The 57,946-nt window shown below is 32.4% G+C and overlaps 1 protein-coding gene and 1 non-coding gene across 2 annotated transcripts; one reads left to right on the top strand and one right to left on the bottom strand.

The window, feature by feature from the left end:
• The first annotated feature begins 242 nt into the window (after positions 1 to 242).
• LOC115885651 lies at positions 243 to 32,349 on the top strand. The gene is made up of 7 exons (XM_030904627.1): positions 243 to 481; positions 13,890 to 14,041; positions 14,134 to 14,344; positions 22,099 to 22,354; positions 24,538 to 24,669; positions 28,786 to 29,834; positions 32,113 to 32,349. The coding sequence occupies exons 1-6, from the start codon at positions 476 to 478 to the stop codon at positions 29,826 to 29,828; spliced, it is 1,800 nt and encodes a 599-aa protein (XP_030760487.1). The 5' UTR covers positions 243 to 475; the 3' UTR covers positions 29,829 to 29,834; positions 32,113 to 32,349.
• On the bottom strand, positions 26,102 to 26,175 carry Trnan-guu. Its single transcript has one exon. It is a non-coding gene; the product is annotated as a tRNA-Asn (tRNA).
• Positions 32,350 to 57,946: the final 25,597 nt, after the last annotated feature.

Below are 57,946 nucleotides of genomic sequence, written 5' to 3'. Positions count from 1 at the left end.
TTGCCTTTACATAACACGAGGAACTACACCGAAATCATCTATCATCGGCCACCCAATCAGCCAAATTCGACTTCCTGGGCTAGAAAGTGTCACTCATTTCTTCGATAAAAAGTGAAATTCGATAATAAATACCCCCAATAATGGGGCGTGGTGGTACCGACGATAACTCCAATCATTAGCTTAATGTGTATACATGTGTGTATATATAAATATAAAAGTAGGTCGTTCTTAGTGCGCGACCACCATTTCTTCGGGCGGCAGTGAGAGTGAAAGAGTGAAAAAGAAGAAGAAGTACCTTCGACGTCGATATTGTTGGTACTAAAACATTTTTCGCGAAGAGAGAGTCATCGATGAGCAAGCGGTTGGCGGTTCGTTTTTGCCGAAGAAAGTGGTCGAAAGTAATAACAAAAAATAAAGGGATCGTCGCGAGTGAGTCCGCGTTTCGTGAGTGTGAGTTTCGAGTGATAGGGACACCATGAAGGTATGTATTTTGGTCAAAGATACTGAAAAAATAAAAAAGTTATAGGGGTGAGCCACTTTTGAAACGCACCTTGTATAACGAAACTTTAAAAAATCAACTAGATCAAAATTACCTAAGTGCATAATAGAACTTTAATCTAACATTTTTTATTTGTTTTTTGATAAAAAAAATATCGTATTTTTTTATTCGGCTCCTGTTATTGACATTCAATAATTTAAACCGTTTCCGTTACCCACGTAGACGAAAAAGTAGATCACTCTGTGGGGGTGTGTAGGTTTGAACTACCAATTATATACCTTCGTTTGACGTTTGATCGAAACTATGCAATAGCCATTTTGACAGTCGGTTTATAATATTTTTCTTCGCACTGTAATTATACAGAAGCGAAGAAAAATATAAGTATTTTTGATGCATAATATATTTCAATTATAGCAGTTGAATAGTGTTGATTCATTCGAGTTTTGAACTGGAATGTTGAACATATTTCTGATAAATTAAGTTTACGTTTAAATAACGCCCGAGGAATGTGTTTCTTCAACAGGAAGAAAATGATATGTTACCGAATGAGTAATACTAATGAAATAATAACAGCAAAACTATGCCAACAGTTCACTCATTCATTACATATTAGTTATCTAATTATTTTTTTATGTATTATTTATAACGAACTTTTTATAAGAGCTTTGAATAAAAGGATTAGAGTCTATTACGCTGTACTTTTCGGGTCGCTCTCAGGGACAGGGTTCGGAAGTAGTTAATTAAGACGTAATTTACCTGATTAACTACATGTAGTTTTTTTTTTCAAAAACTACGTCTTTTCTCGTTCATTAACTACATGAAAACTACGTTAATAAACTATGTACTGATATTATGAATAATTTTCATTTGTATGAGGTGTAATAGAGATAATATGATGTAAATATTATATTTTTAAAGCCATATTTCTTCTGTTTGCTTAAATACATTATGTGTTTTTAAAGCTTCAACTTATTATAACCTCACACCTCAAACCTTTGATATTTGAACGTTACATACATAGGTTACATAAACTACACCCTCTACATAAACTACATTAACTACATGTAATGTAGTTTATGTAGTTTTTAAAAGTAACATGTAGTTTTCCGAACCCTGATCAGGGATCGGGTAAAGCGGGTGTAGGTATGTCCGAAAGAAATATATATTATATTTTAGAAATCTGCCTAAGGCTTAGCCCGATCCTGTCATGTTAAGCTATACCCATAATTCCAAACACACGTGCTTTGATTAAGGCTTGATTAAGGTTTGCAGAGCTTCGGCGTTTGCCATAAAATAGCGATCAATTTGTTACAAACCCATATAAATTATATACCAATGTAATCACAAAACTTCAATCTATCTCCGTATTGTAACGAAATTTTAAATTATGTCTTTATTTTCGAGAAAATTTAGTCCAAACATAAGGAATATTTTGTTGACGTTTCACCATCAAAACATTAAAAATAAAGAAGTTGTCTAAATATATGCTACAATGCGGATATAGTATAATCCTTTATCTTTAATTTCCTTCTTCATTTGTGTAAAAATACCTAGCCAGTTTTACATAAAACGTTAAATGCCGAACGCTTATTCTGCTAATTTTTCGGGCTAGTAAAATTGACTCTTAAGGAAGGATCATATCAAACAAACATAGGAAGATAATATTATCATAAAATTATTAAATATATTTGAAAAAAAATAAGCAGAATATTAATAATTAATTCATCTCTTGGGATAACAGTCGATATTTCAAAGTGGACGATAAAATTTCAGGCCGTTTGATATGTTAAATATTCTCTTAGATGTCAAGCTTTTCAGAATTGTTTGTATTTCTCTTCAGGAAAGGCTATATAGCTACATAAAAACTAAATTTTTAATTCAAAGAAGTTATTAAAAAAACATGATTTTTAAGAAATATAAAAAGCAGCTTTTAGCATTAAAAGGATTATCAAGAATATTAAGTCTATAAAGCTTCGTCTATACATAAGGTTTTACCTGCCAGTCTTTCCGGTTCAGGCAAAACGATTTTAAAAATTTTGACAGCAGCGCTCGTTATGGCAGTAAAAAATTAAATAGGCATATACCTATGAGGATAAAGTATAATTTAATCAATATTAATAGTATACTCCTTTTTAATCAACTAGTGCTTAATCTTTTTATGAATTTTTTCTAAAATTTTAATATTTTGTACTTTTAAAAATTTCGTTATAGACCAAATAGCCACAGTTATGTCCCACTAGCAAAACCGGTGCGTAAAACTATGCTCGGTATCGTAGTTGAACTTATCTAGAAGGTTTTCTTATCTATCAGTTAAAACATCATATTATGTAGACTGAGCTTTACATGTTAATACATAAAACACAAGATCATGCAATAAAAATCATTTTTCTTTCACTTTAAGAACAAGTAACAGTTTGTTTCGTGTTTATAATCCATCTATAATAAATAATAATAAATAACGCTTTATTGTGCAAAAAGCCAAAATAGCTTCATCGACAAAGCATTTATAAAACAAACAAAAGCACAAAAAATATACAATACAAATCATACAATTAAAAAAAAATTAAGTCATTAAAATTACAAATAGAACATACACGGACAATTGCACAACACAAAAAAAGCAGTAGTGTAGGGCTCTCTCCAGTAAGTATGATTTCAGAGCTTTGCGAAATGTGGGAAAGAATGAAAGTGACTTGATATTCGAAGGCAAATGATTGTACATTTTCTTGGCATTGTACAGTATTGAGCCCTTGACTAGTTCAGAGCTCGGGGTTGGCAGATAAAGATCGTGCTCCGCATTCCTAAGTGGATAGTTGTGAGACGGCCTTTCGGGACTAGCAGATATGTGCTTGCGGATAAGCAAACGGATTCAAAAATAAATAAAAAAGGAAGAGTCAGTATTTTGAAATTTTTAAAGAAATTCTGGCAGTGAGTTCTACTGTTCAGTCCCAATAAATATCGAACTGCTCCATCTATATAACAATTAATATTTTAAGAGAACATATTATTAGTCACATTGAAATTCCACAAGAAATAAATTTCATACTCCAAATAATCCATTAAGATGCAAATTTATTTCGTGACAATTTTGCAACGCTTATTGCAAAATTGCTGTGTACCGAAAGAGGTTAAAAAACAATAAGAACTTTGGCAAAGTCAATGGCTAGGTCAAAATTACATCGAGGTCGTACGCGCATTTAGTTACACGTATACGTCATCTTGTTCACTTTCATTCCTTTTTGAGAGAAGAAATCTTCGTCTTATTATTTGCTCAGGAACTTTCGTTGGTATTTATATAGGATTTATGATGTTACTTAAACTTTTAGTACATATATAAAATCTATCCATCAAGTTTTCATACTAGAAATGACGTTATTATTTGACTGTATAAAGCTTAAAGTAAATATATATCACAATATAATAAATCAATCATTATCATCTTGTCCAGGCTGTTTAACGTCAGTTTCCTGGATTTTTGTCGTATCCACTCTATTCTTTTATGGTCTCTCTTCGCTTTCCAGCACATTTCGTACTATCGTGCGTTTTATTTATGCACAGATGTAATTTATATTTGCATTTTTATTTTTAGTCGACCTTACTAACAGGTATGGTAGGCTATTAAGATCGACAAAAAAACGTTTTTTAATTTCACTGAAAATGAGTTATTTCGGTCATAAATGACCTAAATACAAAATATTTGTATGGTGTCTGTCTGTCTGTCCGTCTATCCGTTTGTCCGTCTGTAACACGATAACTCAAAAACCGCTAAACCGATTTTAACCAAATTTGGCACAAAAATACTGTGGCACCCGAGAATCTGGCCATTAGTTTTTGGTGGGGGTGGAGGGTTAGTAAGGGGGTATGGGAGGGGGTTAAAAATTTTAAAAAATCGTAACTCCAAAATTACAGTAGCTAGCGAAACGTGGTTTTCAATTTAAGATTAGGAATAATATTTTTTACAACAAAATTTTTTGCAACAAAATTTGTAATAACATCAAAATCAGTCAAAGTCGCAGTTTTTTTATTCCGTGTTTCCGTAGTCCGTTTTTTGGACGTTTGGACGTGACAGCTTCACATTTATGAGAGCAAAGACGATTAAACTTGTTTCCATGGCTAACTAAGTGAAATTGTTTAAAAATGATAAGAATTGGCTATAACTCAGTAATTTTTTGAAGAAAACATATTATAGCTTATATCGATGAAAAGCTTAAAAAACGGCGCTTTTTATGAAGCCAGGGCCAACTATGGTTTCCATTTAAAAAAACCTATGTTTATGTCATATGTCAAAAATGACAGGCTTTAGAAAAAAGCGGAGGACACAGTCTCATTAAGAATGTGATTATCTACAACTTTTATCTGAAAACTTTTTGTCTAAAATAACTTATAACGGAATTAGGGACAATTTTTAAAATAGCCGAAATTTGTTTTTTTCAAAATATCTAGTAAGCCATGAACTTTTTCAAAAATCTGAAAGGCGCATATTTATGACCCCACAAAACTGCAATTCTTTCCCCATTTAACCGACCCTCTATCTCCAGTAGTTTCCGAGATACCCATAGAGAACATCGTAGGAAACTCACCCTGTATATAAAAAACTTTCAGACAACTAGCAGTAACGAACTGAAAAGTAGCACAAAGAGCCATGGAAAGAATCATGTTGGGAGTCACCATTAGGGAAAAAATACGGAATACCCACATACGTCAAAAAACAAAATTAATAAATGTCGTTAAAAGAGTGGCAAGTCTGAAGTGGCAATGGATAGGACATGTGGCAAGACAGGATCCAGACCGATGGCCCCAAAAAGCAAACCTATGGAGACCTAGGGGTACAACAAGAAGTGTGGGCCGACCAAAAAAGAGATGGGTCGATGACGTCAGGGCAGTGGCGGGAAGACAATGGATAAGATTGGCTAGAGATCGCGAAGCATGGAAAAACTTAGAAGAGGCCTATATCCAACACTGGATGGAGCCAGGCTGAGAAAGAAGAAGAAGAAGAAGAACGAACTGAAGTGTATACGAATCAAGATCTGCAGAAATTACGCACAAAAGGGCTTGCGCAAATCGATTTAAACAGATTGCTTGAGAGTGTAAATCCCTTTTACTCCATTAACTGGACCAGAAACATGGCCAGAACCGTGCTGCTTCTAAGTGGAAACCAACTCAAAGAGGAACTCAAAAACTTGGAAGACTCATGGATACAATATACAAAAATAAAATGAAACTAAAAACGCATACATGTTTGTGCAGTTTTTTACATTTAATCACTTAAGGTTATTTATTAATAAAACTCTTTTCAGCATTTTTGCATCTTGGGAAACCCCAGCATTCATTCAAGTGGCGCTTAGGACGCTACCTATGAATGGAAGGCAGTTATTATTAATTGGTCAATCGATTTGACGATTATTACCAATTCGAACGGCTACTAATAACCAACTGACCAGCTTGTTAAAGTGAAATCCGAATAATTATACCAGGAAATTGGACATATATAAATACCTGTAAACATTATTAAAATAATAATTTAACTTACATAGTACCTAATCTCGGTAATTACTGACCGCGTCTGGGGAATTTTGGGTATTTCGTATTACGTGGAGAATTTTGAAACTGCCACATGAATGTAATAATTTTAGTAAAGCTTGTTAAGAATAGTACGCTATTAAGAAAGGCACGCTTTATTAAATACAGGGCGAGTCTTAAATCAGTGCAAATATTTTTAGGTGTAGTATAATTCGGCCGTAGGAAACACGTCTATTATTTTTTTTTTCACAAAAAAAAAATTAAAATTTGTTGGATTTTTTTTTAGTTTTAAGTTAAAAAACATAATTTCCTGATAATATGGCAAATTTACAAGAAAAAAATCCAGAAAAGAACCAGTGGTTCTCAAAATTTAATCAAAAAATCATATTTCTTTAATTTTCAAAGTAAAATATCTCGGGTATTTTGGACTTATTTGAAAAACGGTAAAGGGAAAATATATTTCTTTTATCGAGTTCTACCAGCCCTGAAAATATTTGCACTTATTTAAGACTGACCCTGTATACAGGGTGGTTCGAACTGTATTCCGGAAACTTTGGCAGCATATTCTGCAGATAAAAATAAGTAAAAAAGTTTGTATAAATGTATCTCCTTAAATGCTTAGTTTTGAACATACAGGATGTAGAAGTTTTATTTTTATTTCTAGTTTTTCCAAATAATTTCTCAAGTATCACGAAATTGTTGTCTGGGAGTTTTTCGACATGGGAAATTTGATTTTGATGTCAATATGACTCCTACTTGTAGAGGGCGCCACCTACATATTTTTTAACTGGTTTGAAAAGTAATAACTTTTCGTCCGTACCTGTATAAAAGTACTCGGTAAAAAAATATACATTTGCGACGTTTTTTACGTAAAAAAGATCTTTTTACTCTTTTGGTTCTCGAGATATTTGGAATCGAAATAATCAATACCTGTCATTGACATAAATTAAACATATTGACTAAATTATAATTATTGGACTGAAATCATAAATTTGAAATGATTTTGTGTCAAGTTCAAAAGAAACTATTTTATCATCATTTATTCGAAGAAAAATTTATGATTAATTTAAAAAAATTAAAAAGTTCTCAAATTTATCATTTCTGTCAAACAACTATCTACTCAACATATGTTTATTTTTTTGTCAAAAATGACATGTATGTATTGACTAATTCCATTCTAAATATCTTGAGAACGGTTGCTCGTAGCTGCTTTTATGAAGAGACATTTTTTACGTAAAATCTCACGGAAATGTATATTTTTTTACTCAGTAGTTTTATACAGGTACGAACAAAAAGTTATTACTCTTCAAAACATTTAAAACACATATAGGTGGCGCCCCCTACAAATAGGAGTCATATTGACATCAAAATCAAATTTCTCATGTCAAAAAACTCCCAGACACCAATTTTCATCCAAATATTGACGTTGCTTCAGAAATTATTTGGAAGAAATTGAAATAAAAATGTCACTTCTACACCCTGTATCTCCTAAACTAAGCAATTTAAGACATACAGCCGAAGTTTCCGGAATACAGTTCGGACCACCCTGTATTTGAAGAAAGTTTATTTGTTTCTCTTGAGAAATGATTGGAAGATGTTAATATTTTTGTTCTGTCTACTATTTTAGTCTATATTACATCAGGTTTCCATTTCCGCATAAAACAATTTAATTTAAAAAAGTGTAAAATCCTACGTTCGTTTTCTTGCATATTATGTTGCATATTCTTCTAAATTCATTCAAGAATCTATGTTGTTGTTTTTTTAAATATTTACCTAATTAATTTCTATAAGTAGTCTAAGCACCATTTTTAATTTATTTAGTCTTATATCATACTATTTAGTACACGAATTCCTTTAACTAATTTATATCACTAATTATGTAATATGCGGCTTGATCTGAATCATTCAATTATCTACTAGTAAATATTTTCCACTACAGAAATTTCAAATCCAAATTAAATCGATATCTCATATAAGCGCACTCGTTTCCATTAAGTATTCAAAAATAATTTTATCAGGTATTTAATTGTATACTATTAAGTGGAAATTAATCATACAGTTTAACTTTTGCAAAACGATTTACATAACTACTAGTATCAATAAGGAAGTTAAAGGAACTGACAAAAATTCAGTATATTGGAATTTGTAAGGGTGGTTTAGCAAAAACTAAAGTATGATGATGTACAATGTAGAATGTAAATAGTCCGTCCAGAAAGTATCCGGCAAAAAGAAAACAAAATTACAATTATCGATATATATTTTTCAGACTTGAGTTAAAACAATTATTATAACAAACTATTAATTTTATTTACTTATACAACCTCCATTTAACTCCAAACACTTAACTAAACGTCCAGGTACACCCGAAACTAGGTCCACACCATAATGTTCAGTGGCGTTAGTCCAGGGCCTGTAAAACTGAGCGAATCAAATCTTGTTTATTTCGTGAAGCTGCTCGTTCCACTTCAATCTTCATTAGTCCCCATATGTTTTCAATGGGACTCTGGTGAAGCTGCTGGCTATGAAATTGTTGCCAAATGGTGTTCTTGCATCTTGCATCCAAGCTTGAGTATGGCATCTTGCATTATCCTGCTGAAAACGCCACCCCTCTGGATTTAAAATATGAGCCGTTTCAAGAAGAAAACCATTTAAAATATCACAATATTTTGCACTATTAATAGTTTCATAAACTATACACAGAGGTGTAGCACCACGCTGAGATATTGCTCCCCAAACCATTATTTTAGTGGGAAATTTTGAAACTTGAACAGTAACATTTTCTTTTGATAGGATTTTTAGGTGGTTTCCACCAAGCTGGAAACAACTTTCGTCAAAAATAAAAAGATTATTAAAATTATCTTCTTGAAAACGTTGACAAAAATCCATTCTTCGCTGCTTTGTAGAGGTGTTATTGCAGGGATTTTTTTTGGCTTCCTTGATATGTAGCCTTTTCTCTTCAGTGACATGCGGACGGTTTCTGGATACACTTTTAATTTTTGGTTGACTTCCCAATCTGTTAGCCAATTTGCGAAACTCTAGGCGCGGATTCTGTCGTCCTAATGCCAGTCAGTCAGTTTATAATCATCTGCTGATGATGCTAACATGGTTAGCGAAACGCGCGTCCAGTGTAAAAGTAAAAGTGTTTTGGTGTATTGTGGTGATTTAGTGTTTTTATTTTGCTGTGTAACACCAAAGGTTCCAACCCTCAACTGTAACCACTAAAGCGTTTACATTGTTTTCGCGAATCTTACGCGGTCTTCCTGAAACTGGTCCACGCTTCATATCTGTGCCATTTTTTATCCTCTTTATTGTCTAATATACTGCACTGTTTCCGAGTTCAGTCAATTGCACTAATTTTTTAATGTTTCGAACATCTTTTCTATAGTGCATATTCCAACTTTCTCCTTTTACTTGCGACATTATTTCTCAAATCTTAAGCCGGTTTACAATAAACAATATTTGACAGATGGTGTTGCCATGCGATTTTGGTCATAGCCTACTATCGGGGCGGTACAAGCTAGACTCTAGGATGACTAAATTAGGCAATCTTGCCACTAGTATACTACCTGTTAAGGCTGAACTCGGACTTTATTAGTCCAGTATGCGACTACTCGAACTACTCCATCTTAATCTCCAAAAAACAACAAAGTGAAAGCCGCCATGTTGTTGAATAAGAAAATGTTTCGTTCCTAAAATAGCAATTCCTGCTTTTTGAATACATTAACTTGAAATATTTGACCCTAAACATCACGCGGAAACAATTTTTTTTTCGACTGCGAATAAATTATTCTTATTTTACTAAAAAAAAATTTCAAGAAATTTTTTAAAGCTTCTTTAATTTTAAGGCCCATTAGTATTTTTCAAAGTAGAAACAATACATTTATCAATAAAGTTGTTTGCGTTTAACTTTTTTGCCTTGGGTAACGAGTTACAGAGTCGGTTAAAGTGTTTCAATAATTATGATCTTCAAACATCCTCCACACTTAAATACTTTTGTTTTGTTTTCCTTCACTGTCATCTGACATATGTCTCTAACTAAATCATAAAAATAATATTTTTACTATAATTATCCCAATTTAGGATAAAACTTTAGACATTTTTGTGAATTAGGATTTTAAACAACGTTGCAGTTTGTACTAAATTAGGCTGCTAGCCAACGTAGGTATCCAACGTCGTTTCGACCCAAAAACGGTCGCGTGACGCGTGACACAACGTTGTCCCGACGTCCAAATGCTGCTTGGGTAGCAGTTATACGATATAATTAATAAATAAATAAAACAGCTGTATAATAATAGCTATACCTACGATATGACATAATAAAAAAAACTAATTCGTAGAAAACATTTCTCAAAACGACATTTCGAATATAAATGGAGCTAATCTGGGTAAACCAACTTTTACTTTCACAACACGTTAAATTTAAACCTTTTAATGTATAGCCGTTGGGATTTATGTCATATTTTTTACGGAATATTTTTGATATAAATTCGATTTTTAGTGAAAGTTATTTCGGAATTTTTGGCGTGCCTTAGATTTTTCGGTCCTGTATATAAACAGAACGTTTTGAAGAAACTTGCTTGTGGTAAGAAGGTATTAATAAACATATTTAAGTATTTCAAACTCAATAATTCGTATATGTATATAAATAAATACTGCATAAAAATTTATTTATTTAGAAATAAATCTAAAATATGGTTGATGCTATTTTCACACTTTTATGAACATTTTTATTTTTTATAGCGATTTATTATTGTTTTATTCCTGCTTATTGCTATTATATTTTTTTTAATAGCATTTTGCTATACATTTCTATGCCAAGCTACAGTATTTATTGCCATTGCCATTGCCATTTAGTAATATATTTGATATCGATTAAACATTTAGTTACGTAATGAAGGGTGCGATTTTTAAATTCATCGTTGCCAACCATGGACATATTCGGCGCCGGCTTGACTAACTGGAATTTATCTATCCCCCGCTTGGGATTCAGGTGGTAGATTTGCTGTAAAAAATGTCAAATTGCAACATTTATTTATTTATTTCCTGACATTGTCACTTGTTTTGACACTTTAGTTTTGTATTACGAATTTTTGGTTTAAGTAAATAGTGTTGTGATATTTTAAGCAAAAAAAAATATTTAAGCTTCATGTAAATAATAACTGTTTATACAGGGTGTTTCAAAACAAATGCAAAAAACTTCAGGGGGTGATTCCTTGTTCAAAATAAAGGGTAGTTTGCTTTATAAACGTTGGGTCAAAAGTCAACCATTAGGGAGATATCGCGGTACAAAGATGGCGGAAAAATAATGTTTTTCTTTTTTATCTTCAAAACGAAAAGAGATAGACTAATGAAATTTTACGGAAGCATTACTGTTATGAAAACACACTTTCTGGTAATTTTTTCACTTTTTTACAATGAGTGGAAGGGGTTGAAATAAACTACCCCTATCGTTCTTGTTAATGAAATTTAAAGAAAAATCTTATCAAACACATGCAAAAAAAAATAATTTTGATAGTTTAGTTTATTTAGAAACTTTTTTATCTCTTGTGTTTTTTTGATAAAACTCACCGATTTGAAATTAAAAAATAAAATGTAAAGCCTTACATGTCAGGACAAAAAACATTTTTAGATAAAGAATCTAGTGGGCAGCTGTGACTTTTTAGGATGTTTCTAATATTGTTTTATTTGACATTACCCTACTGCAATACGTTATTATCTAGATTATTATTATTATCATTATTATCATTAGATTCTTAGTCTAAAAATATTTTTAGTCCTGACATGTAATGCTTTACATTTTATTTTTTAATTTCAAATCGGTGAGTTTTATAAAAAAAATACAAAAGATAAAAAAGTTTCTAAACAAACTAAACTATCCAAATTAATATTTTTGCATGTGTTTCATAATATTTTTCTTTAAATTTCGTTTTTCGCCTTCCACTCATTTTAAAAATTCCCCTTCCACTCATTTTAAAAAAATGAAAAAAATACCAGAAAGTGTGTTTTCATAACAGTAATGCTTCCATAAAATTTCATTAGTCTATCTCTTTTCGTTTTCAAGATAAAAAATAAGAACATTATTTTTCCGCCATTTTTGTACCGCGATATCTCCCTAATGGTTGACTTTTGACCCAACATTTATAAAGCAAACTACCCTTTATTTTGAACAAGGAATCACCCCCTGAAGTTTTTCGCATTTGTTTTGAAACACCCTGTATATTTATAATTAATTTATTTTTGTTACCTAAAATATTTTGATTAAAAAAAAATATGCAAAAGTGTAAATTTTTTTAGGGGTAGTATATTTGATATCGTATGGGACAGAAAAAAATTCAGTTAAAATGGAATCACCCATATATCGATGTCGAATTAGAGAAAGTGTATTTTAGCGTGATCTCTGTGCTATATGGTCAGAGCTATGATGTATGACAAAGGATGTGTTGTCTTCAATATTAATTGACTCTGTATATTTACAAGAAACGATTAGGTGTTTACTTTCTCCTCTTTCCTTTGTTAATGGTCTATTGTTACGCTCTTTCAGTTATATTTGATTATTTGACACCTTAAAACGTTTATTGTTATCTAACGTTTTTAAACTACTTCTAATTTTGTTTAGTTCATTGTATTTGTTATTCATTTTCTTCCGGTTAATATTATGTTATATGTTAAAATAAGTTTATAGACTATTCATTGTACCGGTATAGACTTATTGTAGCTATCGGCGATTTTTCAAATCTATTGTGGTCTTCTTCTGAACTTTAGGTTACATTCTCCAATCCAATCCTTTTTAATAAATCTATCAACCCCATATAGCTCTTTGTCATTGCCTATTACAAAGAAATGCACATTTGTCAAGTTGTCGCACCGACATAAAATGTGTTCTGTCATCTGTCGATTATTCTTCAGATTGACAATGGGCTGGACAATTCAGATTGGCAATCTAGGAAGTTCAGATGGTCTGGTCCATAGATTTGTCTGGTCACTTATGCAGGATGCAAGAAAACCGCCTACCGAAATATCTTCTTTACGGTGAGCTTGTAGACGGTAAAAGGAAACCAGGTGGGCAACTCAAAAGATACAAGGATATTTTCCATGAAAACTTAAAAGGGATAATCATGTAGAATCAGTGGGAGGAATCAGCGTATAACAGAATGCAATGGAAAAGGTAAACTCAGTTAACGGAGTGCGGAAGAGAGATAACATCACGTATCGTGCTTTTCAGTTACAGAAAAGCTGATGAAAGAAAACGCCTTGCGTAACCATCTTCTGATGCGTGTCAACTACTCGTCAGCAATGATGATGATGATGAGATTGATAAAATATGCACATGGTTTTGCCGGTCAATCCCATCAGCTTTAAACGACACGACAGCTTATAGTAGACCCACTATAGTTTTGACTGTCTTTCTTTCTTTGCTTATCAAGTCTGTCCTGCATTATTGCAAATTTTCTACTACGACTTGTAGAACAACGACTGTTTTGTGGCAATTGTGGCAGTTTTTGCAACGCCACAGAAGGGTTCTTTGTATATAAATGGCATTGATGAGCCTTTTTGGACATTTCATATGCCTTTTTGTTACCCTTGGGCCCTGGTACTCAGGCTAATCTATCTACTTATAGTGTTTGTATAACAATATAGTGTATGTAAACATGGCAATTATTTATTGGAATTCCCTCTTTAAGCGCAGAATGTTAAAATGTAAACTCTGATGAAGGCTTTTGGCCGATTTTTTTTGTTTTTGAAGATTAAACAACATTATTTGTTCTATGTCTTAATTTAGAAAAAAGAAGAAACCAGAGCCTGAGACCCAAGAAAACTAAAATAAAAAAAACAACGTATAGGTATAATATGTTTTTCTATTTTGTTACAGATACATTTATGGTTGATGTTTTATTGGACATTTTTTTCTACAAAAACCGTCAAAAGTTCTGCAGTGGTTTCACCCTATTACCCTTTGAATGGTGAAGATTTAACCGAAGGAGATATCAAAGAAATCGAATTTTGGGAGAAATATTATCACAGGTAACACCTTTATACAGAACTAACCATCTAGATTAGTAGTGGAAATATAAAAAAAAACTTATCTAATTATTTTATAAATAAATCTCGTTTAGGCCGAAAAGATCCGGCGATGTGAGTGGTTCAGCTGACATAGTCAACCAGTTTAAGTCAGCCTTAGTTTCGGGACTGAAGCAGAAACTAGGACAGCTAGCTCAAGGTTCGGCTGGTGCTGTAGTTGGGGCTTCTGCTGGTTTCAGCAAGGGCAGTTCTTCGGGACATGGCGAAGCTAAAGGTCCGCATACATCGTACGATCATCCCCATGTAGTAAGTAAAAGTGCTTAAGGTAAACTATCATGGAGTTTCATGTAGATAATTTTGTATATTAATATAATTTCAACATCATCATCATCATTTTCAGCTTATTGAACCATTTCCAATTATGGTCTAGCCTCTCAGACATATTTAAATGTTCTCCTTTTAATTGTATCTGTTGTTAGCTGTGCGGGTCCAAGTTACCCCTGCTAATTTCCTAACATCATGGTATCATCTAAGGTTTGCTCTTCTTCTAGGTCTCTTAATTCCTTGTGAGTACCATCACAGAATATCTAGCTACGCAACAGAAGCCTCGTTACATGTATAAAATCGTAGGTCTCAAAAGGAGACAGGCTTTAAAAGCCTGTCTCCAAATCAGATATTTTGATGCGGTAGTTCCACTACTACATAACAGAGGCCGATAAATTTAAAAGAAAACAGTTTTCTACAAACGAAATTTAAAAGAATTTTATGCAGTGTTGCCATTGTGTAATTTATATTGTAATATTTCCTGATAAAGCCTAGCTTCAAATTTGCTACATCATTTAAACATATTAAAATAGATTAGAGCTCTTTTTTCAAACGTTTAAGTATTTAACTCGCCATGTTAGTTGGAGTTAAATCTTACGAGCTGAATTAAAATCACTTCCTGACGTTTGATTCTAACTGAATCCTGAATTTTGATTGTAATTCGGCGACAATATAATAAGTATTGTTCTACTATTACGACACCACTTCCTGACGTTCGATTGTGTTCATACCGTATGATCGGGAAAAAACGGCGTTAGCGATGGCTATGAAATATAAATCGCTGTCATTTTATGTGTAAATTTATATGGGAAATGTCATCGATCGTCTTTTCCCAGCCAACTGGACGCCGTTTTTTTCAGTATCGTACGGTATTTGATATATACTTGCGTATTTTTCATGACATTGCAATATTATGGTACCATGAAGCATATCAAGTGATACCGTAATATAGTACCATATTACGATACATGGCGTTCGATTGGGCTTAAACTTGGTATATTACGTATCTTCAGTGACATTGTAATATTATGGTACCATGAAGCATATCAAGAGGTACCATAATAGTACATAGAGGTACCATATCCGATAGAGGTACCATATACGATACCATTTCCTGGCGTGCGATTGGACTTATACTTGGTATAGTAAGTATCTTCGGTGACATTGTAATATGATGGTACTATGATGCATATAAAGTGGTACCTTAATATAGTACCATATTACGATACCACTTCCTGACGTTCGATTGGGCTCATATTTGATTATACTTGCGTATTTTTGATGACATTACAATATTATGGTACCATGAAGCATATCAAGGGGTACCATAATGTAGTCATTTAGCCCCATCATATTACGATACCATTTCCTGGCGTTCGATTGAGCTTAAACTTTGTATACTACGTATTTTCGGTAACATCGTAATATGATGGCACCATGGAGCATATAAATTGGTACCTTCTATAGTACCATATTATGATACCACTTCCTGACGCTCATTTGGGCTCATATTTGATATATACTTGCATATTTTTGATGACATTGCAATATTATGGTACCATGAAGCATATCAAGAGGTACCATAATAGTATCATATACGATACCATTTTCTGGCGTTCGATTGGGCTTAACTTGGTATAGTAAGTATCTTCGGTGACATTGTAATATGATGGTACTATGATGCATCTACTATGATGCATATATAAAGTGGTACCTTAATATAGTACCATATTACGATACCACTTCCTGACGTTCGATTGGGCTCATATTTGATTATACTTGCGTATTTTTGATGACATTGCAATATTATGGCAGCATGAAGCATATCAAGGGGTACCATAATGTAGTACCATATTACGATACCATTTCCTGGCGTTCGATTGGGCCCAAATTTGATATACTTGCGTTTCTTTATAAAGATTTCTTTAATTAATAATTTTAATTTATTTTATGAATTTTAATTTATTGTACGATGTCGGTGACAGCAACTTTTATGCTTAAGTAATATATTATTAATTGTACCTGTGTCACTTTTTAAAATCTACCTAGGTCTATATAAATAACGTGGCAAACAGAAAAAAATTGTTATTATAGTATTTTTTAGTCAATTAACATTTTTTGTACTGCATTTTAATAAATCGTTTCCATTATTATTAAACGTATATTTCATTACTAACGTTTCAGCATTAATAAATATCACTATCAATCGCCCTGTATATTATTAATTTTAAAGGTAGTTAAAGTTATTTTCTTAGTTAACATAATAAAGTAGTGTATATTAAAAATGTATTTTGAGAGCATATGTTTTCTATTAATATACTTAAAATTAAAACTATTTTAAAAGCCAAACGAATAATTAATATAAGTGTATCTGATAAGTAACGAAGAATAGAAAGGAATTATTATACACCAGAAAAAGAATGGGATGCCAATTAAAGTCTGTTTGAATCTGGCAACTGTGCATTTTTAGCCGAGCTTCAAGGCTGTCGACGTGCCGTCGATCTACGTCGATCCAAAACCGAAAGTTGAAAATTTCCAATTATATTCTGATTATGATATTGTCGCGCCATCTAGTATTTTATTTGTGCAATTTTAGCTCTTTCATTTCGAGTATTTTTCTGTTGCGTAGCTAGATATTCTGTGGTACCATGTTGTGAGTTTTATAGTACATCGTTCTTGCCAGGTGTCCTGCTCTTTGCCATTTGAGGTATTTGACTCTGTGGATGACGTCTGTTACCTGGGTCTTTAGTTGTATCCACTCTATTCTTTTACGGTCTTTCTTGATTAATCCCAGCATATTTCGTTCCATTGAGCGTTATGTGACCTGCAGTTTCCTTATTATTTGTCCAGGTATCTATTCAGGGTGTTTCAAAACAAATGCGAAAAACTTCAGGGGGTGATTCCTTGTTCAAAATAAAGGGTAGTTTGCTTCATAAACGTTGGGTCAAAAGTCAACCATTAGGGAGATATCGCGGTACAAATATGGCGGAAAAATAATGATCTTATTTTTTATCTTGAAAACGAAAAGAGATAGACTAATGAAATTTTATGGAAGCATTACTGTTATGAAAACACACTTTCTGGTCATTTTTTCACTTTTTTAAAATGGGTGGAAGGGGTTGAAATAAACTACCCCTATCATTCTTGTTAACGAAATTTAAAGAAAAATCTTATAAAATACATGCAAAAAAATTAATTTGGATAGTTTAGTTTGTTTAGAAACTTTTTTATCTCTTGTATTTTTTTTTTATAAAACTCACCGATTTGAAATTAAAAAATAAAATGTAAAGCATTACATGTCAGGACTAAAAATATTTTTAGATTAAGAATCTAGTGATAATAATGATAATAATAATAATCTAGAAATAACGTATTGCAGTAGGGTAATGTCAAATAAAACAATATTAGAAACATCCTAAAAAGTGACAGCGGCCGACTAGATTTTTTCCTAAAAGAATTACAGCTGCCCACTAGATTCTTTATCTAAAAATGTTTTTTGTCCTGACATGTAATGCTTTACATTTTATTTTTTAATTTCAAATCGGTGAGTTTTATCAAAAAAATACAAGAGATAAAAAAGTTTCTAAACAAACTAAACTATCCAAATTATTTTTTTGCATATGTTTGATAGATTTTTCTTTAAATTTCGTTAACAAGAATGATAGGGTTGGTTTATTTCAACCCCTTCCACTCATTTTAAAAAAGTGAAAAAATTACCAGAAAGTGTGTTTTCATAACAGTAATGCTCCCATAAAATTTCATTAGTTTATCTCTTTTCGTTTTCAAGATAAAAAATAAAAACATTATTTTTCCGCCATCTTTGTACCGCGATATCTCCCTAATGGTTGACTTTTGACCCAACGTTTATAAAGCAAACTACCCTTTATTTTGAACAAGGAATCACCCCCTGAAGTTTTTCGCATTTGTTTTGAAACACCCTGTATATCTAGGTATGCATTATAGATTTGAATATAATTGAGTCTCTTTCATAATATGTACTCCATGCTATATTAATTCTGGTAGTAAAGATCTGAGCTGTGTATTAGTTGTCCCAAATAGATATATTCCTCTAGTATTTCAAGTGTTGTGTAATTATTTATTAGAATGTCTTTTAATGTTAATTTATAAGACATTATAATAAACTAATATAATTTATAGGTAATTTAATGATTTCTATTGTTCTGGTTAGGATTTTTTCCAAAGTAATTGTTCCTAATGGATCAGATTTTACTTCTTCTATTCTTACTCTATATATCAAGTTTCCAATTGTGTGACTGAAGCGGATTTTCACCAAACACGTTTTCAGCTTCGAAAAGCTTTTGAGCTTGCATTGTTCCCATAGTTTCTAAAAAAGATTTGAGTGGAAATTTCAAATTACAAGTTCGATATGGAGCTTTTTCAGAACACTGAGTCTTGGGAAATTTTTTAGTTGATTGGATTTGGCCATGATTTTTTTTACTATAATATCGTAATTCTCATTGAGTGTTTTTTTTTAGATAAATGTCATTTTAAAGCTATTTTTTGCATATTTTTCTCGAATTTGTAAAATTTGAAATATCAATGATTTAATTTGAAATATTTACAAATGCTAAAACATTTAGATAATTTTTTTTTTTAAATAAAAATATGGTGGTAAAAAAATCGACTTAACTTTTAACTAATAGATCTGTCTAGTATTTTTTTTTCTAGTCTGGTTTTTTTTTGAGGAAAAAATAGTTTGTAAAATCGTAAAATTCATTTTTTATTTAACTAAATCTAATAATTGTAGTTACGTATCGGGTAAAGCGGGTGTTTGGCCGAAGGAAATATATATTCTTCTTCTAGTGCAGATCCATTAATGGATGTTTGCGATAACATTTTCCATTGCTTCTCTGTTCCGGGCGGTGTGTATTAACGACTGAACATCGAGTAGCCAGAGCCATCTAGTAGCCATCTAGTAGATATATATTATATTTCTGAAATCTGCCTAAGACTTAGCCCTATCCTGTTATGTTAAGCCACACTTGGCCACACCCAAAATACTAAAAACACGTGCTTTGATTAATGCTTGATTAAGGATTGCAGAGCTTCAGCATTTGCCACAAAATAGCAAGCAATTTGTTATAAAACCATCTAAATTATATATTACTGTAATCACAAAACTTCAATCTATTTCCGTATTGTAAGGAAATTTTAAATTATATCTTTATTTTCGAGAAAATTTTACTCCAAACATAAGAAATATTTTGTTGATGTTTGACGATCAACATCTTAAAGATAAAGAAGTTGTCTAAAAATGTGCCCTTCTTCTTCGGGTTCCATCTCCTAATGGAGGTTGGAAATCATCATGGCAATTCTAACTTTGTTAACGGCTGCTCTGAATAACTGGTTTGAAGTCATTCCAAATCATTCTCTCAAATTCTTGAGCCATGATGTTCTTCTTCTTCCTTGGCTCCTTCTGCCCTTTATCTTTCCTTCTATTATGTTCTGCAGCAGGGCATATTTAGGTCCTCTCATTATGTGTCCAAAGTACTCAAGTTTTCTCTTTTTAAAAGTGTTAATCACCTCTTCGCCCTCTTCTGAATTCTGGGTCGCAGTTCTACATTTGTAACCTTGTCAGTCCGTGCAATCCTCAACATACGCCGATAACACCGTCTTTCGAATGCCTCAAGCTTCTCCATTTCGGCCTTTTTAAGTGTCCAAGCCTCTGAATCATAGAGTAGAGTTGCAAATATGTAACCCCTTAGCATTCTTAATCTAAGCTTTAAGTTGATGTCTCCACTGCAGCGACATTTTTTGACTTTTACAAAGGCTGCTCTGGCTATTTCTATTCGAGCTTTTATTGCTGCTGATTGATCCAAGTTTTCGGTCAACCAACTGCCTAGATATTTATATTTTTGTACTCTCTCCATAGGTGTATCATCTATTAGAACATTGGCTTGGACATCTTCTCTCTTAGTGATTATCATAAATTTAGTTTTCTTAGTGTTCATTTTCAGGCCATAGACTCTACACGTGTTGTTTAGTCTTTGTAGAAGTATTTGCAGACCCTCCTGCTATAAGGACGGTATCGTCCGCGAACCGCATTTTATTTAAGACCTGCCCATTAATAGTGATGCCCTCCTTTCTACTAGTCAAGGCCTCCCGAAAAATTGATTCGCTATATATATTAAATAATAGCGGAGAAAGTATACATTCTTGACGAACGCGAAAAATGTGCTACACTGAAAAAAGGATCTCTCAGTCGAAATAAATATGACTTTGACCCAAAAGATTGGCGCTTTTCAATAGGGCTAAGAACGACGTTTCTTTGCCCAAAGCATTAACTATCTTTTCATAAGCTTTAAAAAAATACTTTAGAGAATAGAAGAATCTATCTGTCCAAAGTATTTCACTCTTGACCCAAAATAAATATGCAAAGAAGTTCTTGCTACAAGAACAATAGTCTCTTTGATTCATGTAAAAATTCTTGATTGAAAAGGGACATTTCTTGATTAAAGAGACACTTTTCTTAAACCAATAGCGAATACTATTGACTCAACTAAAATTTATTTTGATCTAAGAGAAGCCTATACATCAAATACAGGCATATTACGTGGTATATTATTTTCTGATAAATTTAGGTTTTCCTGGTCTGTAGTAAGTAAAGTGATATTATTTTCCTCGATAGTAGTTATTTCTGCTTCTTCACTCCTTGGTATTTTTTGGGATGGTTCATCACTCTACAAATTACAAAAAAAATGTTACATCACGATTAATCAAAGTAAAGCAAATAAATTATTAAAATTATTAGCTTTGGTCACATTTTGAATTTTTTAATACGACGACTTGAAATTCTAAATTTTTTGTAATTATTTGCATAAAAAAATTGATACCTATATTCTTATTCTATCTATAGTCACGCATGCATTATCTAAATAGGTGCATTAGGTAAATGTCTCTTACCCTCAAATATAACAAATAAATGATCTAATTTCCATTTTTTTCAGAAACTCCTTTAAAGAATCCATATATTCTAAAATTTGTACATAAAAAATGACAAATGCATGTTAATAACTATTACTAATTTGTTATACGATATACGTTTAAAAAGTAAATTACCTATGCAAAATTCCAAATGAAAAATTCCAAGCAACAAAACCCGTGCGTACTATGATGTGCGACCTATGAAATGCGACGTACGACTGATCGGACTGCCGACTGATTGTATATACCGTCCTTCGTCATCGTCTTTGCGTGTCGTTATTATTTTTCATCAAAAGAGTATTTAGCTATTGGAAAAATGGCCATGTTTCTTGAATGAAGTACTTCCTAGCGTATTTTTTTATTATCTTAAAACAAAGTAAGTTGCACTTGGTTGAATGAAAGTAGATTCAAGAGAAATTTTCGAATTTTTCAAGAGAACCAGCTTTCTTGAGTTAAGAGAGTTTTTCTTCAGGCAAAATATTTTCTTTTACGCTAAAATAAATTCTCTTGCCACTAATTCTTTTTTTTTCAAGAACGATGACGACTTTAGTTCAAGTCTATTTTTTTTATTTATCAGTGTACAATACGGATATAGTATAATCCTTTATCTCTAATTTCCTTCTGCCAAATCAAACCAAAATACCTAGCCAGTTTGACATAAAACGTTAAATGCCGAACGCTTATTTTGCCACTTTTTCGGACTAGTAAAATGGACCCTTAATCAAATGAAATTATAATTTCAATCATTTAAATTTGTATAATCCTTTCAACTATATACATATAATTTTCAGACTTACGAGAAACCGTCATATAACTTGTGGGACCTGAAGAAATCCGTACTCAATACGCTGCTGCAAGCCGTGAAAGCCATTCAGGGTGGAGTGCTGGCCATCAAAGGGCAAATAATCAAAGGTAGCGGTTACGTGGTTTCGGGGGGAGGCAAACTTCTCGCGGCCGGAGGCGACAAAGTCACAGATATAGGGAAGAGCATTATCCAGAAAGCTGTGCTGGTGCCGCCCAAAACGCATTCGTCGTATCATCATTCGGGTAAGCCAGACCGATAAATAGTAATACTAAAGACATCTAACTTAAACGAGAGAAAATTATTTAAATTTTATCCCAGAAAACAGAAATTCACACGAAACAACAATGTTATCATCTTCTTCTTTACGTGCCGTCTCTTTCGTGGAGGTTGGCGATCACATTGGCAAAATCTTCACGATTCTCGGCTTTCCTTATGAGTTCTTCAAAAGTTAGGTGAGTCCAGTTTCTGATGTTTCTCAACCAAAATAGTTTCTTCCTGCCGAGACCTCTCTTTCCTTCAATCTTACCCTTAACTATCAATTGTAAGAAGTGGTATTTTTCGTTTCTCAATATATGCCCTAAGTATGATGTTATTCTTATTTTTATTATATTGAGCAATTCTCTTTCTCTGCCTATTCTGTTCTAGACTTCGGTATTTGTGATATGGGCTGTCCATGGAATTTTAAGCATTCTTCGATATATCCATGTTTCGAACGATTCGAGGCGATTCATCTCTTGAACTTTCAGTGTCCATGTTTCTGCTCCATATAATAGGATTGACCAAACATAACACTTAACGAGCCTAGTTCTCAACTCAAGGTCCAATCTGGGGTTCTGGAAGACGTTCTTCATTTTTAAAAATGCATTTCTCGCTTGTTCTATTCTAGTTTTTATTTCCACGTCGTTGTTCAAGGTGTTAACTATCTAGGACCCCAAAAAGCAAACTATTTAAATCTTTATAAAAGAGTATACCATTAATTAAATATAACACCATTATTTCCGCCCATATACTAATTAATTACATACTTAATTGTGTTCGTTAATAAATTATTCTAAATAAATGTGGATTTGAGTCAGAAATCAATATAATAATAAGTTATCAAAATTAACGTCTCTGTTGTTATAAATAAGCATTTATTAAAAAATGAAATATCATTTTAAGGTGTTACTTTTTACCACACTGTCAAATACATATACAAAACACAGTTTTTTAGTATTTAGGGCAATTATTATTAATCAACGCAAACAGTCACTAGAATCATATTAATTGGTCCTCTTTAACAAATATTTAAAGAGTTTTTTTATTTTTTAGTGAAATAACCGAATTATATCGACAATATTAGTATCTGTACTCTTTAAAAATTTGGTACATCTTTAAAAATAATCTAAAATGTCAATATTCCATGGGTATATTGATAAATAAGTTCAAAATTACAAGAAAATGCATTTTCTACGGAAACTTAAAGATAGGTAAAAAATGGTATAATACAATTTGATAGTAAATTGAGCATCTGATTCTCGTAAAATATACAGGGTGTTCCATTTAAATTAAACACGTTATTGCCGTTTGAAGCTGATAATTATTTAAAATAAATTTTTAGACACTCTGTATAAGGTAGTATTATTTTTATTATTGCAACACAATAACTGATCAACAAATAAACTTCAGTAAATATTTAGTATTAAAAACTTTAATGTGTTTGGAGAAATGAAGCCTTAAATTTTTTACTGCAATTTCACAAAATTGAAAATAAAAACGGTAAGGTTTAAGTATAATAAACCCTAATCAAATTTACCTTTATTTTAATCGTAGAAACTAAAAATGTAATAATATACAGGGTGTTCCGTTTAAAAAAATACAACTTTGATATTTTTTACTTGTTTGGGACACTCTGTATCTTGTAAAATTATTTTTAAATTGTACCTCTAATAGTCCTCCATCGAACCCAAAACTTACAATTTGTAAAAACCTCATCGTTTAGCTACAATACTCCGTGTCGTATGTAGTGAACAACCCTGTATAAAAGTATTTAAATATGTATGACTGTAAATAAATTATGGAGTTTTATGACTTGACTGTTGTGTCTTCCCTTTAGTTAGATGTCTTTGATTGGTTCCCACTCTAGAGAGAAAAATAAAAAAGGCTTTTTTAATGCAATCTAATAAAAATATATGTATTGCTGATGCATCTGTAGATGTTACTAATGGTATGGCAATCGTTTCTTTCCTTTTAAAGAATATCACATACGTAAAAATTAAAAAATAATCATATAGAAAGTTTGAATTAGTAAAATAGTAAATTAGTAAAATAGATAAATGGGTAAACATTTTAGAAAATGCGATTGTTTTAGACGTCGGAGAACTATGAGAACGACAATTTAAAACTACTTTTATATGATATTTAAGCAAAACAATGTTACTTATAGGTTATGGAACTTCTGGAAGTTACTCTGCCCCAAGTGGAGCTGCTGAAGTGTACGATGCTCCGCCTTCATCGGCATCAGGAGGAAGCTATGGCCCAGAAAGTCATTATGAAGGGCATTATGATCTCACTGACGGTATATATGGATTTTTTTATAATGCGTCAACAAGTTAATGATTTAGTATCAATAAATAACAATAATTTCTTAATTACAATCTTTAATTTTTAAACATATTAATGCATCACGTTTAAACAATTAATCAAATTAATAATTTTTTAATCTCAAAGGTCAGACTTTCGTTTCCTATCAAAAATTTTAAAGTTTTCTTCACTTTTCGAACTTTCTACATATTATATGCATATATTTTATTTGTTTATCGATAAGATGAGTCGTGCATGCCACACAGCTGTTCTCTCGAATTCACTTTCAGCCGTGGCTGAGATAAGTATTTAAAAAAAGATTTGCATGTCATTTCCGTTGAAACACCAAAATGAACACTTAAACAACTATGATGTGGCTTTATTAATGACTAATAAGACCTGATGTTTAGATGGTTGGTCAGGGAATGTTTATAAATCTCGGCATCAAGTAATTTGTGCCCGAATGTTTATTATTTCAAAATACATTCACACCGAAGTGTAGAAGGCAGTTCGTCTGTGTCATAGATGTTATAAATAGGCACTGAATGATGGTGTGCTTAAGAAGATTTACACCCTCCTCATAATAGTAGCTACATGTTATTTTTTTTTTCTTATCTAGTAATTTACTTATTATCAAACGATAATATACAGGAGTCCATTGTCTTACGCGGAGGTAATTAAGTTGGTTGTTTTTCAACGTAATTTGAAAAAAATATTAACATAATCATTTCTCTCATGTTGTCGACGATAGTTGGTCATGTTTTGTAAACACTGTCTTTAACATATCCCGATAAACATCTTAAGTATTCTCTTAATTGATGAATGCACACTGCAGCAATAAGTTTGCATTTTCTGCAAAATTCTGATTTTTTTTTCTTTCTACCTGAAACAAAATGATAACTAGTTGTTAGAATTGGACTAATTAGACAGATATATTGAAGTAACGTCAGACATATCACAGCCACCTAGATTTTATCAAATAATAAAGATCCAGTGACACTAAATCATAAAAATGAAAATATCTAGGAAAATCTTTGTTTGAGGGGTAGGCAACCTTAATAATATTTTGAAGAGACATGAATTTCTCATTAAATATTGGAATAATATACTAGGTGTTTCATTTAAAATAAAAGAGTAACTTGCTTTGGGAGGTGACCAATGTTCAATATTAATTTTGTCTCACCCTGTATAAATTTTTGGGTCAAGTTTTAATTTGATTTAAAGTACAATAGTTATTTTAACTACATATTAGGCTATACTGGGCAAATTCCAATTTAGGCATAATAGTTATTTTAGTCATTAATTAATTAGTTTATTTATTTATTGATTAAAATTTTTTATGTAAAATTTGCTTATCGTATTAAGAGATAAATGATAAAAAAGGTATTTTCAATATATTTTTAAAAATAAAAAATAAAAAAAAGTTTCGCCCCCGGGTGGGCTCGAACCACCAACCTTTCGGTTAACAGCCGAACGCGCTAGCCAATTGCGCCACGGAGGCAGATGGTAGACTTGTTGAATAATCCCTTTTCAGTACGCCTCATAACACTTTCAGATTTTATCAAAAAATTATCTTTTTTATTCATTCATTTTTATATTAAATATTATTAAAACAATTTTATGCGGCAAACGAAATCAATTTTACTCTAATATTTCAAATATTTTTGTGTATTCTAGCGCATTCGCCAAATATTTTGAATATCGATTTAAAAAAAAATAATTCTTAAACGGAACTAGGTTTACAAAATTTAATTTAGTCCCTACTGTTACTAATTATAATACTCTAATAATAGTATATTGTTTTATTAGGAGTAAAAATGACACTTTGTGACGAGGCTTTACGTTTGACCAGGCTGTACGTTTAAACAATTTCAAACGTTCTAAATAATATAAACATATTTAAAAGTAATACCTTGTTCGTAATTAATATCGAGAAACTATGGTTGCGCTTTTTGAATTTGACACTTTATGTCAGTTTAATAATGTCATAGATAAAAGACTTTTTTCCATAGCAATTGTTAAAATATGGTGCTTATATCGATCAAAAATAGTAGACAAAATATTACTTTAACCGCAAGGGTAGACTAAATGATACTTTAACAGCGAGGGATAGGTTAAAAACTTTATTTCTTCTCGCACGTTTTTTAATTGCTTCCATTTTTTAAAATGTTTGTATTCCTTTTCATAAGTTATTCCGGATTTAAATGGAAGTAGTTTGGATATGGCGTTTGTCGCCTCAGCCTGAATATCTGTTTGTAATTTACTTATTTCGTTTTGAGCCATTTCTGGTTCCAATTCAATCAGCAATCGACACGAAAGAGAATTAAAAAATATTGGCTCAAAACTGACAGCTAAAGAGACACAGTGCCGGACTTAGACATCTAGGGCCTTGACGTTTGGGGCCCCCCATGTCATAGCCAATTTGGAGCTTATATATAAAAGTTGCGCGCCACTCATTGCATGAGGCCCCTAGGCTAGCTGGGCCCCTAGGCCCGGGCCTGGCAGGCCTAGGCGGAAATCCGGACCTGAAGAGACAGCTTTATTTATTTGTCAAATTACATAGAAACCAACGCCAACCCAGCACAATATTTTTTCTACTCGTATTAAATTCCTTGAAATAATAATTTCTGAATATTTTTTAAAACGTAACCATAGACTAATGTCATGTACTAGAGATAGATTGGACACTGATATAAAACAAATGGGTCCGTCATTTAGAGCCACCTGGTGATCCGGAAGAAACTAATGGAGAGTTTTGGCATAACATAATTTTAGCGTTCCGTTACTTATTAACGCTAACTAAAACGGTAACGTTATTCAAGCTCAAAATTACTCCTTGTAAAATATAAAATAATAAATATAGACTTTTTTGTTGCATTTTATGTTTTATTAGATCATTAGAAGTGTAACATAATTAAAACAAAATTAAAATATATACATACATTTTAAACACCAACAATAGAGCACATAGCGCCTATTTTTTGATTTAACAAATAAATTATATAGCAAAAATATTATAGACTACTAATTAACTGTTACAAAAAATACAATATATTACCAACTATGTACTTACTTATTTATGATTAAACTATTTTTTTTTATTTGGTTCATAAATTTATACTTTCTAAAATGTCAGAATGACTTTAATAAAAAGTTTAGTATCTAACACGAAAATGATGATCGACTCTAAATATCAGAATGCACAAACTAATAAAAACACAAACTATAAACACAAATCACTGAAATCGCCGAACTTTCCGATAAATCAGGAATATCTGAATTAATGATTATTTAAATAATGATCAAAATAATGATTTAAAAATAACTTGACGGATCACCAACATTTTGTCAACATGTCAACATGATGTCAACTAGACAAAAACTAGACCACAGACAATAGTCAACATAGGGACTGTCTTCATCTTCATATATAAATTAGAAACCTGTACTTTAATTTCTTTTGCGCCGTCTGGCGATGCGGAAGAAACTAAATTTGGAGTTCTATAAAATTACCATTGAGTGTCTAGGGCATGAACGTAACTCGCTATGGAAAAAAATATTGTTTTATACACGACGATAAAATTGCATTCATCGCTCGTGAGTTAATCTTTTCGATCGACGATAAAATACCATTTTATCGTCTTGTATAAAAAATAACTATTAATATATTTTCATACTTATGTGCTTAGGCGTAAAAGTGCTTTATTTTTATGCCTATGCGTTAAAATTACTTTTTATACTGTCAATCCAATCACGTCGCAAAAATTAATAATTTTGTGACGTTTGAAAAACAAACTTATTTATTTATATTTCTGGTAAAAGTTTCGCCTACGCGCTACTACACACAACAGACAATTAAAAATCGCTGAAATTACAAATATGACTTTGCAATCAATACGTACTATAAATTCACTACTTTTAGTATATTTACTATACATATATACTATGCTGACAAAACACTCTCTCTTACTGGACACTTAAATACCTACCTGCTACCTACATAAACTTACAAAAAAAAACATACAAATTACTTCACAATCATAAGCATCACACTATAAGTTTCAGAATAATAAAAACCATGTTTTAATTTAATATATTCTTTTAATCTTAGCCAAACTTCATCACGGATCAGAAGGACTAATAGTCCTCAGACGCATTGCTCCAAACAAGGACAAATACCGCTCTTCCCAGAGCAAATCCGAAGAGGTATCTGGCCACGCAGCAACCTCGTATTCCTCGTCAGGCAGTGGCGGAGGCGTCGGCAATCTTGTAGGTAAAATTTTAGGACTGGCGTCCTCTTCCGGCGGCCACCAGCAACAACCCGCAGCACCAGCCGCCTACGATGGAAAGGGCGACCAGTTCACACCCGAAGACAGTCACTCGTCTTTAAATCCACCTGCACCCCCGCATTTCGAGGCTGAACCTGGTCCTCCTGCACCAATAACGCACTCTGCAGCACCCTCCATCGGAGAACAGAACACTCACAGTCTCGATCTCACCTTTTCAAAGACTAATGTCAATTCCCTTTCGAACAGTGTGCCTTTTGGAGTTGATTTCTCCCAGCAACAGGATGGTTATGACGACTTCCAAGAGAATCTAGCTGCCCAAGGTACGAATAACTACGAGCACAAAGTAAAACTGACTCGTGGGGAGCTTTCTGAGGGTGCCACGGTGGCTAGTTCGAAGATCCAGCTCCCGAAAGACGCTCCTCAGAGTCTGGGAGCTCTTAAAGACGCTCTGGAAAAAGAACAGGTTAATACGGGATACAAACCTTCGAGTTTGAGCTTGTTATATTCCCCAGCACTGATAGATATACAAAAATCACCTTCAAAGATTCAAAACTCTGATCCAGCTTTGTCATCTTTGACTAACTTCCTTCCAGAGGAAACTCCGAGGATACCAAGCAGTTTCAAAACATCCAGGGATGGATATTCGAGTTTAAAATCTTCGTATCCTTCATCAAAAAGTCACTCAGGGTCGTCTAGAGGTTCTAGCAGATACAAGAGTACGAGTACCAGGATATCGTCTTCGAAAAAAAGGAAAAGGGCTCCCACGGAAGTGAGGTATAGTCGACCGTCTTCCAAGGGAGAGTACCACGTGGCTAAGTCTCATTCTTATGAATTGACAGCGGATGGACTGAAGAGACTGACGTAGTGACATGTGAGTTACTGACTGGACTAACACTAACACACCAACACTTACCAGTAGTATAGTTGCATATATTTACTTTTTAACAAAAAAGTCGAGACATAGTGTACAGTGTACATATATATTTGCATAGAATGACATAAGGAATATGTAATAAATAAAATTACAGTTACCTTATTAATATTTCAGATTCCATATATAAACGCCATCATAAAACACCATTATACCCTATGTAGTACATAGAGAAAACTATTAAGATCATACCCCCATTCCTAATATGAATTGTACCGGGTGTCCCACTAAGAATAGCTCTCGGTTGTATCTCGGGAAGTATTAGCCGTAAAGCCTACGGAAAAAAATATTTGTAACTAAAGGGGCTCTGAGAAATTGCTGAAAATTATTTTCAAGTTTGTAAAACGGCCGCTAGGTGGCGCAACTGCTATGCAAAATAAGAAAATAGAATTTTTACAGAATTTTGCCTAGATAATGGGTACTGTAAATAATAGCGTCATAATCTTCAGTAAATTTTGGATATTTTTTGTTAGAACCATTTTCCCCTATGTGCTAAAATAAAGTGGTGGGGGAAGGTTAGATCTATCTTTATCTAATTGTTAATAACTCCGGACTAGATGATCAGAATCTAACAAACGACGGCTCATTTAAAAGAGCGTTTCTTACTCTATATTATGCCATAAAAATAATAATAATAAGGCTTTGAACGTAGACGCTAGGGGGCGCTTTCTTACAATTTAACAAACATAGCGCGTTTTTTCAAAAAAAAAAAAACGATAGTATGTGTTATTTTAGCGGATAGTAAAGAGTAGTAAAAGTTTAAAAAGTCGACGAAAACCGCATCTTGATATCTTCTTTCAAACCGAAGATATTAGCAAAATTATAATAAATACCAAGAAATAAGCCCTTAATTACCGTATTTTTACAATACAGTATCAGTAGCCCTCTTGATTAGGCCCATTTTAACAAAAAAAAATAAGATAGAAACAGTTAGTTTATTTTAAAATCGACGGAATACCGCACCAGAATAATATACCCAGAATACCAGATGTATTAATATCTAATAATTAAGATATTAATAATACTGAACAAGAAACGATGATTCAGTGAAGTCATGGTAGGCTTTGGAAAAATGTTGTTTTTCGCGTAAAAATAAAGTAGTATAAACGTCAAATTGTTATTAGATCAACATTTTGATAGTCTTATCAGCGTTTTTTTTTTATCTTTTAAATGCTTTTTCAAAATGCCTTTATTATTTGAAGTAGTTGAAGTTGTTGGCATTTTGAAAAAGCAATCAAAAGATAAAAAACGCTGCTAAGACTATCAAAATGTTGATCTAATAACAATTTGACGTTTATATTATTACGTCAACAGCACCTTTTTTTCTAAAGCCTACCATGACTTCACTGAATCATCGTTTCTTGTTCACTATTATTAATACCGTATGATCGAATAAAAACGGCATCTGACGATATGATATTCTGGTATAAGATCGTCGATTTTAAAATAAAATTATACTAAACGTCATCGATCGTCATTTCCAGGTTAGAATGGGCATTTTTTTTCGATCAAGACGGTATCTTAATTATTAGTTATTAATACATAAGATATAATTAAGCTATTTTTGGCATTTATTATAATTTTGCTAATATCTTCGGTTTGAAAGAAGATATCAAGATGCGGTTTTCGCTGACTTTTTAAGCTTTTACTACTCTTTACTATCAGCTAAAATTACATATACTATTGCATTTATTTTTTTTTAAAAACCCGCAATGTTTGATAAATTGTAAGACAACGCCCCCTAGCGTCTACGTTCAAAAGCTTATTATTATTGTTTATATGGTACAATATAGAGTAAGAAACACTCTTTTAAACGAGCCCTCGCTTGTTGGATTCTAATCATCCAGTCCAGAGTTATTAATATTCAAATAAAAACAGATCTAACCTTCCCCCACCACTTTATTTTGGTAGATAGGGGAAAATGGCTCTAACAAAAAATATTCAAAATTTCCTGAAGATTATGGAGCTATTACTTATAGTACACCTTATCTAGGCAAAATTGTGTAAAAACTCCATTTTCTTATTTTTTGTTGCAGTTGCGCCCCCTAGCGGCCGTTCTACAAACTTGAAAATAATTTCCAGCAATTTCCCATAGCCTCTTTAGTTATAAATATTTTTTTCCGCAGCCGCTACGGCTAATATTTTCCGAGATACAGCCGAGAGCTATTCTTAGTGGGACACCCTGTACATCTCTAATATTTTTTTTTGTTTGTTTCAGAAAGCCTCCATAGAACTCACATCGAAAAATACCACCAAACAACCAATACGTTTCCTTATAGTTAAGCCAGACTAAATTGAAAGCGTCCCCTTGATATTTTTATTTATTTCTCTCCTGTTTATACATGCTCAATTTTCTTATTGTCTGTTACTCTATTATTTTATTTTTACTCTATACTTGTTAAGTTGTTTGTGAAAGAACCATACACGTTTAGGATTGTACATTAATTTATTTTACTTAATTGTAAATAATAAAAATACAATTTATCTAATAATAGTTTTATAATAATAAAAAAACTGTTAAATTATAAAATCTTTTTATTCCCTTTTTCTTTAAAAGATTTTATATTTATCCTATATTAATCAGTCGAATCAAACATATTATCTATTATTAGGAATATCACCTTATTTTTTTCTTATCTTATATATTATAATAATTTTATATACGAAAAATACAAAAATTTAATAATATACAGCTGAAGATTGTAGTCTAAATTACATTCATCAAAATTATATTAATCAATGACAGACATCGTTTTTTTAATATTCTGAAAAAATAAACTATATTAAGAGACATAGTCTGTCCAACAAGAGGGTACATGACAGTGATATAAAATTGTATTTTCTGTCATTTTTTGTGTTTCGTCTGTCGAAAGCTCCCCTGATTCGTTGGACATACATTAGCTAAAATGTGTTGTACATATTACTTATAATATACAGTCAATTTTGATAACTATATGCATATACAGGGTGTCCCACTTAAGATGGATACAAACCAATACCTTGATTGTTTGTTCAGCGATCTTTTTCATTTTTGGCAGGAGGCTGTATGGCTATAAGACGTACATTTTGCCCAGGGTAAGAAATGCGATACCTCATAGACGTACGTTTTAATGGGGTTTGATATTTTTCGAGTCAAGAGTAAACTACCCTTAGGACAGTATTTATTTCAAATCTGATAAATTATATTGAATCCTCCTTACCTAAGATACTTAAGTTCTAATTTTTATAAAAATTGATACAGGGTGTGTCATTAAAATAAGACATTTTTATTTTTATTATTATTTTTTTAAGTACTTACGACGCCACTGGATAAACAACTGCTTTATTATCAATAACCAATTATATCCAATTATCAATTAATAATTGATTTAAGTTTGGTCGAAGATGTTGACTTTTAGTTCGTTATAGTTTTATAAATCTTTGTTTAGAGCATATTTTTCAAAGTTAATAGTGATTGTTTTAAATAACTATTTGGATTTTTTTAAATATTCCTCAATAAAACGAATATAAATCATATTTCAGATTCAAATGAAAACTAGGTTTTTAAATTATTTTGTAACTCATTTTATTCATTTGTATTAGCAAACTTAAAAAACAATTTTTTAAAGTAAACAAAATAAATTGAAAATATTTAGTTTTTTTGTATCGTATCTTAATTATTATTAGCGATGGGAACTATCGAATGAATTAGACTATCGAATGGTTAATGAATGAATGATTTCAACTATCGAATGATTTTATTCGAATAAAATCATTCATTCATTTGTATACTAAAGCATATGTGACAACCTCGCCGTGCGACTAAATGGTTATCGTTGAGCCACGACTATCGAATGCTTTTGACAAATGAAATTTAGTATTCGTTTGATTTTTGTGTGCGTCAGTGCATTATTAGTTCTTCCAAATTTTTATAACTTCGCCTTATAAATACTGTGCTATTTTTGCGTTTATTAAAATATTTAAAATACTAAAATAGTAGTTTTTTTAATTGACGATTGTGTGCGTGTGCAGGTGGTCAAAATTTTTCCGAAAGTTTGTGTGATTTTCCGTAGCCCGATCTTTCAATTATTTAATTTTATATGGTATATGGTCTATTTTTTAATGGGAAATTTTGAGAAGTAGCAATTTTTAAGAGAGATGAGATGAACTTACAATTAATTTTAAAAATACATATTTGTATTTTAGATGTTTTAATAATATGAATTAGTTGAACTTAATAATTATATTAATTAATGTGGTTAAGTAAATGGTTATCGAACTCAGACTATGGGGTGAGAAAATTAAATTAAAAGTTTTACACGTGCCAATTTAAAAAAAAGTTAACGATGTTTGTATTTTGTTTATGCTAATTCTCTTACATGTAGTTTTTTGCGAAGAAATATTTCATTTATTTTTTAGTAAGTAAATACCAGTAAAAGTAAATATTATTATTATTAAATAGTAATATAAAGTACCGAATATAAATAATTTTGATTTCTAATTTTTATTTATATTTTCCTTGCATTACACTGCACGCTTAGAAAATTAATAAATGTTTATATTTCATGATTTTAAAATTTGTTGTTAATATAACAAATTAGTTCTGTAATTATTATTATTTAATAAACCAACGTTGCCACAAAAAATTGAGAGACTATATTATTTTTAAATAGGATCTAATATAAATAATTTTGACATCAAATTTGTTGTTTATATTTTGCTACTACTTAAAAAAAATGTTTATATTAAATGATTTCAAATTTTGTTGTTAATAGGTATAACAAATTATTACTGTTATTATTATTTATTAAACCAGTCTTTGCTTAAACACATTAAAAATAATTTTCCTACATCCAAAATAACAAGTATTATTGCAGTGTAACAACAGAATATTAATAAAAAAATATAAAATATATAGACATACTATCCCTAACTAACTAAAGCCAAACAATAATATTCTTTGCTAATATCAACTAATACCAAAATATGGCAACAGCGCCCTTCATAATGTATTTTCTGTGTAAATACTAGCACCTCAATAAAAAAAAATAATGTGTCCTTATCTATATCTGACTCCGCAAAAAATCAAAGATGCCGGCTTCTTTGATAGCATTGCCACCGACTGCTGTCGGGTTTCTCGGAAAGAAACCTACGTCGCCGGGCGACAACTAAAATTCAGTTAATATTTTATTATAATCGATCCTGACGAATAAATGAATTTCATAAATGAATGAATTTTATAAATGAATGGTTTTTGCTGCCGAATTACTAGAATACAATAGTTCAAGGCAGATGACGGATCTATTCGATAATTTTTATTCGAATAGTTTTCAAAGAATGTTTTCGTACTAACTATCGAATTATTCGAATGAATTGCAACTATCGAATGTTTTGATAGTATTCATTCGATAGTTCCCACTACTAATTATTATGGAACCTATCTGAAAACTTAAATCGATTATTAATTGATAATTGGTTATAATTGGTTATTGATAATAAACCAGTTGTTTATCCAGTGGCGTCGTAAGTACTTAAAAAATAATAATATAAATAAAAATGTCTTATTTTGATAACACACCCTGTATCAATACTTATCAAAATTAGAACATAAGTATCTTGGGTAAGGAGGATTCAATATAATTTATCAGATTTGAATTAAATACTGTCCTACGGGTAGTTTACTCTTGACTCGAAAAATATCAAACCCCATTAAAACGTACGTCTATGAGGTATCGCATTTCTTACCCTGGGCAAAATGTACGTCTTATAGCCATACAGCCTCCTGTCAAAAATGAAAAAGATCGCTCAACAAACAATCAAGATATTGGCTTGTATCCATCTTAAGTGGGACACCCTGTATAAGCGATACCAATTAAACTTCTAGTTATGTAATCGAGAGCGCAATTTTTAAATTCATTGTTGCCAACCATGGGCATATCCGGCGACGGACTGACTAACTGGAATTTAAATTTCCCGCTGGGGATTCAGATGGTAGCTCTGCTGTAAAAAATGCCAAGTTGCCATATTTAGTTATTTATTTCCTGACATTGTTATTCATTTTGACATTTTAGTAATTATGTTGTAATATTTTAAGCTTAAATTTTTTTAACAGACAAATAACAGACCTTGCAGTGGAACATTGTTATTTTAGAACCTCTTTTAGTGCGCAGTGTACAAGATAGCCAGTGTAAAAAACTCATCGCAACCTTATTAGAATATTTTGAACGGGAAAGCAGTAATAATTTTACGGCCCTTTACGTCCCTTAAATGCTGTTAAGGAAGTGAATTTTGTTCATTTAAATAATAACTGTTTGTATATTTATACTTAATTTATTTTTGTTTCCCAAAATATTTTGATTAAAGGAAAATATGTAAAAGTGGGCAACGCTGTGACGGCCAAGCTTAATCACGTGACTAAAAGTTTATTTGGTATCTTCTATAGTTTCAACGTGAGGTTTAAATGCTTCAGTATTGTGTATAGATAAAATAGTATTAAATTATGAAGATTTCGCACTTCTTTTTCAATTAAGTGCTAAATTTATAATCCAATAACCTTTCAGTTACTCTGAACCTATGCAACATTCATTCATTAGGTTTCTTCCTATGTAAAATCATATTAAAAACTCGAAAAACACACGAAATTGTAGTTATAAGTAAACCTTCCATCGTCTGATTGAAAAAATAAGAACAAAACACCACAACCAAATTGACAACCAAAAAAAAACACCAATTCTTTCAATCAACGCTTTCATTCAAAAATATCAAAATATATCAAAATGTCTGAAATTCTTCCGTATGTTTCATCCATAAACCCATTTTTCTAGAACATCTCTTCTGACTTCTGATTTAATGGCTAGTTCATACTTTCTTAACCATACACGCGCAGCACGAAGGTACTTTGAATTGATCAAAAACAACTTTCTTGGTACTGTTTTCGTAAACCATCAATCTTTTACTGTCGTACCGTTGAACGCACAAGCTTGTATAACCAAATGATTCGAATGGTACCGTACATTGTTGTCCATCGCTGAAAAATTAATAAGAATTAGAATTTTGAAGTTATGTCAAGTGGATTAAATGATAATAAAAATAATAATTCAAAGCTCGTGAAATTAAATTAATCTTACAGTTTCATTCAGAAACCTCGCAATTAGTGGTTTCAATTAGCGTAGAAGTGTGTTCCTTTAATTTCAAAGTAAGCATTCAGAACGTCAACATTAGTGGTAGACATTTTTAATTAGTAGAAAAAGTTATCAAACTTTTAACTTTTCCACTAATTTAACCTCAAAATTTGCGAGAAATGTCATTTTGGTCTTTGATTATCTTCCGTCAAGAGAAATTGTCGTTAGAAATCAAAAGTTGATTGTGTTTTATAAGTGTTTTATAAGCTAAATATTCTTCTTCTTCCTGTGCCTTGTGCTTAGCCGCACGTTGGCGATTGTCTGTACTCTTCATACAATGTGTAGAGTGCCGTTTTCTGCTCTTCGAAATATGGTGGCTGCGTCGCTGATGTTACACCAATCCCGTATGTTTCTTAGCCAGGAATGTTGTTTTCTTCCTGGGCCTCGCCGTCCCTCTATTTTTCCTTGTAGAATCAGCTTAGGAATGTAATATTTGTCTAATCTAAGGATATGGGCGAGGTATGAGACTTTCCTGAATGTGGTCAGGCGATCTCTAGAAACAAGAGGGGTGAACAGAACTATTATTCGCTGGTTTTGGGAAATGCTGTCAACACGAACAGCAGATGCTCAGATGGGCACCAAAACTGTAGCTGTTAAAACAACGCAAGGAACTCCACAACGCAAGGAACAGCACAAGGTGGAGTGACCTACCCCCTACTGTGGAGCTTAGTAGTGGATGAACTACTAGAAGAATTAACTCTAGCGGGAATCACTGCATTGGGTATGCAATGACATAGTCATGTTATCGACTCGGAGGGAAACCATGAAGCACCTGTGTGATGATATATCCAAAGAGAGACTTCCCGTTCACTGAGGAAATAGGTGTAGGAACCCGTCGAGGTTCTGAGTTATTTTCACCAAATACCGGCGATAAGTGCGTTTCATCAGAAGGCGAAGTCTGAACAACTTGAAAAGAATCCAAATAGATAGAAAGAAAATACTGCCAACACAGGAAGTTAAAAACCTACCTGAGGAATAAAACCCTGGACAGTAAATTCCTGTGGAACGGGCATATTAAGAACACTACCTAGTGCAAAAGCCATAAAGGATCTTCAATGATCATGCAGAAGACTGGCCTTGGAAAAATAAGGATGGGAGCTTGCTCCCACATAACATTTTGCGGCTGGAATGTTTTAGCATGATGGTAAGACCGATGATTACTTATTGAGCAGTTGCCTGGTACATAAAACTAGAGCAACGAACGGCAAGGCTAAACCTAAGCAAAGTCCAGAGACTAGCCTGTGTTTGCATCACAGGAGCCATGAGAACGTGTCCAACAGCAGCAATGAGGTCATTCTAGATCTAACACCACTGCACATTGTCATTGGTAGATATGCCAATGCGACAATGATTAGAACGGTCACTGACGTTACTGGGAGAATTGTCAGGTCAGGGGCTTTGAACACCCTCAAAAAGAATACCACTCTGCAACGATTATGCCAAGTGGACGATTTGCCAAGGAAGTGACAACTTTGTTACAATATGTCAATGTAAGTTAATTCGAAGACCAAAAATAAGAAAGGAACTTGGAAGATAAGCGAATACGCTTGTCCCAGACTACCCGCTTAAAAAAGGACCATAGCCCTCAACATAACTTAGACACTTACTGATGCTTCCAAAACTAATACGGGAACAGGGATCGGAATGTTTGGGCCGAGAGCTACATACTCCGAACCAATGGGCACTTACCCTAGTATCCTAAAGGCAGAAATCTACGCTATCGAGAGAAGCGTACAACTTATCTTAGATAGAATATCGAAAAGAATAGCCTCTTGTACTAGAATAGTCAGACGACAGATTAAAAAGGCCGATGCCAACTCAGATACATCATAATCAATTCGAAATTGGTCAAATTTTGATATTTTGCATAGAGAAGCTGAATTAAATTAGGCAAAGAACAAAGTCCTCCTACACTTGAAGGTGACGTCTGTCACCAAGGATAGGGAAGAGAGTGCAAGTGAAAAAAGGCAAATAATCTAGCTAGGAAAGGAGCGAACACTCCACTAACTGGACAGAACCGTTCTGCTTCCAAAATAGAAACCAACTCAAAAGCGGAACCAATCAAGAACTTGGAAGATTCCTTCCGCAACCTGGAATAGAATGCTATATATGCTGCAAAGAGTCTAAGACACTCGTGAAAGAATGTTTCTGAGGGGCGTATAATCAAGAAAAATCACAGTTCTTCCTGGGTCTGAGTAAATACAATCTTCGGATTTCCAAGAATCTGTTTTAACAGGACACTGTTCCTCAATGAACACCTCCCAGTAGATTGGAGAACTTCAGAAGAAAACCGGCGGCAAACTGCAGATTGCATTGTGGGAAGATGGAGTGAATACACCAGTACACTCTCATCATGAAGTGCGCCGAGACACACAAATTCGTCATAGAATTTTGGATTACGGACTGCTTTGGAAGATGAGAGAACTATCCCTCCCAGATACTGGCTTTTTTTGTCAAAGCCCTGGGACTGTATGATGAGTATGATCAAGAAAAGTTGGGGACACAATGGACTTCGCAGTCGGAACCTTGATAACCCTCCCACTCTTGCTAAAATTCTAAAAAAAATTCTAAAAATGAGACTTTCCTGTCTTTAACTATATTACCCGGCATTCTCTATCGTTCAGAGCCTTGCAGTATCTTAAACTTACTTCGTTAAATGGTAAGGCCATGTGCTTAAGGTCCATCCGGACCAACAAGTAAGAGTCTCCGGAGAGTCCATATTTCGAAAGCCTCGATGGGGTTCAGGGTTCAAGCCTTGAGAGACCACGTCTACTCGCCGATATATAAACTTATGGACCATTGAGCTGTAGCATTTCACTACCCGTAGTAAGTGTTAGCGGGAGACTACGTGCTAATAGGTGAGTTTAATTTATACAAAAATAAATTTTTTTTTTTTTTTTTTTTTTTTTTTTTTTTTTAGTTTTAATAAAACCATGTTGCTCATCGCTAGTCCTATCGTTCATTGAAATACCATGGCACCTCAGATAATTTTCAATCCGATAAAAGAACCTAATAGAAGGAACGTCGCTTCATATAATATATTCCAATCCCAGTCTTCAATGCAGGTGAATTGATTATAGCGCCCTTTACACATAAGTTTGGTCTATATCCAACAGTTGATATTAAGGCGATCGGTTGCATTTTACCGACCGAAAACGAATTTTCATGTCACCCTATTAAGATATTTATATAATAGACTGGACCGATTACATACATAAGATATTGGTGCTAGGATTGCAAGATAGGAGCTAAACTATTTCGGAAACTTATTCTCCTCTGGCGATCAACAGAAAACTAAACTAATCCAAGCTGTTGCTAGGAGGTATGATGAAAAATGATAATGAACTTTCTTTTAACTTGTGTTCTTTTAAACATTGTGAATGACCGCAAACTAATTATTTATTATTTTTTATACAAGACGATAAAATGGTATTTTATCGTCGATCGAAAAGATTAATTAAATAATTAATTTCGGGAGTATCGACATAGTAAATCCAAAATGAAATTTATCGTCCGTGATGGATAAAAAGCACAATGATATCGTTTCCAAATAGCGAGTTATACGTTTTAAAAAATATAGATAATTCTATATTTCCAACCAGAGAATCTAATAAAGTTACGCTCTCGATAAAAAAATAGATATTTTTTTTTTTTTTTTTTTTTTTTTTATTTTCTTTATAATTTGACAAAAAAATAAAGCTATCTCTTTAATAATAGATATAAAAACAAAAACACAACAATAAAACAAACAAAAAATAAATAAAGTAAATTACCAACAGATATTTAGGCTGAGGCGACAAACGCATATCCAAACTACTTCATTTAATCCCGAAATAACTTATGAAAAGGAATACAAAAATTAATATTTCAAAAATGGGAATCAATTTAAAAACGTGCGAAAATGGAATAAAGTTTTTAACTATCCTCGCTGATTTGATAAGTATTCATTTATATTTACCCTTGGTCAAAGGAATGCATAGAAGAAGCTGAAATAAATTTAGGGCAAAGGAAAACAAAAGTCCTCCTACTCTGGTGCTGCTCACAAGGGATAGAAGGCAATGGAAAAAGCAAATAATCTAGCTAGGAAAAGGAGCGAACGGCTCCACTAACTGACCAGAACCGTTCTGCTTTCCAAGTGGTAACCCACTCAAGCGGAACTCAAAAACTTGGAAGATTCCATCCGCAACCTGGAATGGAATCTTGCAATGGTCTTTAAGACACTCGAAGAAGTTTCTGAGGGCTTATGATCAAGGAAAATCACAGATCTTCCTGAGTCTGAGTAAGAACAATCTTCGAAATGTCACGGGGTTTTTAAAAACAGGACACTGTTCTCCTTCAATGAACACCTCAGTAGATTAAAACTAAGAAGAAACGGCGAATGCAGATTGCAGATTCTGTGGGGAAGATGGGAAACACCGTACACCTCATCACTGAGTGGCGCCGAGAACGACAACCGTTCGTGCCCATGAATTTTGGTACGACTGATATTTTTGGAGATGGAGAACTACCCTCTATAAACCGTCCAGATACTGGTTTTGTCCAAAGCCCTGGGGCTGTATGATGAGTTATGACTCAGAAAGGGGACACAATGGATCTGTAAAAGGTCGCCAGTGATTAACCACCGCCTCCCACTCATTCTAAATTCAAATTATACCCTTGCGGCGGTAAAGTACTATTAAATTTAAGGAGACTTATACAGGCTATTTTTAACAGTTGCTATTCAAAAAAGTATAATTGAAACCACTAATTTATTCCACTGATTGCGAGGTTCTGAATGAAGCCAAGAAGGTGATTAATTATGACGTATGCCCAAACGAGAACAAACTACAACAACTGTCAAATCGATTGGTTTGGTTTACTACCATCACAAAATTGACAAAAGAACTGTCACTTTATTATTGGCGGTACCAAGTTAATATTTATAAACTCAGCAAATTTAATTAAAATATGCTTACTTTATGCATTTTGTATATTCTATCGCTTGTCTATAGTTCTTGTCGTCGTTTACAACGATTACTTCCTTGTTCTGAACATTCAGCAATCTCTTCGGATATAGGATTTTTACCGTTTGGACTTTGCACAGACTTTCAGTTCCTTCAAGTTCATCGGGTATACCTCCCCTATTACCTAAAAATGGTCTATTTTTATTATCCTAATTAAATATGTCAATTTGCAATAATCTACAATCTCAAAGATCAGAAAAGATGCAGATTTTTTTTGTAGAGAAGGGCATTTTTTACCTTATATAAAATATAAATAAAACTATAGCTTATAAACAGGCAGATTGAATGGCCAAACTAGACTCATCAATGCCATTCATAGACCCTTCTGCCACAAATTACCTATAACAGATGCGAAAGAACACCGAATTACGCGTTCAGGTTTCTGTGACCTTCAGAAAGAGTTCATAGACAATCCGCATCAATGTATAGTTTGGGTTATTATTTGTTTGGGTGAAAATAATCTGCACCAATATGTTATCGAGGCATACAAAAAGTCCACAGACTTCGAGACCGAAAAAATCAAGTCCATTTAGCGTGTGTCGCAATTTCCACACCTTACAAAATTAGTTTTTTATACTATGCAAACTGCAGCGACTATCGAAAAACTGTGTGATTTTCATAGAAAACAAGGGCACCTGTAATTCATTTGAGAATGTAAATTAAATCGCTAAAGAGTTTCAATCTCCTTAAAAGATTTTCTATTAATATTAAACAAATTTTATAAAAATTCAAAAAAAAAAAAAAAAAAAAAAAATAAAAACAATCAAATTCAAAAATTGTATCAGTCAAATTCCCTCATTTAAGGTGAATATTAAAGTAAATATAAATACAGCTCATTCTAAGCTCAACTTATCTTTAAGAAAAAATTTAAGATCATTGTTGCAATTGGGACTTAATGCCATTTCGAATGAAAAACAATAGTATTAATAAATGTATACATTATAATTAATAATAAATTTTATATTCATAGTGTGTATTAAAACTACTTAAACCACGTTTAAATTGGTATTATATTTAACAAAACTTTTTGTTTTTTAATCTCTCACGAAAGTACAGATATGATTCAACACCATCGGTGTCCTCTCAAGATCAATTACCTTGTGGACGCTGAGAAGGCCTTCGTAATATATACACTATCTCGGTCCAAGTAGTAATGGTATACGTATAAAAAATGAAAACAGTGCGATAAGAAATTTTAAAAATTACAAAAATTGTTCAAAGTGCCTCCCTCTTGCATTAAACCATAACCCAAACGATCATAAATCCCCTCCTCACATTGTATAACATATCAGGGGTGACAGTGTCAAACGCATTAAATATTTTTCTGCTCTTAAACTGCTCCAAGTTTTGAATTTCTTCATGCCGTAAATTTTAGATTTATGTACCCCCTAAAAAGAAATCATTAAAACACGAGAAGTCAGGTGAAATAAAACGTCAGTCTAAACAAAAAAACTATCATTTTTAAACTTTCAAAATTTGGACACACGCTAAATGAACTTGATTTTCCTATGTCTCGAAGTCTGTGAACTTTTCTGTATAATATCACAGTAATTTAATAGTTTGCTCGTCATATTATATATCAGCTCGTAGGAGATTAGGAAAAAAAAAAGATTTATAGTATAAAAAATTAATTTATTTAACAAAATTTAATTAAAGATGTGACATAATAGTTACATTTCTATTGGTTCTATCGGACTTTTTTCGACTATATTAAATCTTTATTTTTTGTAAAACTTTAATGCATAAACTATTTTTCATTCTTAATAAATAATTTTAATGATATAAATAAGAGGAAATTTCTCAAATGGTGGTCAAATTTGTAGTTTCATTAATATCAAACACGCCTCTGAATGTTTCTTCAGTGCAGAAAACTCATTAAAATTTATATAAATAATTTTTCCAGCCTGAAATATAAATGAACAAATTTTTCCACTTTCATGATCAAGGCTTTAAATGGGTAAATAACTTAGAGGTCTCTCGAATTCGGATTCTTTTGCAAATTTTAGACAAATATCACATTGATGTATTTGAAGACCCTTTTAATGATGTAGTCAAACATAATTAAAGGCATTTTGAGTTTTCTTTTTTTTCCTTATAAATAAACACATTTGCATCCCATTATAAATAAGATATACAAATTACCGAAACTTAGAAATAACAGTTCAAAAGTTCAACAAAAATCCTACACGCGTTTTTAAAAAGAAACATATAACCACGCACTATGTCATTCCAGCAAGCGAATACGACACAGCATAGGTTTCCGGACTAAACGACTGGTGTATTTACACCACTCAATAGGCGTGTCGGGTTTGCCGAGCGGTTTCCGATGCAGTCGCTTTCTTTCGCATCTGTTATAGGTAATTTGTGCTTCTGCGGCGTTGCAAAAATTCTCACGAGAATGCCACAAGTTTAGGTAGAATGCCACAACGATTTTTGACCATAAATCTCTAGAATATTGGAGACATTCACCAGCGCAAAGGCAAGCAGGGGTAAATCAAAACTCAAAGAAGTTGTCGTTCCATTTGCTCCTTTCATTGGAAATCAGTTTATATCGAAGCATGATAATGCCAGGTGCCACGTTGCACGGGGTAACGAGTTAGGAGTACGAGCAGTTAACGAGTACCTCGATGAGTTTGGACTACGAAGTTTGGAATGGCATCCTTGTAGTCCCGACCTCAATCTAATCGAACATTTGTGCGATGAACTTAAAAGAGCTGTTGTCGTCATTCTATCACGTCGTATGAACTCACCAAACCGAAGAATATAAGCAATTAAAAAAAAAAGTTAAAAAAAGTTTTTTGTCAAAAAAAAAAAAAAAAAAAAAAAAATTACTTTTAAATGGTGTAGCTATAAAAAGAATAGAGACAATGACATAATTCAAAAAATGATGTTAGGAATATGTCTAAGATTACAGGGAAAGTTTTCTTTTTACCAAAAATATCCGTCTCATTTTTTGCACAGAGTGTTTTGATTTATTGCAAAAAAAACAACGTTTTGATTTAACCCGTAATAAACTTTACCTAACCGAATAATATAAGCAATTAGAATAATAAAAAATAATGCCAATAAATTTATCTTCATACTGATATCATAATCGTAAGAATCAGATTACAAATTAAAAAGTTATGAAATATCAAACTAAGTCAAATTTTTAGGGTGCGAAATTTTAGACCGGGGAGTATAGCGGGTGCGTCTCAAAAGTGGCGCACCCCTATAACTTTTTTATTTTTTCAGATAAAAAAAACGAAAATTGGTATGTTAGTATATGACATAAATCAGTATTAATTAGTGTATTCAATTGTTCTTAGCCACTTCCTGTTTTTCACCGGAAATGACTACAACTTTTGATGTTTAAATGGCACCCTCCGAATTTTTTTACTTTATTCGATAGAAAATGACATTCTGAATAGAATGACATATCATATGTCAACTTTTGACATTCTCGCTTAATAAAAAAATGTATTTTAAAATTCAATCTAGAGTGTCATGGCTATGTTAAAAACACTAATTCTTCATCAAGGAGCCTAGGAATAATAAATTTGATAGACGATCAAATCTATTATATGTTTTTAGTGTCCAGTCCTGGCCAGTTAAAAAATGCTCAAATCATATTTTTAATCATATCTCAATTTTTTCAAATGGAACTAGGATGACTCATTAGCATATTTGGAAAAAGCATTTTTTTACGAATAATTTGATACCACACGTTGTCGTTCTTGGTATTTCGAGTCGGTATTTCGAGTCAATTCGTCTTGGTATTTCGTCTTGGTATTTCGAGTCAAATTTTCATTACCAACCGCAAGATATAATTTCAAATAAACCATATGCGAAATGTCAAAAGTTGATATATCATATGCCATTCTATTCAGAGTGACATTTGCTATCGAATCAAGTACAAAAATACCGGGGGTGCTATTTAAAAATTAAAAGTTGAAGTCATTTCCGGTGAAACCGGAAGTGACCGAAAACAATTGAATACGTCAATCAATCCTGATTTATGACATATACTAACCTACCAAATCTCGTCCTTTTAACTAAAAAAATAAAAAAGTTATAGAAGTGAGCCATTTTTGAGACGCACCCGGTATATAACCTTTCTAAAATTTTTGATTTTCTTGGGATTTAGGTTTTGGAAAAACGTGAATGAAAAACTAAATGAAAAGTTTCAAATAGAAAAAATGTCAATAGTCCATGGGTATATTGATAAATAAGTTCTAAATTAGTGCAGAAAATGCATTTTCTACGGAAACTTAAAGAGATAGGTAAAAATGGTATAATATAATTTGATAGACAATTAATTGTGCATCTGATTCTTTCAAAATATACAGGGTGTTCCATTTAAATTAACAAGTTATTGCCGTTTGAAGCTAATAATTATTTAAAATAAATTTTTAGACACTCTGTATAAGGTAGTATTATTTTTATTATTGCAACACAATAACTGATCAGTAAATAAACTTCAGTAAAATATACAGGGTGTTCCATTTAAATTAAACAAGTTATTGCCGTTTGAAGCTAATAATTATTTAAAATAAATTTTTAGACACTCTGTATAAGGTAGTATTATTTTTATTATTGCAACACAATAACTGATCAGTAAATAAACTTCAGTAAATATTTAGTACTAAAAAACTTTGATACCCTTTGGAGAAATGAAGCCTTAAAATTTTACTGCAATTTCACAATGTGAAAATATTTCAAAACGGTAAGGTTTAAGTATAATAAATCTTAATCAAATTTACCAAACCAAACCAAACCAAACCAAACCAAACTAAAATGTAATAATATACAGGGTGTTCCATTTAAAAAAATACAACTTTGATATTTTTTACTTATTTGGGACACTCTGTATCTTGTAAAATTATTTTTAAATTGTACCTCTAATAGTTCTTCATCGAACCCAAAACTTACAATTTGTAAAAATCTCATCGTTTAGCTACAATACTCCGTGTCGTATGTGGTGAACAACCCTGTATAGAACAAGGTTCAAGAACATTAAATTTTACAAGTATATTACCTATTTCGACAACTTCCTCAAAATACTGCTTCAGTAACTGGCGTCCGTCAAATGCAAAAATAACTGTCACTGTCTAAAATCTTTAGCGCCAACTTCAACTCGGACCCTAGATGACGTAAAAAAACTGACAGTGCAGGAAGATAGGAATCGAACAATCCTTATCTCTATATAGTATCCTTGTGCTGTCAGTACCTAAAATGTGACATTATGTCACTGATGGTAAAAGTCATTTACTTTTAGCACTGGTGCTAAAAGTAAGTCACGTGATTTACTTTTAACACCGAAGCGATAATTGTTACCCTAGCAACCATAAACTTCATAATTAATTTGATTTCAGAATGATATTATTATGAATTATTCATTAACGTAAAAAGTAATTATACCTTGATATATACAGGCATAAACTTGTTTGTAGAAAAAATAGTGTATGATATGTGTGCTAAAAGTGAGTTTATTTTGTTAGAAGGGATGGGACACACCGCCTTCGGCGTCGCACAGTGTTGCGTATAATGGACAAAATTCAAAATGCCAAATTAATGTTTTTAGCCACGTTCTTTAAAAAACAATAAATATATACCTTATCGCTTCTAAAGTAAGTATTTAAAAAAAACCTGGCAAAAAAACATGACTAGCTGGAGCTTGTATAGATTTCTATCGATTTATTCAGATAAATACAGACTTTATTTGTGTTTTCTTGGAGTAGAAATAACTTAATAATTTTTGTTTATAATGCAACAACAAAGGTAAGAACTAATGTGAAATATTATATAATTTTCACTATTGAAACATAGATTTAAAAAAAAACAATAAGTTTAAACTTTAAGCAGGCTTTAAAAAAATATATACCCTACTATACCTGTCATTTTTGGTATATCACTTGTAAAATTATCCTAGTTTACGTTACCATTACCATTTTTTGCCCCAGAGTGCCCGTTTTCCAAAAATATATTTTTTTTCTAGATACGTTACCTGCAATTCAGAACAAAATCTTATTTGAAGAATGGACTGCTAATAAAAATAATAAAATCAGTCAAATAATATCGAAAATATAAGTCCTACTTAACTTTGGGAAAACTTTTCCAATGATCTAGACCAGTGATTCCCAAAGTGGTCCAGGTGGACCCCCAGGGGTCCACGGGAGACTTGCTGGGGGTCTACGTAGGCGTGAACAAAAAATGGGGGTCAATAAGATGTTAATGGGGGTCCACGAAAATTTATCTGCTTTTGATAGTAAAGAGCAAAAATGTAAGCATAGTTTTTATAAGGGCCTACCTACATTGTTTTAAGTACCTATCTAAGCAGATAATATTTTAATAAGGCAAGCGACTGTTACTTGTCCAAACTTTGCGTATTCGATATTACGTGTACAATTTCGTGTACAGACTTGCAAAGCGCTATCCGCCCGACAATGCTTAATGCTGTCTAGACATGAACTTGATCACCACTATAAATACTTGACAAAGGCAAACGCATTCATTTGTTTCCGGAATTTCGAAAAAAGGCGGAATTTGGAAAAAAGTGTATAGTAAATTTATATCTGTGTTTGTTAGTGCCGGGAGAAAAGTAAGTAACCTACCTTTTTTTGTTATAGTACTTAAGTATTTTTGTTTACGTGTACTAGTATTGACGAATGGCCTGTAGGATAGGTATCTCTTAGTAACTTACAGATATTTTAATTGTCCTCTTTCGATTTGAAGACAAACACAGCACGTTTTATTCAATTGTTTTTTCACGAGAAAACACTGCCTCTCTAAAAGGCCAATAAGCAATATTGCAGAGCAATTAATTTGTAATTTTTCTGCAAATAACTACTAATTTTAGCAAAAACAGTAATTTGATAATCATTTTAAATTGGTTTTAGCAACTATTTTATCAAAACTATTCCCTTTTCGGAAAGAGCGATGGTGCGCGGGCGACGGAAAAGGCGGGCTTGGACATGCTAGTTTGTCACGTTTAACAATGAAGCCGCAGACAAAAATACGCAAATACACGGAGCGCGTGAACTCATTGATTTAATAAAATGTTAGTTATCGTTTTTATGGACAATTTTGGGATTTCTGACTTTATTTTTCCTAAAACAAATATGATCAGTATTCGATTGAGTACACCAATTTTTATTTATACTATTAAAATTAGTGGTAAATTATGTACTTTAAAATTGATACTGCTTCGTGAAACGTCTGTATTTGTCTCAGCGGTTTATTAGTTGGTCTTACAAGCCGTAATTCTATTTCCGCGTGCTGACAAAGGCCGGTGTGATACCTATTCAGAAAAAACTTGCTACTAAAATTTTTTTTACAGGTAAGGTAACTGACACGAAACATGGCTACAGCAAAGAAAAAATGTCGACAATATAGTATCGATTATTTGAAATATGGTTTTGTTCCATCAGAGGCAGACAAACAATTGCCCATGTGCCTATTATGCAACAAAGTTTTGAGCAATGACTCTATGAAACCATCAAAGCTCGAAGATCATCTAAAAAGGTGTCATACTGATAAAATAGGTAAAGATTTAAAATATTTTCAAACATTGAAAGAAAAATATGGAAAGAGACCCACCATGCACAGTATGTTCGCTTCAACATCTCAAAGTAACGATGATGGCTTGCGGGCATCTTACAATATCTCATTACTTATAGCAAAATCTGGAAAACCGCACACTATCGGAGAACAATTAATTTTACCCGCTGTTGAAGAGGTTTTAAAAACTGTTTTGCACAAATCTCCATTTGACGTACTAAAAAGAATTCCATTAAGTAACAATACTGTACAAAGACGCATTGATGAAATGAGCTCTGATATCGAAAGCTTTTTGTGCAATCATCTGCAAAAAACTCATTTTTCTATACAACTGGACGAGTCAACGTTACCCAGTAATGAAGCATTACTATTGGCATATGTCCGATTTATTGTTGAGGAAGAAATTCACGAAGAATTGCTATTTGCCAGAACTTTGGAGACTGACACTAAAGGCGAATCAATATTTAATGTCCTGAGTAATTTTTTTACGGAAAAATCGATCCCATTTACAAACATTATTTCAGTGGCAACAGACGGAGCTCCTGCAATGGTCGGGCGATATCGTGGGTTTATAAGTCATCTCAAAAGAATTATACCAGGACTTACAGCTATTCATTGCGTAATCCACCGACAACATCTTGTGGCAAAACATTTAAGTGACAGGTTGAACCAATCTCTTCATTTTGTAATAAAAGCTGTCAACAAAATCAGAAGCAATGCATTGAATACGCGTTTATTTGCTCAATTGTGCGACGAAAATGATGAAGACTTCCAACGACTGCTCTTACATACTGAAGTACGCTGGTTGTCGAAAGGTGCATGCTTAACGAGATTTTACTCTGTTTTCGATTCCATATTAGAGTTCTTAGAAAGTAGAGATCCAGATTTAAAAGAAAACTTGATCAAATTCAAAGCAGACATTGCGTATTTGACAGATTTGTTTAAAAAATTTAATGATATTAACTTGCAGTTACAAGGGGACAGCCTGAATTTAATAAAAACAAAGGGGATAATTTCGGCTTTTCTTGGGAAATTGAAATTTATGAAGCAAAACATTAGTCGGCGCGAATTCTCTCAATTTCCAAACTTGTCGCAGGTAGAATGTATTGATGAGGATATCCATACCTACAGTCAACATTTAAGTGCTCTGCATGATGACTTCAAAACCAGGTTTGAAGATATACTGACGATGGATATACCACCATGGATCATAAATCCATTTGATGAAACGGAAGTGGCCAATGTTGTATTACAAGAGGAGCTGCTCGAGCTAAGCACTAATGAGGAGCTGAAGGTGAAATTTAGAAAAGGCTACCCAACATTTTGGCTGCAAGCAGAAATACCCGAAAAATATCCTGGACTGTGGGAAATCGCAAGGAAATTTTTAATATTTTCCCCTGTCATACCTGTTTGAAAGGAGTTTGAAAGCAAACCTCTAACAAAAAAAAAAGGAGCAAATTAAACATCACAGAGCGGGGGATTTGCGGTTATTGCTCACAAAAATAAAGCAAACAGTTTGCTGACACTCCATCAGATACATCTTCCCATTAATTAAATTATGACCTGAACCTATATTACCTAATATTTTTTCTTGTAATTCTATTCTTTAATAAATAAAGTGATATAAAATGCACCATTTTTCGTTTTTATTTGCTATCGGAATATAGGGACAGAAGTGACACAATTTTTATTTTTGGCGACTTTAAGTAATGTGGTGAAACAAAGCAGTGGGGAATCTGAAACCAGTAAAATTTTGGAAGGGCCTAATGAGAAAATAAGTTTGGGAACTACTGATCTAGACCAACAACTGCAAGAAACATTAACTTTTTTTTTTGTTTGAAAGTTGAGAGGTGGTGGAAAGAATGCAATCGAACTCGCAGTAATTTTGAAAGAAGACATGCAGGATGGTTAGAAAACAAACGTATTTTGAAATTAAATCCTTTCAAAAACGTCAAATCTAAAGCCGCAACCAGGTGTTCTAGTTGGGGCAGGCCACAAAATCTGTTCGGAAGAATGTTCCCATAAAATCAAAACGCAGCGGAACCTATTGCAAGAATTATTCTACGGAAGAATTATTGTTTGCTGCTGAAAGGTCTCCACAAAAAAAATTCTACTAGTTGTCTCAGCGCAAAATTTTGACGAATCCCGAAGCACTAGCGTTATTTTGATTTAAACCTGTCCGCTCGAAAATATAATATTTTGAGATCTGTATTGAATGCTCTTCATAAAGATTGTTTTCCGACTTACTACTCCCTTTCACAAACAAAAAATAATTATTATTATTTACCTCAAAAAATTACTGCAACCCAAACTTCTGCTAATATAGACCTTCAGGACCTTTTAAATAAAACAATAGATAGTATATTGAAAATTCAAAATGTAAATATTCAATCTAGAGCTGATTTAAAACTTGTTTGCAAATAGAGATTTGATGGTAGCTCAGGACATAGTCTTTATAAACCAAAATTTGAGGGTGAAATCAACTACTATTTATTTTATATTTTTAGTGGCTTAGTTCCGCCAAAATTAATAAATAGTTTTAATAGTGATATGATTTGTTTAATCCTAGGCCTTCTTCAACTTTATTGTAGGTTTATAAATTTTAATATTTAGTGAAAGAGCATATTTTTATACCAACCCTATACTATACCTCTGTTTTTTTTTTCTCAGGTAAGATTTCGACAGATAGATGACAGAAGAAAAGCAGATGACGTCCCATACCAATCTGTTTGTTTTATCAAAAAGTTTCTAATAATTTTAAGTTAACTATGGATGGGTTTAAAAAATATAAATCTGCTCGCGTCGTCACTGTTGCTTTTTAACCAGTTTTATTGGTTTATTTAAAACACAGATCGTATTTCAATTTTAGCTGGTTTGACGGAACTATGAACACAAACGGACGCCGGTGCGTATGAACTTCAGTTTTAGATTTTTGGACGTTTGTCAACGTCTTTGCCAAATTATAGGTTATAATTTTGTGACAACTTTTGTCAAATAATTCTGGTGTTTTGGAAGATGATGCATTTTGATTCGTGTTATTTCTTGTGTTTTGTGTCTTTAAAGTCAAGTGGAGGAAAATCGAGGAAAATTAACCAGAACCTAGAGTTATCAGTTTATGGATAATACTCATGCCCAGGCAGAAAGTCTTATACAGATACAACGTTCAATAAAGTTACTATCAATAAAGTTCGTATACCATCTCGTCGTAGATAAGTGCATCTCGAATATGGTAGAAGGTATATATATTGGTATAGAAACCATACTAAACACATACTAAAAAACTGAGAAGCTGTAAAATATCGACATCACACGATAGGTAAATAATGGATTTAGTACTGCAGAAAATAATGTCAAAAGGTACTGGTTTAAAAAAATTAAGATTAAAGTTAGTTAATCAACTTGTGAGGTATAAATTTGGTAAGTGTTATATTAATAAAATAGTTTTGTTTTATTTATATTATTTGTTCTGTGAATACAAATTTGTATTTGTACATGTTATATTGATAAATATAATCATAAATGCGGGAAGTTTCATAAAGCTTGGAAGTAAGAAGAAGTTCTTTTTTTTATATTTTTTGGTATGTGGTGTCTTGTTTTTGTTTGTTTTATATTATACCGTTTTTATTAAATAAAATAACTCGATTACATTTTTCAGTTTTATACAGTTTTTTCACAATATTTTGAAGTTACTGCCAGTCAAATTTTAAATACATATATTAATTTCCTGCTATGCTTTCCAGTTGTACCAACTTATTTCTTTGTAAAATAAAATAAACTACTTTGAAATTTAAATGACAGACTCATCTATCACTGTCAAGGATCTTCTCGTTGGACAGACTATAGATACTTTTGGGTTCAAGTTAAAATTCATGTGTAAATCAGATACCTAAATTCAATTAAAATAAACAATAAAGATCAATTTGATTAACTGCTAAATCTATACGATTTAGTTTAGAGGGGAATGTTTTTTTTATCTTAACTTTTTGTGAACTATCTATAATATCAAACTACCTTAACATTGAATAAAAAATCGACGGGCACAACCATATTTTTATGAAAAAAAAACTGAACTTCTAACAAAATTATGCGTTACTTTACGGACACACTGTATACTCCAGCCGTCGCACCAAAACTTAGAACCCCCCTTGGAAAATATAAGCCACAGACAATTACTAACAACTGTTACTATTTGTTTTTAAATTCCACTTGATCTGACAACCAGAGTTATGATTTTTGTCCTGCCGTGCTATATAATCGCAACACTGTGCGTCGTTTCCCAAGCTTCCCTTCTCACAAAATAAAATACCACTTTTAGCACCTTATATCATAAATATCTATTAATAACAGCTACCTAAATTTTATAACCGTTGTATGTTAAATAAAATTAAAATTTGACCCGAAAAGTCAGAAAGCTATACAGGGTGGGACAAAGTTAATATTGAAAATTGGTCGCTTTTAAAAGCGAGTTACTCCTTCATTGTAAATGGAACACCCAGTATATTATTTCGATATTCAATGGGGATTCATATATTTTCAAAATACTATTAAAAGTTGTCTACCCCTTAGACAAAGATTTTCCTAGATATTTTCACTTTTATGATTTTGCGTCAGTAGATATTTATTATTAGATAAAATCTAGGTGGCTGTGATTAAAAGATTTAGAGTAAAATATTCAGCGGTAATTAAAAAACTCACGTTTAAATTTTTTTTAACTATTACAGCATTTAAAACTAGATAGAAACGTATAATTATGTGACAAAAAGTAGATGAAATCAAATGCTCAAAATGCTTCCGTTCCTATTCACTGCCTAAAATGATACTCTTTTCAAAAGATTTGTTCATGTTAAGAGGCGTATGTCAAGTTCTACTTCAAAAAGCAGCCACAATAATTTCCTTCATGTTGTTAACAATAGTTGGCCGAGTTTTGTAAACATTGTCTTTAGCATATCCCCTTAAAAAGTCAAGACTAGATTAATCATAGAAGATTAATCTAGAGCATTTAAGTATTCTATTAATTGGTGAATGCACACTGCAGTCAACAACTAATAGAACCATATCAAGTCTCTCTAATGTAGGATAAGTTTCCATTTTCGGCAAATTTCTGAGATTTTTTTTCGTTTAAACTGACACAAAATGATAACTAGTTATTAAAGTTGAACTAATGTGACAGCTATGTTGAAGTAACGTCAGACATATCACAGGCACCTAGATTTTATCAAATAATAAAGATCTACTGGCAGCTAAATCATAAAAATCAAAATAAAACTCTTTGTTTGATGGGTATGCAACCTTAATAGTATTTTGAAGAGACATAAATTTTCGATTGTATATCGGAATAACATACTAGGTGTTCCATTTAAAATAAAAGAGTACCTATCTTGCTTTTAAAGATAACCAATGTTCAATATTAATTTTGTCTCACCCTGATAACTTTTTTGTCAAATTTTAATTTGATTTAAATTACAATATGTAGTTAAATTAACTTAAGTTATTCCGGGTAATATAGATCATTCTATTAAGAATATAATTTACCGAGGGTAATAATAATAACTCCCGTATATAGCGTTTAACGCCTTGGGAGTAGCAAGGTACAGCTTGCCATTCTAGAGCCGCTTACGCTTCAACCGCCTATTATTACCTCAGGATTGTGAATCCCAAGTACTCATTTAAGGCTGAGTCGACCTAGGTACCCAAACTATTTTTATTTTAATAAAAATAGTCGGCTGATGAAATGCCGGGTGTGGGATTCGAACCCACTACCTTGAGATTGATAGACGAGAACCTGTATCTCTACGCCACCGGGCACCTTTTACCGAGGGTACCATTTAAAAATCAAAAGTTGTAGTCATTTCCGGTGAATCATGAAGTGACCGAAACTAATTGAATACGTCAATCAATCCTGATTTATGTCATATCTAATTTTTTTATCTTAAAAAATAAAGTTATAGGAGTGGACCACTCTTGAAAAACACCCGGTATACGCACACGAAAAACTCCATTTATGGCGTTTAATTTCCTGGCGATCTAAATTCACTCTCGATCTCTCATTTTCAATTTTAAAACAAAAAAAAAAAAAAAAAAAAAAAAAAAAAAAAATAAAACAATAATAATTATAAGAGACAGATGTTGCAAAAGATACATGCACTTTTTACACGTCAAACTAGTAATAAAATCCTATCGTTTGCCAGTACTTGCAGCTTGCCTCTAACGTCCGACAGAACTTGTTCTAGACGTATTTAATTTCTTCCAGTTCTTGTTGGGAGGAAAATTAATATACGGATTACGATGTAGAGAGGCAGTACTGGCGCCGTGTCAGTTACCAATTAAGGAAGACGCTCATTATTAAATCGTACGAAACAGTCGTACTAATAGAACTAACTGGGCTTACAAAGGAAGTGGGCACTGCCACGACGGAATATATAAGGTACAGCTTTTTATAAAGTTTGTTAATCAGTATGCAAAAGGGAATAGCTCTAAGGTGAACCATCTGTCAAGGTGTACATACAGTATCATAGTGTTTCTTTTAATCATGTATTATACAGTGTGATTAAGAAGCTTTGTGAGTAAGCGTGCTTTGCATGACGACAGTATTAGGGTTCAAAATTTCATTGCAACTCTTTCAATCTAACTATGACTATACCGGGTGTTGCATCGTCCAGCGGGACATAGGAAATCCCATGTAAATTTTAATCGGGTCAATTATTGGCTTCCCTAATTATTTTAGAGAATAATTCTATTTAAGTTTATTGGAAGAGCACTAAAACCCACATTCAAAAGAATAACTTTAGATATTTTTTGTTTTTTTTTTTTTTTTTTTTTTTTTTTTTTTTTTTTCTTTTAAATATTTCTCCTTTTCTATGAACCCTGTATTTACTTATGAGAACCAGTCAAGGTAAAAGATAACTGTCATGAAGTTGTCATTTTCAGAATTTATCTAATTTTAGTGCTTTAATTATTATTATGAAAAACTCATACCGTACATCGAAATATTAGCCATGAATTACACTACCGAAGAAAAAGTATTTGATGGTTAAATGGTATTATCAAGGAAATAGTTATCAAAAGGTGTCGGACATGTTTGCTGCTCTGTATCCGAATAGACCGATACATGGAAAATCTACAATCGCAAGGAATATCAAGAGATTTGAGACCACAGGTACCCTAATAAATAACTGCAGATGTGAAGCAAGGTAGGAACAAAGAAAAGATGCAAGAAATGATACCGACTTGGAAGTTTTATTGTGCGTGGAAGAGAACGATGGAAAGATCAGCACAATGAAACTTGAGGATGAAATAGGAATAGATCCCACTACAGCGTTTCGAATTGTGAAATATATATGTATTTATAAATATATGTTTCAAATATGAAAAGTACCAAGAGCTACGAGATGGGGACGAAATACGACGGCATGCGTTTTGTTTTGATATGATGGAAAGAGCAAACACGGATAGGGAATTTTTAAAAAACATATGTTTCACTGACGAATGCATGTTTACCTTAAATAATGAAACACTTGTTCAAAAATGTTATCAATATTGAAATAAAGAAAACCAACACAGGTTTGTTGAAACAAGGACGCAATATCCACAGAAAGTAAATGTTTGGGCAGGGATAATTCGGACACAATATTATCGGGCCATTATTTCTTACGCGAAATTGAAATGCAGAATATTATTTGGGAACTACTAGAAAATCATATTTTACCTGCTTTACATGATGCCGCTAGGAAAATCAGGAAGTTTTGGTACCAAATGGATGGCTGCCCGGCACATAGTCCCCTGGCTGTTCGGGAATATTTTAGACAATAGTTTTAACGGAAAACGTTGTTTGGCCTAAATCATACAGTAAATTGGCCAGCAAGGTCTCCTGATATTTCGCCAAATGATTTCTTTCTCTGGGGTCATTTTAAAAAAAACAGGATATACACGGATAAAAAATACCCAAATCAGAGAGTTTAAAAAATGCTATTCTGCCGAATGCAAATAACACATTTCAGTTTACCAAACTAGCGAATGTAAGAAGAGAAGTTTATGATCGTCTGGGTTATTGTCTAGCAGTCGATTGAGGAATATTTGAACATCTTCTTAAATCCTAAAAGTTCTAACAATTTACATTAGTACCTAAATTAAATAAGTTATGAATATTGTAATTATACTATAATTTAACCTTGTAATTGAATTACTTTATTTTACTTAAATTCTATTAATTTGTATTTATAAAATACATCTTTAAGACTTCCGATGTAGGAATGAGTTTTCAATAATATAAATCGCAAATAGGTAAATTTCTGAATGACAACTTAATTTGACAGTTATTTTTTTACCTTGACTGGTGCATAACTGTTGTGCT

This window comes from Sitophilus oryzae, unplaced genomic scaffold (genome assembly GCF_002938485.1).
Source record: "Sitophilus oryzae breed Bouriz unplaced genomic scaffold, Soryzae_2.0 scaffold_410_pilon_pilon, whole genome shotgun sequence".
Classification (NCBI taxonomy): Eukaryota; Metazoa; Arthropoda; class Insecta; order Coleoptera; family Curculionidae; genus Sitophilus; species Sitophilus oryzae.
This window is presented reverse-complemented; position numbering and strand designations above follow the sequence as displayed.

Coding starts and splice junctions, on each gene's coding strand:
- LOC115885651 (XM_030904627.1), top strand. Junction 14,042..14,133: donor TGGGAGAAATATTATCACAG/GTAACACCTTTA, acceptor AATCTCGTTTAG/GCCGAAAAGATCCGGCGATG. Junction 14,345..22,098: donor CGTACGATCATCCCCATGTA/GTAAGTAAAAGT, acceptor TATAATTTTCAG/ACTTACGAGAAACCGTCATA.